Below are 72,089 nucleotides of genomic sequence, written 5' to 3'. Positions count from 1 at the left end.
CAGGGGATCTTCCCAACCCAGGATCAAACCCAGGTCTCCCGCATTAGAGGCATACGCTTTAACCTCTGAGCCAACATGGAAGCCCTAACAGCTAAAAAGCTACAGGCAGCTGAGGATTTAGTTGTTTAAAACTGGTAGCCAGCCATATAGAGCCTTCTAATAGCCCCTGGAATAGTAATATTTTCATTATTAAGAAGAAATCAGAAAAATGGAAGTGTTGCAAGATTTGAGAGCTATAAATGCGACTATGGAAGACATAGGGGCCCTCCAGCCGGGCCCCCCTTCCCCAGTGGCTATGCCTTTTCAGTATAATGTTATAGTTATAGGTCTGCAGGATTGTTTATTTACCATTCCCCTGGCTGATCAAGATTGTGAACGGTTTGCCTTCAGTCTCCCTTCAGCTAATTTTAAACAGCCCCATAGAGGCCTTAAATGGAAGGTTTTGCCTCAGGGAATGAAAAATAGCCCCACCTTGTGTCAGAAAATTATAGACCAAGCTGTGCAAAGTGTTAGAAGAAAGTATAAGGATTTATATTTGATACATTATATGGATGATATTTTGGCCGCTCATAAGGATACAGCCTCGTTGAAACAAATCTTATCTGAACTGGTTGAGGCTTCAGAAAACTGGGGAAAGATAGCTCTAGATAAGATACAAGTGAATCCTCCTTTTTCTTATTTAGAGAGTGTATTAAATACCCACACTGTGAGTCATGCCCCTTTGCAGCTACAGAGAGATCATTTACTAACTTTAAGTGATTTCCAAAAACTATTAGGAGATATTAATTGGATATATACACATTTAAAACTGACTACTGCAGATTTGAAGCCTTTGTTTGATTGCTTAAAAGGCAACCCTAATCCTGGTTCTAAGAGAGAATTGACTAGTGAAGCAGAGTCGGCTCTTGTTAAAGTGGATGAGGCTTTAAATGATCAGTTAATTAAGGTTAATATTACCAGGGGATGGGATTTAGTTATTCTCGCCAAGGAGCATACACCTATAGGATGCTTGTGGCAAGAATGCACATTGGAATGGATCCATCTACCAGTGACCCCAAGAGAAATAGTTTTGTTGTAACCCAGTTTGGTGGCACAATTAATTATAAAAGTTAGGAAAAGAAGTGTGGAACTTTTTGGAAAGGAAGTAGCAAATATAGTGATTCCATTCAATAAGGATCAACTGCAATTTCTTTTACAAAATAGTGATGATTGACAAGTTGCCCTGATAGACTTCTGGGGTCAAATTTTGTTTCATTTGCCCTCAAGCCCCTTTTGCAAGTTTTGAAAACTCATCCAGTGATTTTTCCGAAGAAATTTTCTATTCAACCTTTGGAAGGGGCAATTTTAGTTTTCACAGATGGTTCCTCTAATGGTAAAGCAGTTGCAATTATTGACATAATATCCCATGTTCAGGTAACTGAAGAGACATCTGCCCAGAGGGCTGAGTTGTAAGCAGTTATTTGGGCTTTTCAACATTTAAAAGAAAACACCTTCAATATTCTAACTGACTCCCGATATATTGTAGGGTTATTTCCTCACATAGAGACTGCTAATATTCCAAAAAATAAAACTACTATCTTCTCCTTGTTATCTGATTTATAGAAAGAGATTAAACACAGAAATAAGAAATACTTTGTTGGACATATTAGAGCTCATTCTGGCTTGCCTGGCCCTTTACATGAAGGAAATGCTTTGGCAGATGCACTAACTAAAGTAATTGCTTTTAACTTACATGAAAAAATTGACAAGGCCAAAAATTCTCACAAAATTCACCATTAAAATGCAGCTGGTTTAAGGTATGAATTTCATATCCCTAAGGAAACAGCTAGACAAATACTTATGTCCAAATTCCCCAATATTTAATCCATCTCTACCATTAGGAGTTAATCCCTGAGGCCTTAGGCCTAATGCTCTTGGCAAATGGCTGTAACTCATATCCTGGCCTTTGGAAAACTTTAGTTTGTGCATGTAACCGTGGATACTTTTTCTCATATTATTATAGCCTCTGCTAGATCAGGTGAAAAAGCAAGAGATGTAATTCATCACTTGTTTCAAAGTTTTTCCTAAATAAGACTCCCCGAACAAATGAAAACAGATAAAACCCCAGCTTATTCTTCTGTTGCTTTGAAAGAGATTTTGTCAACAATTTTCCATAGTACATTCAACAGAAATACCTTATAATCCCCAAGGTCAAGCCATAGTGGAAAAGGGCACCAAACTTTAAAATATCAGATAGCTAAATTAAAGCAGGGAGAATTTAAATATTCTTCTCCACATCATGTTTTACACTATGCTTTGTTTGTAATTAATCATTTAAATGTAGACACACAGGGGTAGACTACCATGATGAGAAACTGGATTCCTGAAGGGGCTATGACTCAGCCCCTGGTCCAGTAAAAAGACCTACTTATCAGAGAGTGAAAAGGGCTAGATGTGTTGCTAACTTGTGGGAGAGGGTATGCTTGTGTGTTTCTACAGGATTCCACTTCTCCTGTCCGGATTCCTGACAGACTGATTCAACATGTCCAGCCCCATGAGACCTCCAGGATCACAAAGACTCCAGAGGTCACCAAGATACCTGGGGCCCTGGAGTCCGGAACCAAAAAGAGATGGGGAGACCAGAAACTCATTTAGTCCAGGCCTGAAGGAGCCAGGGAAAAGCCAAACGGTGAGTGACTTCACCTGAGGTTTCTCTGCTAGTACATCGCTTCAGACACCTGGCACTGCAGAAGAGACATGCTGATCGACTTCAACCATATTCTGCTCCACCTCATCGCCGAAATACTCAAACCACTACCTCCAACATGATACCAACTTAAGCTCAGCTAAAACATCTCGCTCAGCGGGCTGAAGAATTAATAGAAAGGGGGAGATATGAGGCCACTCCTATAGTAATGTTTGTGGCTATCCTTGCTGTGTTGGCCCTCCAGCGCAGAAAAGGTTCATTGGGCCTATTTGCCTAATCCACCTTATTCTTCTTTTCAGCCTGCTGATTGGATAAATGAGCCCATTCGTGTTTTTGTTAATGATACTCTTCTTTTGGGCGGGGGTTCCCTATATCCTAAAAATGTTAATACAGTGGTCAGCACTTCCTTCAATTTTTCGGGTGTCTCCATTTATCCACCTATTTGCTTTGCCACATTATTCTCTTTACAAGGATCAGCTCCGGTTTTGAATGGATGTGTTAGCACTTCCTTGAAAGGCATGCTTACTGATTCTCCTAGAAGAGATGGCAAGAGAGACTTTTGGTCTATACAGCTGCTGATGCCAGGGGCGCAAGAAAGACTATTTTAAGGCTTAAAAAAGATGGCCCCTCATTTAAAGGACTATCCAAGCTGTGCACTCCCCACTCCAGACTCTGATGAACAAGGACTGCAGGTCTGGGAAAGCATAAGCAGAACTTCTGGCTTTCCTCACTGGAAAAAAATTCTTGAATGCTCTAAGGTCACCTATTCCTATTGTTGCCAAAATACAGTTTCTGATCGACTGTGGGTGCCCCTATCTTTTGAATCAATGATGGGGCCTGATTTATGTAGAACCTTATAGGTCCACATGGAACAAGTCGTTTCTCCCTATGCCTTTAGTAATCACTAGGTGACATGCTAATGGATGGGTTTCTCCTTTAGTGAGCTTCGATGGAACAGGTACCATGCAGCCTGAGTTATGGAAAGCATTAGCTGCTATGGCACCTGTGATTTTACATAGACCTTTAAAACAACAAAGATACATTGTACGGGCCTGTGTGCATTCTCCCTATGCCTTTTTGTTGGCCAGAAATCAGAATGATTTGGAAGTTTATGAAGGAGAAACTGTTTACAATGTTATATGTGTGAATTGTTTTATATCAAATTGTGTTGATGGGAATGATTATAATAATTATAAGGCTGTGATGATCATAAAGAAACCACCATATTTGATGGTTCCTGTAAAATTAGAGGAACAATGGGTTGATGATTATGCACTGAAAGTTTTAGATGAACTTAATGGCTTAATTTTTTGACCTAAGAGATTCACTGCCACTCTGGTTTTAGGAATAACTGCCTCGATTGCCATAATTGCATCAGTACCGGTTTCTCCTGTTGCCCTGTCAAAAGATGTGCATATGGCCTCATTTGTTGATCAGCTGTCCAAAAATGTCTCCATAGCTTTTACTACAGAGGAAATTATAGATAAGAAAATAGAAAATAGTGTAAATGCTTTAGAAGAAGCAGTTCTGCTTATGCAGCAAGAAATTACAATCTTAAAAATTAAATTATCTTTAAGGTGCCATGCTAAATTTAAAATGGATGTGCGTTACCTCTGTACAAGTGAATGAGTTCATGCATTCTTGGGAATGCATTAAGAAACATATTTTAGACATCTGAAATCATTCAGATTTAGTACTGATATCTCTAAATTACATCAGGATATTCAGGATATGAAGCAGGTGGAGTCTGACTTTTCCTCTCAATGGCTTTCTAATTTCCTCTTTGAAAATCCAGAGCGGTATCTTTCCCATGTATCCTTTTCTACAGTAATGATTAATGTGGCTATGTGCTTATGCCTGTTAGTTCTGATTTGTGTAATAGCCCCGTGCCTTTTCAGAATATGCAGCTGAAATGTTTCCACTCTATATACTGAGTTTCATACCTAAGCTCTAAAGATTAAAAAATGGGGGAGATGTCAGGAGCTGCATTAGGCATTACTGACAAAATGGAGGCACGGCCCTAAACCCCTTCTCTTTTTTCATAGGCACGGGCCGGAATGAAGGAGTCAGGCTTTGTGAATCTGACTTGTTTTTTTTCCTTTCTTTGGCTGAGTTGACTGAAGAAAATATTAAGGCACTTATTGTTTGGGAGAGGAGCAGGAGAAGGCATCAAGCCTTCTGCAGCTGTGCCCAAAGAATAAGTCATAAAGTTAATCATTGACAGTTGTTCAAGGACTTTTATAAAAGACTGTTCCAGGGTGAGCATGCAAGCCACAGCTTGAGGCCATGGGAGGGATTGCTATCTGATGCCTATTTGTGGGAAAAGTGTTTATGGCAAAGGAGTTTGATGAATTTAGAACTTAAGAATAATTGAAATAGTTAGAAACTAAAGATTTAAGAATTGCTGTAATGTTAGCATATTTTACTATAGCTTATAGAAATTAGGGACTTTAGAGATATTATTAGCTAGAAGCCCTTTCTCATAAATAGTGAGCTTAGAATACTAAAGGCAAACAGGATTAAAAACATAAAAAATAAACTGAGGAATGTGGTATGTAGCCCAGACATTAGCATGAGTTACAGTGTATGCACAAGGACACATGAGAAAAAGTAGATGAGAGAATTGCTGAGGAAGGAACTCCTTTTGAGGGGCAACACTGATTTTTGGAGAAAAATAAATCTGGGTCAATTGGAACTAAAAATATCAAACCTCTGGCCCAATGCTTTTTGTAAAAGTATAAAAGAGAATCATAAGCTTGAAATAAACAGGCAGTCCAAGAAAAATGAGAGGCTGCCTCAGTTTCTCGCTGACACCTCTCACCCCTTCAGGTAGACTCCCTGGCTGCTGGGGCTGGACTCCAACAACCTTCATAGACACTCCTGTTCCAGAAAGGGGAGGGGAGATGGGAGTCAGTAGTAGCAGTTCTGAAATCCCACGGGTTCTTGTTGGCAGTCCTTTGATTAGGATTCAAGGCCTGGAAACTTCCTAGGCTTCAGTCTCTGAATGTTTAATTCTCTCCCTATGACATGATTCCATTGCATGAAATGTGGGTAGTATATGGTTCCAGTGAAATACTCTGCCCACTCTGCTTCCTGCTTATAGAAAGTAAAAGTCCAGAGCTATTCCTTCTCCTTTCAGTCTAAGCTGAACTTAAATATGTTATCTTAAAAACTTGGTGTGTCTCCTGATAATCTTACTGGTGTTAATGACAAAGCACCCCACTCCAAAGCCACAGTCAGACATGTCTTCATAATACAGCCTATCTTGTCTAGGTTTTCTGCTGAGATAGCTGAGGGATAACACCCTGAAACTTGGTAGATGTCCTATTGTGTGACTGAAATGATCTCTGAGTGAACTCTTTGGAGGGCATTGGCCTGACTAAACAATGCCATGAAACATCCCCTTCCACGTTTCTGAGGCTCAATACATAATTTTACAGTTACACTCATCTTTAAACCACCTTTATTAAAAAAAAAAAAAAAAAAAAAAAAAACGAAAAACTGACATATAGATGATGTATAATGTTATATTTAGACCATCTTTCCTCAATGCCCTGAACATGATCTTTGCTTCAGAGCCATTACTTTTAGCATCTTCCTTCATCTTAAAACAGTGGAAAATTTCCAAATCAGCAAGTTCTGTCTCCTTTTTTAATAGACTTTCCTCTTAAAGTTGTTTTTTTTTTTTTTTTTTTAATTTCCCTTCATATTTCACTATAGGCAGCAAGAAGAAACCAGGCAGCGCCTTTCTCTGTTTGGCTGGAAATCTCGTTAGCTAGATAACTCAATTAATAGTTTCTCCTTCCAGCTCATTAGGTACATTTTCTGCTTTTTATAAACTGCAGGTGTAGTGGAGTTTTCTCTGTGCACTCCCAAGTCTCTTTCCTCCTGCCTCTCCTTACTGTCAGGCATCCTGGGTGCACCACTGTCATTCCACTTAGAACTTGTTCGCTCAGTGAGATAACAGGGATTGATCCCCTGGCTTCAATGCTTCAGCTGGCCAGCGTCTATTTACCTTTCCCTAAAACCTTCATGTTTTCAATATCCAACTTCCATCATCTGGCTAGGTCGGTTCCAACAGCTTATACTCACAAGTGTATTGGCAGGCACATCGGCAAGCACACGTGTACACACATGTACATGTACACACTAACATCCCTGAGAGGAGACTTGCAAATACACAGAAGTACAAGCTTTTTTCTCCAGGAACATGAATTTTGGTAAGCACCTGACTTCTTTTGTCCTGGTTGTTTTCTTTCACTTGCCCATCGATCATGTCACGTTGCACTTCTAACTCTGTGACTTATCCTCAAAGGTTACAAAATCTTGGCATTTGCTCATGACATGGACCAACCTGTAGAGCAGTAGGCAGGGTTGGAAGTGCTCGCCCTGGACAGCTGAAAACAAGGACCTCTGTGCTCAGCTGACTTGGAGAACCGCTTTCTCGGTGTGCACCTGTCTAGGTCATTCCCTGTCAATATTGTGCCCCTGTGGCTAGCCTACCACCCCTTAGGGCACACATTTTGGGTGAGGCCCCCTGTTCTTCCTATCTGTGTAGTTTTCTGTGTGCACCCATCTACATCTGCACCCAAGCACCCCTTGGACACCCAGGTACAAGGGCCTCTTCCCACTTCCCCCTCCCCTACCCCAACCCTACCCCACAACCCTACACCCATCCTACCCCAAACCTCCACACCAAACCAACCCCATAACCTTACCCCCACCACTAACTCAAACCCTGATCCCCAATCCACATCCCCCACACACCTACTCCACCCCACCCACACCCCAGCTGCCCAAACATACCCCACCCCACCCCTACCCACTCCTAGCCCCACCCTACCCCCAACACCCTGCAGCTTCTCCCCCCACCCCCACCGTGATTCCGGTGGGCATGGCCAGAGACACCACCCCTCCCCCTCTCTCTGTGCACTCCCCGTCACTTTTGGACTCATTGGGAGACCCCATTCGCAATTCCAAGATACCGTGAGATTTTCTCTGGAAGGAAACGAGTTGGGATGGTTGAGCCAGTGTGGTTTCCGGACACAGCTAAGTCACCGCTTCTCTCTCTTGATCATTCAGCAAGGACCACATGGCAAGGTACAGGTACACAAACCATAAGTTCCCCTGTTGGGTCCCCCACATTCCCACAAGGTGACCTTGAGCTAGTCCTTGGTCCCCCCTGGCATGGACCCCCAATTCTATTTGCTGCCTTAAAACGAGTTATAGGGACCAGAGGCTGGAGAGAAGGCCAAAGGCTGAGGAGTCAGTTGGGGCCACGTGCCCTGGAGAGGGGCCTTGGAGCCATGCTGTGGATGCAATTATCCAGTGAACCAGGGTCTGCTGCCACTTGGCACTGAACGTGGGGTCCACTCTGTTGGAGCCAGGGCATGGTGGGCTGAGAAAGGGACCGAAATGGGGCTGCGGGCTGCTGGTCAGTGTCTGTAGAGGAAGGGCCCTTTGATCTGAGCAGCAGCTCGGCGCTTCCATTGTCTGCTGGTCCAACCCTGCAGAAACAGATCAGATTTGGAGATAAGAGGAGACTTGCACTCACATGCCTGGGTTGGCTCTCCAGTTTTCAGTTTATCCTCAGGCTTCCTAAATAACCATGTTAACATACCATCTTCTTGTTTTTGGAGTATTTTCATTTTTCCTCTGAAGCTTGGGTGGACATGGGTGACTGAGAGGTTAGGACACAGGGAAACCAGGTGTTTGAAGACCTGAGACCATTGGGAGCTGAACCAGGGATGGTGGAAGTCATCTTCAGGTAAGCTGGTCCCCTTCGCCAACTCCGGTGCCCCTTCTGTTCTGGTCATCATGGAGCTGGGTAGTATCTGTGGGCTGAGGCCCTCAGGGCAGGAGGAGGATGAACATCCTTTAGTTTCCCAAATCATTTTCCTAAGAGAAATGTATAAATCATTTTCCTTTGGTCCAGCTGATGTCTTAGAAGAGGCAGCTGCAGCATGTTGGGGACCCATTTGCAAAGCCAAGGAGAGGTTCAGAACGTGTGGTAGGGAGACCCCAGAAACTTGACCCCTGTGTGGTATAGGACAAGCGGTGGGTGGCAAGCCCAGGGAAGTTTTGCTCTTTCTAAGTGTGGGACCACTGGCAGTGAGGTCTTCCTGGAAAGAAAGCACTCAGGCAACAGAGTGAGTCTTCTAGCTACAGCTGGAGGAGGCCAAGGAGGCTTTGTGTCCAGACGTGGAATGAGAAGGGGTCCCGAGCATAAGGACGATGTTATGCACAAGGGAAGGTGCTGCTGATCCCAGCACACCTGGCTGTAACCCCGAGTATCACTGCTGTCTCCAAAGTAGTATATGTGGACCCTCTTTGTCCTGTTCAGGGGCCACTTGCTGTGGTCCAGCCCCAGTGGATCCAGGGTGATTTGAAGGTGGGGACAGAGTCGGCGTCCTGGAAAAAACTTATTTAATTACAGATATAGAGAGAGATTAGAAACAGATAGTATAGTAGGAGAATTAGTGGAGAAAAGAGGCTGAATAACTGGTTTACATGGAATACCAATCACCAACTACGTAGGCCACAGGCGTCTTTCCATTTTCCCAAAGGAGAGGAGGCACTGAGGGCTCCCCGGTCTGATCTCAGAAGCCCAGGCAGAATTAGCAGGCTTGGTGAGTACCCACATTTCAGATGGAAATTCAGCCAGGAAAACGTGGAATAAGAAAGAAACAACACGGGAGAATCAGCCTTTCCAGAAACTGATCTGATTTCTTTATTTTTCAGGTTTGTTTATATACCTTTTTGTTATACATAGGGATGAATACAGAGTCACGCAGGGGTCAGCAGACCTGACCCTTGTCACAATCAGGTGCTTCATATAAAATTATACAAAATTCTTATGAGTTTCATTATCTTTTAGCCATGAGGTCTGCTGACATTTTATGGCCCTTTCTGATACTGGTCAGTTAACCAGAAAACTTATTTTTCCAGGGGTGATTTTTTCTTAAATCAGGTGCCACCCTCCAAATAAAGTTGCATTCCCATAGGGTGAGGGTATAGTGAGTTACAATCAAGAAAGGAATTTACTTAACCTAAGGTTTAACATGATTAATCTTACAGGTTAATACTTATTTTTCCTATATGCTAGTTATATTCATTATAAGGACAGGAATATGGAGATTTAGCAGCAAATATTGGCTCAACAAATGTAAACCCTTCACCAATGTTCCCCTTAAGATCTATTTTGTTTTAAGATAGTGATAAAGTTGCATTTACATTTTTGCATAGCAAGGACACAGTGATTTATAGTGATTTATAACACAGTACAGTGATCTATAACAAAAGAGAAGATTCATTAATTCAAAAAGTCTAGTATTGCTAACATCAAAAACTACTATATTTCCTTTTCTATATTTCAAATACATTGATTAGTATATTCCTAGGTGCCTAAGGATATGGAGGCCTGATGGCAATCATTGACTCATCAATGATAAAAGCCCTATGCTAATACTCCAAACTCTCTGTGCTGTTTATGGCTGAGAGGCTGTCACACAAGCTAGTCTGTCAGTAGAGAGGTTTGACCTGAGACATCCTTGTCACACCCAGCGCAAGGAATTAGCAGTAATTATTGATAGGACAAATGAAAAAACCCTTCACCAATATAATTCCTACTAATGCTATACTAATAATCTTCTAACTTCTCAAAAAAGTCTGCATTTAGAAAGTTTTAAAACATCCCATGCCTCTCACAGTTGAGAGGCTGTAAACAATCACATGTGGCCGGACGAGCCTGATCAGGCAAGCCAGAGAACCTCCAGAGTTTGTAAGTTGAAACACTCTTATCACACCCAGGAATTTTTATTAACTGGAGCTGCAAGTTAACTCCTTCTCTGAGAGAAATGGTTATGGGGGAGAGCTCCCTGTAAAGTACTCTGGTTTTGGGGGTAGATGCTCGGGAACAGGGGGTTTCCTGAGGCTTGATCACACCTTTGCGTATGCCAAGCTTCCTTCCTCATCACGTTTGCCATGGGCGGAGTTCCTTACGCTGGCTCCCAACACCTCTATCACAGAGCTGCAGACTCTTGAGTGTCTGTGTCAGGACCGACTGGGGCCAGGACCCTGAGAGGAGGAAGATGTACAAACAGGAGAGGGCAAATTCATGAATCCAGGAGATTTCGAGGCAGAGGGAGAAAAGGGTCAGCCTGGGGCTGCCAGCAAGTCCCCTTCCTGTGCATAGAGAGTGGGATAGAGCCCAGGCCATGGCAGAGAGTCTCAGAGCTCTGCTGCTGCAGTCACAGCACAGGACCAGTGTCCTCAACCCTTCATATTTCCTGCCTCACCTGTGGGCGGGGCCTCTGTGCACAGCTGCTCTCCAGAACCTGCCAGTGACACTCAATCAGTGAATCTGCCTACTTGCCCCTGTGGAGGGCAGGCAGGACTGGGAGGTTTCCTCCTGGGAGATGGCCTGAGCTTGAGCCCTTGGAGAACAGCTGTTGAGCTGAGGTGAGGTGTAAATCTAGGCCTTTGTGGATTTGTCCCCGAATGTTGCACCATTGCCCCATCCTCCGGATGCCCTGGCAGTACCCACAGACCTGCTGGGTCTCTAGGCACTGTGGGTGGTGTCCCCTGAAAGGAGGCCCCTGTTCTGTGCTCCAGTAGTCTCTAAGCTTTTCACTACCCACAAACTGAGTAGGGCATTCCAGTACTCAAGAGACTTTCCTGGGCTCATTGCCCTAACAGACTGGCCCCGGGATGACTTAGGGAAACCTGGACCTGGCCAGAGGCATCATTCCCATGTCACTCTCCATGACTACTCCTGCGACATTCTCTTGAGTCCCAGCCCTTGCCTGTGAAAAGGGAAAATCAGGGTAAGGCCCCTGCTGATGATGTTTCAGTTTTTGAGAAAGAAACAGAGGTGAGGAAATTGAAATACTTGATAATATAATTTCTGCCAAATATGAGGTATTGTCATTTTGATGTATAATCCAGCTTCAGGGTCTCATTCCCCATCCCCTGGAAAAACTGAAATAAAGAGCCTGTTTGTGACCCCAAAAATGAAGATGTCTCAGAGGCAATGGTGACAACAAATGTTATTTCACAAGGTAGTGATAAAGAAACTTGGCGATAGTAGCAGGCCTGAAAGCATAAAGAATGAGATTTTGGAAGAAGATCCGTGCTTAGGAAGTAGGGTGACAATTGTCCAGGTCTTGCATAGGAAAGATCCTGACCCCCAGTTGAAAGTTATGTTCTGAGAAGAAAGAAAACTTACTCTGATACTTGGGATACTCAGGAATCTTACTGTTTCTCTTTCTTCTGGGGAGACATCACTATCCGCACAAAGCTGTCTGAACATGAACATTTGGGTGATTTTGATGTGGCCCGAAGTGCCCCAACAAATGTATCTTCAGGTTGGTTTCCTTCTTTTATATTTTGCTTTTCTGAACAGACATAGGATCCCATCAGTTGCATGTAGTGAGAAAGTAAAAAGTCCACTCAGCCTTAGCTGGATGGGGATCTAGTAGTAAGATAGCACCTTAGCTGGAAATGGAAATTTCAGCTAGAATCTGAAAAGGGTGTCCAGGAAGGAGAAGAGGGACTGAGGCCTGAGCACACGGCTGGAGCCGTGTGCTCTCACAGCTTTACCTGCTGGGGTCTTCATGGGACAGGCCACACAGGCCAGGATCCTGTAGAGAATTTTCTTTGCCTTTTCATTCACATTGGCAATTGCATGTCTTCCTTTTGCTTCTACATGCAGTTTTACCTGTATCCCAGGCAGTTTGTTTTTTTTTATCTGATTTTTGCCAGTTGTACAGACCGTTAACAACATTGCTTAACCAAATAGTATTTGGCAGGGGAGAGGTGGGGGGGGGGGCGGTGTGGCGGGAATGGGGTAGATTTGGGTGAGAGTGAGGGGCTGGGGCCACATGCAACACCATCTGGTGTCGTGATTCCCTGATAGGGATAGAACTCAAGCCCCTGCAGTGAAAGCACAGAGTCCTACACATTGAACTGCCAGGGACGTTCCTGGAATTGATTTAATGAAAGACATCTAATTTGGAGAAATTTTTGAGTGACATTTTACATTTTAGTTGGTGAACAGTGATTATAGTTAATATCATTTTATAGTTTTGTGATTTTACTAGCTTAAAGGGTTTTGGGGTTTCAGAATTTTCCCATTTCTTTCTTGAGTGTCATTCATATTATTGTGGTCTGCCAAAACCCCATAAAGTTTCTTCTCTATCTACAGTTCCCTTATGGAGTATCTAGCTAACTGTTTGATCAGTTTTTTCTATTATTTCATCCCTACCACTTGGGGATGCTCCCAGCCCCCAAGTGCAGGCTGCAGTGCCCTCAGTGATCCTGACACCACTCCAGCAAATGAGAGACAGTTCTGAGAGCCAGGAGACCAGGCCTCTAGTTCTGCTGTGTTTCCTTCCTCCCCCTTGTTCTGGGCTGCACCATGCCAAGTCCTGCAGTCCTACCTGCCTGGAGCAGACCCTAAACCTCTCATCCCCCTCCCACTCCACCCTACTGCTGCTTTGCCTCTAGAAGCACCACCCTCAGGAGAATCTGGCTAGAGTTAGGGTGACCTGGACATTTGGCTAATCTTCACTGGGGAGGAAGAAGGAGGGAGCCTCTTTTGTTTAGGTCTAGATGTCATTGAATCTGTCTTGCCAAGCACAGGAAGAGGCAGAGAGGGCTCATAGAGAGAGTAGACTATTCCAGGGCAAGAAGAGATCTGATTCCACAGTGGAAGGAGGGCAGACCTACTGGAACTCCAGGTGGGGTATCGTCTGCTGGAGGCTGGGTCCCCAGGGCTTCTTGTCAGTCTGGTGCCTCTGAGGACCAGCTAGGATGTGGTCTTCCTCCAGAAGCCAGGGAGGGTCATCTTCCAGAAATTTGAGTTCCTCTTGGGGCACAGAAGACCCCCAGGAAGGCTCTGGGAAGCAGATGTTTTGCAGTCACAGAAGGAATTGTGCAACTAGAGAGGGAAGAGCTCTTCTCAACCCTAAAATGAGCTCAGAGGCTGCACCAGCCTGTGCTACACAAAAACAGGTAGAACTGTCCCCCAGGTTGACTCATGCCTCAGTGCTTGGGAGTCATCCTGGGCTGACCTGACACTGGGCAAAAGATGACGTCTTCATGCAGATGAGCCCCTGGTGCTTTTGTGTCCAGTGAGTCCCCTGCAGAAACAGAATCTGTGGAGCTGGAGTTGGACAGAGGCCTGTCCCCTGCCTCACACGGAAAGATGTTTTGTCAGATATTTCCCGTTTTTAGACAGTGAAGACAGTGGTCCCCCCTGCATCCTTAGATCTCCTGGAAGCTAAGTTCCAATGGAAACATCTCAAGCCTAGACCTCTGCTGTCTCCTGTTTGCCCAAGTCCCTGTGAAGTTGGCTAGCTCTTCCTAATGTACAGTGGGGCAGATGCGTCCATCCATCCATCTTCATGCAAGTAGGTCTTCTAGTACCTCCTTCGTGGAACATGACATCTTGGCTGTCTCGGGCTCACCAGGCTGGATAGGTAACCAGGGGTGAACTTTGGCTTCTCTCTGAAAGTTATTTCAGCAAGTGGTAGAAAGCCAGGGTTGTCATAGCTGCTCCTTGATCAGGGACTTGATGATTATCTTTGTTGCATACCTTGAGCTCCTGCAGCTGCTTGGTCAAGATGGTTGCCAGAAGTGAAAATGACCACAAGGCACATTCCAGCCTGATCCTAATTTAAGGGACATCCACGTCTCTGCCTGCTGATGGGGATGGTAGGAATTTGGTGAATGCCATCTCTAGGAAGTTACCAAACTGTAGATTATTCTTCAAGGAAGGCTACGTTCTCATCTTCCAAATAGAAGAACTTTTGGAGCATCACAATGCCAAGGGTGGAGAAGTTCCGTCCATCTGTATTGTGAGACCACATCAGAACCAGTGTGTCTGTGAGCCCAGCAGGGGCTGCACCCCAGACCCTTTGATGCAGGCTTTGCACCTCCCCAGAGAGAAAGAATGTGAGGCTCCCTGTGCTTAATGCAGAGAAAAGGCAAAACTGAATTGTATTTGTGGGCTTAAAGTTGAGCTCCCATCAGAATGTGTGTAGGTGAGAGCCTTAGGGGAGGGAGAGGGCTGAGCGGTGGGTGTTTTGAAGGCACTTTGCATTCCTTCTTCACTGACACTGAGGGAACTTCTGGTTACCCAGCTACACTTGGGAAGGAGCCTTTGAAGGTCATTGTGAGGGTACATACACTTCGCTGGACAGAGCCCAGGCTGGGATATGCAGGGGGACGCCTGAGCCTCCAAGTGCAGCTGTTTGCTCACACAGATTTGAGTCCTTGGCCCATGTTTATTTCCCTTCAGGAGAGCCCATGGCTCTAAGCCCTCAGTGGCTTTCTGGCAGAACAAGGTGTGTCCAGGTTTGGCCATCCAAAACAGTTCTTCCTCTCCTAACCCACATTCCTAAATGTAATCTCCTAGCTTCAGCAAGGAAATGCCCTTTGTCTCCAGAGAGGGGGAAAAAACTTGGATTGTGGGTTTGCCTTGGGTTTAGGGGATCCACCTGGTCCCCTTTTAGCCAGTCCCTCTGCTGGCTGTTTCTTAAGCCTAGCCTAGGAATAGTCTCTGAATTACTCCAAACAAAACAGAGGTGTCTTGGGTACTTTCCTTGGTTTCACTGCAAATGTCTGGTCCCTCTGTTCTCCTGGCCAGCTCCTAGGTGTCATTTTGACCTGACCAGTTCCAGGGAAGGCTGGACCCTTCAAATGTGGAGGACCCACAATTGCTCCATTACAGCTTGTTCCCCTGTGAATAAGCAGATGGTTCACAGTCTGGGGTAATATGTAAGTGACTGTGTGATACTTGGGAATCTTACTCTGTTTCTTTTTCTTCTGGGGTGACACCACCATCCACACAAAGCTGTCTGAACGTGAACATTTGGGTGATTTTGATGTGGCCCAAACTCCCCAAATGAATGTACATTCAGGTTGGGTTTTTTTCTTTTATGTTTTGCTCTTCTGAACATAGGATCTGATCAGTTGTATGTAGTGAGAAAGTAAAAAAACAAACAAACAACAACAACAACAACAACAACAAACCCAGTCAGCCTTAGCTGGATGGAGATCTAATAGTAAGATAGCACTTGAGCCGGAAATGGAAATTTCAGCCAGAATCTGAAAAGCATGTCCTGGAAGGAGAACAGGGACTCAGGCCTGAACACACTGCTCCATGCTGGAGCCTTGGGCTCTGACAGCTTTACCTGCTGCGATATTCATGGGTCAGGCCACATGGGCCAGGATCCTGTAGAGAATTTCCTTTGCCCTTCCATTCACATTGGCAATTGCACACTTGGCTTTTGCTTCTGAGTGCTGTTTTACCTGTATCCCAGACATTTTGGTTTCTTCTCTGATTCTCACCACTTGTACAGAGCACTAACATTTCTTAACCAAATAGAATTTAGCAAGGGGGGAGAGCGGGGGATGGGGTAGGGTGGGGTGAGAGTGAGGGGATGGGGCCACAGCAAACAGCATCTAGGGCTGTAGATCCCTGATAAAGATGGAACTCGTGGCCCTGCAGTGAAAGTACACAGTCCTCCTCACTTAATTGCCAGGGAAGTTTCTAGAATGAATTTAATGAAAGACATCAAATTGAGAGGAATTTTTGAGTGCCATTTTACATTTTCGGTTGTGACCAGTGATTATGGTGCATATCATTTTATCTTTTTGTGATTTTACTAGCTTAAAGGGTTTGGGGGGTTTTCTTTTTGTTTTACAAGGTAAAAACTTTTTTAAGTCCGTTGAATAAAAAAAAAAAAAGTGTGTAGAATATTTTAAAGAGTGGAGGCTTTGTTCTGAATGTGAGTGCTTTCCTCCACTGAACCGGATGATAATAGCATTTGTAGAAGAGACACACAGTGAAAGGTACATCTTTTTATTAAGTGACATGACAGCACCCATTGTGTGAGTTTTTGGTTGGAGTTTAGAGACAGGCCATCGTGGGCTAACTCCTTATTCCTGTTTTCAGCACTTGAGAAATAACCAGAAGCTTTCTCTGAAGAGAGTGTCCACTGGGGTCGTTGCCAGGGTGCACGGGTCACTGGGAAGTCCTCACGATGCAGCCACTCTGTCCCTGAGTTTCTTGTCAGGTCACCTCCTGGTCACAGTCAGAGGCGTGGCCTACGTTAGATGTTGTCAAAGGGGATTTCTTGCTGGGAGTCCACATAGTGAGGGTCAGGTGTAATGCCCATGGGAATTCTTTCTGAGAGAGTGATGTCTTAGCTGAAGAGATGACAGATAACTAAGCGAGAAGGCCATTGGTCCATCAGGCGTGAGGTTAGAAGTCCAAAGCTCTGTCCCTCCCTCCCACCTGCTGCTTCTGTCCTTAGTTATTTTAGGCTCTAGGTGAGCTGTGGGAAGTGGGTGATTCTGGAGATGACAAGGAAGGATCAGGAGGGGAACATTGTGGCTCCTAAGCAGTCCAGAGAAGAGAAAAAGTCAAATGAGCATCATTATTCAAGTGGCGCCATTCACTTTAAGTCCAAATTACAATTATTATTTTCCTCTCAGACTTCTGAATACATATGAAATCCTCAGTAACAGGTTATCACTCTGCCTTGAATACAGTGATAAAAGCTGAGAAGATAAAGCCTAGTGTGTCTGTAAAAAAGTTGCATTGATTCCCATTTTGGCAGCTGCAAATTCCAAGCATTAGGAATAAATATGTTCACTGAGAAACCATAAGAAAGAAAAAAAAAAGAATTGTAGGTGGTGATGAACAGTCTGTGATCCCGGAATATCTGGGTGATATTAACCCAGGGATCATGTGTAACTGCTGGTACCCACCAGCCCATATCCACTGCATCCAATCTGCTGTTGACTTCAACTATTCATGTCCTGTAGAAACACCTTAATTCCTGCTAACCAATTACTAGTAAGCTGAAATAGGCAAATAACCTTTGTTTATGGTTTCTTTCCCACATTGAAAATAGTTCATCATTTTGTGCAGGGGGAGGTCATACCCATGTGAGCAAGACCTAGCCCCTGAAAGACCCCCTGCCTTCTAGTCAAGAAGGCAAGAGGCTATCTCCAAGCCAGTGAGATGCCCTGTGTTTCCATGAAACAAGACTCTCCTCCCAGCATCCCTCTGCCCACCACCTGGGACGGACTGCCCTGTCTCTCCGTAGGTCCCTGAAGAACCCTCTGGAGACCCTGTTGAACAGAAACTGCCTGATTTCAGAGTCAGACCTGATGTACCTGTCACAGTGCCTGAGTATCAGCCTACTGAAGGACCTGGGCCTTGGTAGGGTCAACATGACCAGCCTCAGCTTGGAGCCCCTGCAGGTCCTGATCATGAGGACCTCGGCCACCCTTCAGGACCTGGACCTGGTCAATTGCATCATCATGGACTCCCAGTTCAGCGCCCTCCTGTCCTCCCTTTAGCCACTGCTCCCAGCTCACTGGCTTCAGCTTCTGCATCAACCCCATCTGCATGTCCATGCTGGAGAGCCTGCTGCACCTCACTGGGGGGCTGAGCAAGCTGAGCCTCGTGCTGTACCCCACACCCCTGGAGAGCTATGAGGATGTGCACAGCACCCTACCCCTGGGCCTCCTGGCTTGGCTGCATTCCCGGATCAAGCAGCTGCTGTGCGCCTCTGGGTGGGCAAGCATGGTCTGGTTCAGCGCCAATTCCTGTCTACACTGTGGTGACCAGATCTTCTATGACAACAAACCCATCCTGTGCCCATGCTACATACCCACCTAGCCCAGCTCACAAGTCACCAGCTTTGTCCCTGGCACTGGGACACAGCCACCTATTCCTCAGTGTATCTAGAAGGAACACAAACCACAGTTTCAGACAGTTGTTCAATGCATGCGGGAAAAAGAAAGATGATCTAGAGTGGGTGGGGAGAGCAATGAGTTTGTGGGATTTGGGGAGAGATGTGTTCCTACAAAGTTAGAAATGTGAATCTGAATTTTGGAGGGGGAGTTTTGGGCTTGGGAGGTTGATGGCAGCATTACCCCTGTGTTGGATTGTTAACAACGAAATAAAAGGAATTTCAGTGTCAACCATTTGGTGTCCTCAGTGATCTGTGAACATGATTCTCCCCTTTAAGCTCATTACTCTTATTAGTGGTTAAATAAAAGGGCCTGAGCGTGAGTGGGGCCTAGATGTTCTCTAATAGACATGGATCGGCTAGAGGAGTTCAGGGCACTATTTACTCCCTGTGGTTCTCAATTCCAAGGCAGACACCTCATTTATCTCTGAGGCTGTTCAATCTGTCATCATATACAAGGTGTGTTCTCAGGGCCTGAAATGAACTAAGTGTCCAGGAGCAAGCACCGCTGGAGGGAACCTTCTTCCCGGGTACCCTCACTGCTAACCCCACCCAGGCCCTGGAGTCGAGAATTTCCCCAGTGGATCCAGCAGATGCAAAGCCTCCATCTCAGACCCTGTGCAGTGCCAAGACGGGTTCACTGTGCAAAGTTAGGCCCGGAGTCCTGGGGTATATTCACCAGCAGATCATCTGGAGCCTCTCAGCCCACTGGCTTTTTCCCACATTCCCACTGCTCTGCGGTATCTGACACCTCGGCACTCTGTGAACTGTAGCCTGCCGGGCTTCTCTGCCTGTGGAATTCTACAGGTGAGAATACTGCACTGGGTAGCCGTCCTCTTTTCCAGGAGATCTACACAACCCAGGAATTGAACTTGGGTCTCCTGCATTGCAGGCAGATTCTTTACCATCTGAGCTGCCAGGGAAGCCTCCAATTTCTAAGAAACAACCCAACATCCCTGAATCCATTGTCTACATGTGCTTTTATGCCACTAATATCCCCATAGGTTTTATTTTCTTTGTACCTTAACAAAAACTTTCACACACAATTACTGATTCAAAGGCTGACAGAAATCCATTCCCCATTGTCAAAAACGTCACTTCAGAGTTCTGTATTTCAGTGTTCAGTGTAACTTGGCATTTTTCTCCGTGGTGTGATTGATCTGTAACTTTTGTTTTTTAAACCTTAATCCTTCAATTTTTACTTTGAACCACATGATAAAGATACAATTTCCTCCAAATCCTGGTTCACTGCCAACCTGCCAGCACTAAGGCTCTAAAGCACTAGGAATTCATCTAATGATCTTTCCCCATCAGAGCTTCTTTCTGAAACCAAGTTCTCTAAGATTCAGAGAAAATTTATCAACTAAACAAGACAACAGCACCCCTTCAGAGTGGGAGGCTCCAACTATACCCCTTTTTGTGAGTGAAGGACCAGGGACCGGCATTGACCACCAAAATTTTAATTTAAGCATGTCCTAGAAAAGTGCATCACCTTGATTTGAGCTGTCCTCCTGGTTTAGATGGAAAACAATCCACCTGCATTTCAGGAGGCTCATGCTTAGTACCTGAATGGAGAAGATTCCCTGGAGAAGGAAGTGGCTACCCACTCTAGTATTCTTTCCTGGAAAATTCCATAGACGAACCTGGTGAGCTAAGACATGGAGTCACAAAGAATCAAACAGGCCTGACTGACACTCTCACTTAACCTTTAATACTGTGGGTAAGCAGGTGGTGCAAGTTGTCATTGATTGAGTCTTTCAATGTGTCGCGGTCCCTTATGCTTCGATCCCTCTCTGTTGCACCCTTGCATTTAAGCTGGGAAACCATCCTTTTATGATTTCTTACTCAGAGGATTAGAACTGAGAGCAGAATCAGCAAGAAACCAGATGCTCTGCACTGATTAAATGAGGATGAAAGAGGAGAGTGAAACAGGTGGCTTAAAACTAAGTATTAAAAAAAAAAAAAAAACTAAGATCGTGTCATCTGGTCGCATTGCACATGTCCAATAGAAGGGGAAAAGGTGGAATAACTGACAGATTTCCTCTTCTTGGGCTGTACAATCATGACAATGGCAATGGAAACCATGAAATCAAAAGATGGTTGCTTCTTGGCAGGAAAGCTGTGACAAACCTAGACAGCAGGTTGAAAAGCAGAGACATTGTTCTGCCAACAAAGGTCTGTATAGTCAAGGCTGTGGTCTTCCTAGTGATCATGTACAATTGTGAGAGCTGCTGCCACAAAGAAGGCAGAGTGCCAAAGAATTCTTGCCATCAACTTGTGGTGCTGGTGAAGACCCCTGAAAGTGCCTTGGACAGCATAAAGATCAAAGCAGTCAATTTTAGTGGAGATCAACCCTGAATACTTGTTAGAAGGATTGATGATGAGGCTGAAGGTCCACTATATTGGTCATGTGGTGTGAACAGCTGACTGACCGGAAAAGTCCCTGATGCTGGGCAAGACTGAGGGCAGAAGGAGAAGAGGGCAACAGAGAATGAGATGGCTGGATGGCATCACCAATGCAATGAACATGAACTTGGGCAAATGTCAGGAGATGGTGAGGGACAGGGAAGTCTGGAGTGCTGCAGTCCATGGGGTTGCAGATACAACCTGGCAAAGGAAAAACAGTCTTTTGAGATAAAGCTATCCCAGGGAGAGCAGAAGATGAAAGGTTTGTGAGAACAATGGAAGCACAAAGCTCTACCCTAGAGATGGAGGATGTGGGTCGAAGCTGGCCACCTGGATGAGTGAGTGCCCTGTTGAAAGGTGTGCCTTCTGTTCACCTTGTTGAGTCCAGTTCTCACATAGCCCTGATCTGTAGGTCAGCAGGTACCAGTTTGTGTCCTGAGGGCCTGATCCCCTCCGGGGTACCAGGATCTCAGTTGGTTTCAGATGCCCAGCCCTGTTGGTAGACACGCAGGCTGACCACATGTCACTGCATGGCCACAAGCCCCAGGGATATTCCTCCTTGACCACAGCACTGGACCTGGACTGGAGTTGGCCTTAGGGTTGTCCATGGAAGGAAAGGTGGAAACAGGTCATTTCTTTCTGTTGTTGTTTCTTAGGTGGCCAGCCAACTCAGCTTGCAGGATCATACTTCCCCAACTAAGAATAGAATCCACTCCTCAACAATAAAAGTGCAGAATCCTAACCACTCCAGGAGTACCAGAGAGTAGTCAGTACATCATTTCTTAAGCCTGGAAGACAGCATCAGAAGTCTGACATTGGCTGCTGAGAGGCAGCCTTCCTTCTGTGGGTCAGGCTTTAATGAAGTCACCAATCATTCCTCTCTCATTGACTTCTGGGATCCCTGTGACCAAGGCCCATAGCATAGAAACTTCTGGATGTAGAGAGACTGAAGGACAACATACCCCTTTCCCATTCATATTTATTCCCTGGCTACAGAACCAAATGCCTTCCAATAAATTCATTTGCTCTCAACCCATCTACAGAAACCATGCTATCCTCCTGTCTAGAAACCTTCCCTGCAGAAGAGATTGAACTCATGTCCTCTGCTTCTTCCTAGCCTAACATAGGAAAGCTTTTCTCTACATCTATTGATAAGCTTAAGTGTGTTCTGCTAGACAACAGTGGTTTCTCTTCCTTTTTTTTTTTTTTGGAGGTGGGGATGGTTAAAACAAATACTCCCATGGGTTGGGAAGATGCCCTGAGAGGGGAAAGACTATCCATTCCAGTATTCTAACCAGGAGGATTCCATGCACTGTATAGTCCGTGGGGTCAAGAAGGGTCAGGTGGGGCTGAGCAACCTTCAGTTTCACCATTGTGGTTTAGTTGCTAAGTTGTGTCTGACTCTTTTGTGACCCCATAGACTGTAGCCTGCCAGGCTCCTCTGTCCATGGGATTTCCCAGGCAAGAATAATGGAGTGGGTTGCCATTTCTTCCTCCTGGGGATTTTTCCCACCCAGAGATTGAACCCAGGTCTCCTGCATTAACAGGTAGATTCTTACCTGCTGAGCCACCAGAGATCAGTCTTTCCCCAAGTATTGGAGGGTTTCACACCTGGGATTCAAGTGAGGCAAGCTTTGAACTTCCAGATTCCCAGGCCCCTCCTCTGGCAATGTGTTTTTTCGGTGTGAAATGCAGCCCTGGAAGCTCTATGTTTAACAATGTCCCAGGGGATTCTGAAATTTGAGCAATCTCAAATCCTCCTGCTTGGAGCATGACAGTGTCTGGCCTTGGCTGTCTCGGGCTCACCAGGCTGGAAAGGAAACTAGGGGTTTACTTTGGTTTTTCTCTGAAAGTTATTTGAGGGAGTGTTGGAAAGTGACAGTGTCAACATAGCTGCTTCTTAATCAGGGACTTGATGATTGTCTTTGTCGTGAATCTTGAGCTCCTGCAGCTGCCTGGTTAAGCTGATAGCCAGAGGTCAAAATGCCCAAAAGGCACATTCCAGCTTGACCTTATTTTAGGGTTTTAGGCAATGGCACCCCACTCCAGTACTCTTGTCTGGAAAATCCCATGGATGGAGAAGCCTGGTAGTCTTCAGTCCCTGGGGTCACTAAGAGTCGGGCACGACTGAGCGACTTCACTTTTGCTTTTCACTTTCATGCAATGGAGAAAGAAATGGCAGCTGACTCCAGTATTCTTTCCTGGAGAATCCCAGAGTCAGAGGAGCCTAGTGTGCTGCCAGCTATGTGTCACATAGAGTCGAATAAGACTGAAGCAACCTAGCAGCAGCAGCAGCTGTCCCCTATTTAAGGGACAGTTATGTCTCTGGCAGCTGATGGGTATGTAGGAATTTGATGAATACTGTCTCTAGGAAGTTACCATACTGTAGAGTATCCTTCAGGGAGGGCCACCTTCTCACTCCCCAAGTACAAAACCTGTTTGGGCAACAATGACGAAGGTGGAGAGATTCCATCCATCATTGTTCTGAAACTGCAGCAGAACCAGCATGTCCATGAGCACAGCAGGGCCTCACCCCAGACACTTCGATGCAGGCTTTGCTCCTCACCAAGGAGAAAGTCCATGATGCTCCTTGTGCTTAATACAGAGCAAAATAAAAACTGAATTTCACTTGCGGGCTTAAAGTTGAGCTCCCATCAGAATGTGTGTAGGTGAGAGCCTGAGGGGAGGGAGAGGGGTGAGGGGTGAAGGTTTCCAAGGTGCTTTGTATTCCTTATTCACTGGCACTGAGGAAACTTCTGGTTACCCAGCCACACTTGGGAAGGAGCCTTTGAAAGTCATAGTGAGGGTACAGGTCACTGGACAGAGCCCAGGCTGGGATGTGCAGGGGGACACCTGAGCCTCCAATTGCAGCCATTTGCTGACACAGATTTGTGTCCTTGGCCCACATTTATTTCCCTTCAGGAGAGCCCTAAGCCCTCGGTGGCTTTCCAGCAGAATAAGGCGTGTCCCAGGTTTGGCCAGCCAAAAGAGTTCCATTCTCTCCTAACCCACATTCCTAAGTGTAATCTCCTAGCTTCAGTGAGGAAATGCCCTTTGCCTCCAGGAAAAAAGGAAGCATGGATCTTGGGTTTGCCTGGGGTTTAAGGGATCCACCTGATCCCTTTTTAGCCACTACCTCTGCTGGCAATTTCTCAAGCCTAGCCTAGGAATAGTCTTTTAATTCCTCTAAACAAAACAGAGGTATCTTGGGTACTTTCCTTGGTTTCAGTCCAAATGTCTGGTCCCTCTGTTCTCCTGGCCAGCTCCTAGGTGTCATTTTAATCTGATCAGTTCCAGGAAAGCCTGAACCCTCCAAATCTGGAGGCCCCACCATCACTCCATCATACCTCTGTTCCCCTGTAAACGAGCACATGTTTTGCAGTCTGGCGTAATGTGTAAGTGACTGTGTGACACTTGGGAAACTTACTCTGTTTCTTCTTGCTCTTGAGTGATACCACCATCCACACAAAGCTGTCTGAACATCAACATTTGGGTGATTTTTATGTAGCCCAAACTCCTGCAATGAATGTACATTCAGGTTGGTTTTCTTCTTTCACATTTTTGCTTTTCTGAACAGGCATAGAATTCTATCAGTTGTATGTAGTGAGAAAGTAAAGAAACCCAGTCAGCCTTAGCTGGATGGAGATCTAGTAGTAAGATAGCACTTGAGCCAAAAATGGAAGTTTCAGCCAGAATCTGAAAAGCATGTCCTGGAAGGAGAAGAGGGACTCAGGCCTGCTCTGACAGCTTTACCTGCCGGGATATTCATGGGTCAGGCCATATGGGCCAAGATCCAGTAGAGAATTTTCTTTGCTTTTCCATTCACATTGGCAATTGCAAGCCTTGCTTTTGCTTTTGCATGCAGTTTTACATCACCCCAGACATTTTGATTTCTTCTTTGATTTTTGCCACTTGTACAGACTGTTAACAACATTTCTTAACCAAATAGAATTTGGCAGGGGGCAGGCGGGGTGGATGGGGTAGGGTGGGATGAGAGTAAGAGGATGGGGCCACAGCGAACAGCATCTGGGGTCGTAGTTCCCTGATAAGGATAGAGCTCATGCCCCTGCAGAGAAAGAAGAGAGTCCTCCTCACTGAATTCCCAGGGATGTTCCTGGCATTGATTTAATGAATGACTTCTAATTCAGAGGAATTTTTGAGTGGCATTTTACATTTTCATTTGGGACCAGTGATTATAGTTCCTGCATTTTATAGTTTTGTGGTTTAACTAGCTTAAAATATTTTGGGGCTTTCTTTTTGTTTTACAAAACTGTTTTTTACGTCCATGGAATACAAAAATAAAAAATGTGTAGAATATTTTAAAGAGTGGGCGCTTTGTTCTGAATGTGAGTGCTTTGCTCCAATGAACCAAATGGTAATGACATTTGTAGAAGAAACACACAGGGAAGGGTACGTCTTTTTATTAAGTGACATGTCAGCACCCATTAGGTGAGTTATTGATTGGAGTTTAGAGACAGGTCATGGTGGACTAAACTTTTTATTCCTGTTTTCAGCCCTTGAGAAATAATCAGAAGTTTTCTCTGAAGAGAGTGTGGTCAGCTGTCAGACTGGTAGGTGTCTACTGGCCAGCAGGGCTGGGATTACATGCAGCAGCAGTAGGCATGGGATGGGACAAGAGGTCTGTAGATTACTGGTGATTACGAGTGAAATGACATAAAACAATACACACACAAAGGACAGACGACACGTACACACTCTGGCCAGAGGAACAGAACTGGGCAAAAAAACTAATTGCCGTTTATTATAAAAGCCCCCTAGGCAGAATTCCAGACTGCATGAATAAGTCTTTTCAGTACAGCGCTGGTACATACATGTTATCGTATAGCAAAGGGGAGTGAAATCTCTGTCTACTGTAGAGTGTGCCCAAAGCCCCCATCTCCTTCTTATCTCAAGAAGGGAATGCTCCCTCGTTTGCAAGGGACCATTAAACTCAAGGCTGTGTCCAGACTCTTTGGCAGAACGCCTCGTATGCAAGGACGCACAGCCCAAGAAGAGAGACCCGATTGTAGGCACATCTCTGCTACCCTATTAACCCTTCATCTCCCCCTTTTTTTATTTGCTTTTATAAATTGTAGCGTTGTCTGGATCTTCTCTGTTTCATGCTTTAATTGTTTTCCTTTCAGCCATCACTGGAAGACTAGAAAAGCAACACAACATAAAAGTAATATAAACACAGTCTTCCCAAAAGTAGTCCCAATTAGTGAGGATACATGCCCTAATGGATTTAAGTTATTCATTCCCTCTTGAAGATTTTAAGCAAATCAGATCCAGGTAAATTTGTCGTTCCAGGTCCATAATCTCTGTAGTGAGATTTTGATGCCCAGTCAAGGACCGTTTTACTTTAGTCCATCCTTCACTCGTGTTAAATAGTACAGGTGTTATACAAAACTGAGAATAATTCCAACCATATTTCAACACACTTCGATTAGATAAAACAGCCCATTGATCTCCAAGCCAGGAAACAGTGTGTTGAAGACTGAGCAAGTTGGTAGCAAGTTGGGCATCCAAATCTCGCTGTTATTGCCATAATAAATGAGAGTCTTTATGCCAGTCCTGAATCAAATCAGCTGTTTGAATTCCTTGGTGTAATGCAAGACCTGCCACCACTGCTGTTGCAGTTACTGACGCAACTGCTGGAATCAAAGCAATGACCACACCAAGCATACGTTGAGATCGGTGTAGCAAAGTCTGTACAGCGGTTACTAGATGAGAAACAGAAAATGAATCTGACCATGGCCGAGTCAGATTTATAGGTAACCATACTTCTGTCTGAGCCTTAACAATTACTAATGAGAAATTGGAATTATAAGCTCATTTTTTAAATTATTCCCACCGAAGTTAAATTACAATAGTTAAATTACAATAGTCACAGGGCACAGACCCCACAGTATCATTCCAGGTCCAATTCCCATATAACAATGCAAAAGGATATTTTACACATGCCATTGCAGAATAAGATTTATTAACATGTAAATTAACATGGAATGGACCCGAAGAGTCACCAGTGTCCAAAGTATAGTTTCCTGACCAGATAGTGAGATTACTAGGAACCGCCCATAGTTTCCAAATACCTCCTTGAATGTACAGATATCCTTGCAATTGTAATTGAGGAGGGACAAGTGCAAGTTGCTGCAATTTAACTGTTTCATTACCATTGCCCATCAAAGTGCTATTTGCACGATGCCACTAAAAAGATTTATTTGACCATTTTTCTAAGAATTGACCATGATCCGGACTCCAGTCTACAATCATGGCCTCAGAATAATGCATGACCTTAAAGGGTCGATGACCTCGGCAATGTTCCTTCTCCAGAGATTCTAGAGAAGGAACAAAAAAGTTAACAGGACATAGAGACATGTGTTTTCCATTATGAATATCCATCAGTTCTGCCGAGGTGCTAAATCCCCTAGTGGAAACAAGCACAGTAAAAGTAGCAAAATGGTAATTATTATATTTTACCCCCTATGTATTATAAGAATGATGAGAATGTTCCTTGGTGAACAGATGAAAGGGATGTCCCCCTATACATAAAGGAATGCCTTCCACTGCAATGGTCAAATTGCTAATATTATATTGTTGTTTATGATGAGATAGTTGTTCTATTCCCCCGCAAGCTGGTGGGGGGAAGAAGGCAGTCTCATTAGTGCATACCTGCACTTCTGGTTCCCTCCAGGAAACTGCTCTTACTAATGGGGGATTAGGTATATATGCCCAATATGTATGATTACTTGCCGATACACCGATTACCTGATATGTCGCCACTGCCATCATGGCAAGCAAAAGATTGGTAGGATTCAGAGGCTGCCCTGCCTTCATTAATGTCTTCTCTGCTTCCTGGGTCAACCTTTTCATTTGACCGCATGCTGGAGGTGTTGCTTCCCGTGTACGGGAGGTAAGGCTTCTCTGCATAGTAAGCTCTTTGAATTTTTGAACAAAGGGATCAGCCATTGTTGATTTTGATCAATCTTGCTTGGGTCCAAAAGCTGTAATTATCAACAGAAATGAAAGCATACCCTCGTCCCAAATATATTAATGATGCTGGGATCCAACCTTTATCATTATCTTTATACCAAATAGGCATATTCAAGATATCCTTATCCTCTTCTTTCCCTTGAAAATGCAACGCTGCTGCTGATAAATTTCCCTTGCTCCAAACATTCAAAAAATTTAGGGTAAGTAAGGTTTTATTCAGAATGTCTTTAAGTTTTATAAATCTCTCTTGTTCCCCCTTTTTAATTTTTTTTAAGATAATCATGCAAGGTATGATTAGCTCTTTCAATGATAGCTTGCCCTTGACTATTATAAGGAATACCAAAAGTATGAGTTATATGGTATTGAGACAAAAAGTGAGCTAATTTTGTGGATTGGTAAGCAGGTGCATTATCAGTTTTCAATTCAATTGGTAATCCTATAACTGCAAAACAAGATAACAAATGAGTAATAACAGCGCAAGCCTTTTCAGAATGTAATGCAGTGGCCCATTGAAAATGTGTGCAAGTATCTATAGTACGATGCACATATTTTTGTTGTCCGAAGGAAGAAATGTAAATTACATCCATTTGCCATATCAAGATTTGCTTGTAGTCTTCTTACGTTGACACCTGGTGGGGTAAATGGCAAAGCAAAGGGTGCACATATGAAACAAGAACGAACAATATTTTAAGCTTTTTTTTGAGTAATAGCATGAGATTTTTGTAACCCTTTGGAGTTGGTATGTTGTAAGAGATGTTCTTGCTTTGCTGCTTTTATAGGATAAAGTAAGGCGTCAATTGCAGCATTTCCGAATGATAAGGGTCTAGGAAGGGCAGAATGTGCACGGATGTGAGTAAAGAAAACTAACTCTGAACGTTGCAAGAGCAATTGCTGTACTTGGTAAAACAATTTATCAATAGCTGATTAAGCGTCAATGGAAGGGAGACATGGGGAAGCTGTGGGCAAGAGAGAACAGCATATCGATAACCTGAAACAATGTTAATAGGAAGTTGGGGAAAATCTTGCAAAACTAAATAGATAGCCCACAATTTAGTGGGCTGTACAGAAGAAAATGAGTTAGGGAGAACCTTGGAATTTTCTGGGGTCTAATATCCAGCAGTATTTTTATTTGCATCTGTAAAAATAGTGGGTCCCTTAACTGGAACATCTGAAATTGGGGCATGAGATATCATAGTGTTAGTCTGGAGAAAGTCAATCAATTTAGATGATGGATAATGATTAGAAAATGAACCAGGATATGAGGCAAGATAAAATTGCCAGTTTTTATTAAGTTGTAAACATTGAGATATTTGAGCAGTTGTTAACTGAGTAACAATCTGGTGTGGTTCACATTCTGATAATTGTAAAATATGATGGCGACCTTTCTGTATAAGGAAGGCTAATTTATCCATATATAGTCAATTTTTTGGAAAAGCTGTTAGGTAAGAAAACCCATTTTATTAATCTTTTTTTTTATTTTTTTTGAGCAATTACACTAGATGGGGAATAAGGGGTATGAAATACGATAAAAGAAATAGGTTGAGATGCATGTAAGTAAGTCAGAAAGCCATCATTCAGTTGTTGCTCAACAAATTGAAGTTCCTGTAAAGCCAATGGGGTTAAGGTCCGGGGGCTATCCAGAGTTGTATCTCCTTTTAAAGTAGAAAACAAATGTTGTAATTGATAAGTAGGAATCCCAAGCACCAGGTGTAACCAATTAATATCTCCCAATAATTTTTGAAAATCATTTAAGGTTTTAAGATGGTCTCTTTTAATTTGCAACTTTTGGGGCCTAATTTTATGTTGTTTCAATATTGTCCCTAAATATGAAATAGGAAAGTCCTTTTAAATTTTTTCTGAGGCTATTTGCAAATTGTATAGCCTTAAAGTCTCTTGTATTTTTAAAAAGAATTAATCACGTTCAGCAATACTAGGAGCTGCAAATAGGAGATTATCCGTATAATGATATAGAATATAATTGGGGTATCTTTGACAGAGGGATTGTAAAGAGTGAGCTGCGAATATTTGACATAAGGTAGGACTGTTCATCATTTCTTGTGGTAGGACTGTCCGTTGATAACCCTTAACAGGCTAAGCATGATTAATAACAGGAACTATAAAAGCAAATTTATCTCTATCTTGCAATTGTAGGGGAATGGTAAAAAAAAAAAAAAAAAAGTCTTTAAGATCTAGCACCATTAAGGACCAATTCTGAGGAATAAGAGCTGGAGAGGGTAGTCCCAGTTGCAATGCTCCCATAGGTTTAATATATTTTTTAACTTTTCATGAATCGGTTAACATTCTCCTTTTCCCAGATTTCTTTTTTATAACAAAAACAGGAGAATTTCAGGGTGAGGTAGAGGGCTCTATATGACCAAGTTGGAGTTGTTTTTGTATTAATTGTTTTAATGCTTCGAGCATTATTTGTGGTAATGGCCACTGCTCAACCCATTTTGGAGTATTAGTTAACCATTTTAATGGGACTGCTTAAGGAATTTGAGCAGTGGCTACTAGTTTTCCGATGGAATGGTTACAGAAGCCCCCAAAGGAGAGAGAAGATCTTTCTCCCATATATTAATAGGTATATTTACAATATAAAAGGTGAAAAACACTGATCTTGCATTATGGAATTGACATTGCAAGGGATGGGTATTCTTTCAGACATCTGCAATGCAGCCTAACCCCGTCAGCATTAAAGGGCTTTTTTCTTTTTCCCAATCTTGGGGCCATTGTTGAGAAGAAACGATTGAAATATCCGCCCCTGTATCTACTAGTCCCTCAAAGTTGTTTTTGTTTGTTTGTTTGTTTTGTGTATAATCAAGGAGAGAACAGGGTGAGAATCTTTGATAAGCATTTTCCAAAATATATGTTGCCCAGTACTTCCAAATCCTCCTGTTCATTCATTAGGAAGAGCCAAAAAGGGGTGATTAGGTAGGAGAAGTATTTCAGCAATACATTTTCCAGCTAACAATGAAAGTGTGATAGAAGTAGAGACTATAATTAAAATTTCCCCAACACAGTCAGAGTATATTACCCCAGGAATTATGTTTAAACCTCTCAAAGCCGTGCTTCTACGGCCTAATATCAAGCCAAAAGTGCCTTTAGGCAGTGGTCCAAATACATTTGTTTTTAATTTATGAATGCCTCCCCCTGGTGACAAAAGAACATTATCAGCTAGTGGCAAATCATCAGCAGCACTTCCTGAAGTAGCAGACCATAAGTCCGAAATCATCATCTGAGGTCCTTTTAACGGGGTATCGACTCATAACGGTTGTTGGGAGGAAATAGGGTTGGAGCAGACGGGATGGGAGGAGGGCAAGGAGGAGAAGTCCCTGTTATTGTTCCTGAGCCCCAAGGACTAAGGCCTGCAGGATAGTTTCCCGGTATCGGGTTGCCCATTTTGTCTGTTTTAGATCTGCATTCATTAGTCCAATGAAACCCTTTTCAACACCGACAACAAAGTATAGGAGGAGTCTTATTTTTCCCAGCAAGAGATCTGTCATTTGGAATTGCACCTTGATCAGCTTTTAATTTCTGACACTCTATTTTCATATGACCAGGTTTTCCACAATGAAAGCAGTTACCTCCCTTTGGTGGTCTCATAACTTTGGCCAAGGCCATAGCAAAGACATTAGCCTGATGCTCAATTTCCCCTACCCCTGAGCAGGCTCTGATTTATTCAGCTATAGATGTGCTCTGTCCCTTTAAAGGTCTCAGTATACGCTTGCATTCAGGATTTGCATTTTCAAATGCAAAAGTTTGTAATAATATCTCTGAAATTTCATGCTTCCCTACAGCCCATTCTATAGCTACCCTCAGTCTTGCTAGAATATCAGTATATGGCTCATTAGGGCCTTGCATTGTTTTAACAAAGGAAGACTGGGCTTGGCCAGTAGGCACCACATGGTGCCATGCTCATAAAAAAGACTTGGAGGACTTGTTGTAAGTCCTGTTCAGAGTATTGAGCCTGTTTTCTTCAAGCCCAATATTGGCCCTCACCCATTAGTTTGTCCTCTAGAGGACCAGGGGGATTTTGTCCCTCATTAATCTGAGTCTGCTTTTTAGCTTCTTCTTCCCATCAGCTACGAAGTTGCAACCATTGAGAGCCCTCCAAGACAGCTTGGGCAATAGATTTCCAATCTAATGGAATGATTAATTTGCCTTTTTCCAGTGATTTCAGCATAGCCAAAACAAAGGGAGATTGAGGACCGTACTGTGCTATTGCAGCTTTAAGATCTTTAAAAAAATATATATTCCAAAGGAGCATATTGAACATTTATCACATTGCCATCCTGCTGTCTCTGGATGGGAAACAATTGTGGAGGATCAATAAACACACCAGGGGGAGCAGACAAGTCATCATCATGAGGCATAGACAAAGGAAAGGAGAACTGACAATGTTCCCTGCCCACATCGGGCCGATCAACCGCAGTGGGGAAAAGAGAAGCACAAGGAGGAGCAGAAGGTGTAGATTTTTTCTCCTCCTTATGGGATGACCATTGTTCCTGGAATAGATGGGTCATTTTTTTTAATCTCTTTGCCCTCCTCTGACAAAACTGAAGAAGCCTCTGAATCTGATTTTGAGCTATCAGATGTTTCACCATTTACAGGAGGAGGCTCATTTGTATCCTTGCCTTCAGGCGATGTAGAAGCCCCACCAATGTCTGACACATCCTAATAAATTATTTCTCCCCTCCTTGAAGCATTACATTTAATTTTATTATCAGTAGAGAGCAAGGTCAAAGCCTGTGTTTTAGCACTACACAAAGTCTATAACTTCAAAGGGATCACATTACCCTTCTGATGTTGCTTTCTCAGTTCCTTTTGAATTATTTTCCATTCCTTCAAGGTTAACTGCAACTTAGTTTGATATTGAAACCAATGACGATATTGCTCCACCAAGCGAAAGAGCTCACTCAACCGACGAGTTGAGGCCTTAACGCCTATGGAGTGGAGAACTCCTTGGACTAACTCCATGTACATGAATTCCCCTAGCAACTCTCTATGATTTTTTGAAAGTTCCCTTGCTAGGGTGAGGAATTCCCCATGATTTTCCCTAAAGTTCCTCTGCTATGGATTTAAAATCCCCCTGGGTTCACTCACCCTTTCGGTTTCACTCAAGCCCCACGTTGGGCGCCAGATATAGATTACTGATGATTACGAGTGAAATTACATAAAACAAGACACACACAAAGGACAGACAACACATACACACTCCGGCTGGAGGAACAGAACTGGGCAAAAAACTAACTGCTGCTTATTATAAAAGCCCCTTAGGCAGAATTCCAGACTGCATGAATAAGCCTTTTCAGCACAGCACAGGTGCATACATGTTATCATATAGCAAAGGGGAGTGAAATATCTGTCTACTGTAGAGTGTGCCCAAAGCCCTCATCTCCTTCTTATCTCAAGAAGGGAATGCTCCCTCGTTTGCAAGGGACCATTAAACTCAAGGGTGTGTCCAGATTCTTTGGCAGAACTCCTCATATGCATGGATGCTCAGCCTGAGCAGAGAGACCAGTTTGCAGGTACATCTCTGCTACCCTATTAACCCTGCAAGGTCAGATTGTCCCTTTGTTGCTGCCCAGAGAGGGGCTTGTCAAGGTGCCAGTGGGGTGAAAGCTGTGACTTTGTGGCCAGAAGATGTCTCTGACCCTGCCTTGGGTTCTCTGAGTGTGGAGGAAGAGCAGGGTCACCCGGGATCTTGGCCAGAGAAGGATCCCCACCTTGCATCTGACATCCCCCTCAGGACTTATTCCAGAGTAGGTTTTTCAGGTTGGGTGTCCTGGCCCCACCCCGACTCCTGGGGCTGGCCATACAGAGCCTCGTGCGGAATGAGACCTTGGACAACACGGCCCTAGAGGAGCTGCCTGTCGAGCTCTTCCTGCTGCTGTTTATGGAGGCCTTTGCTGTGAAGGACACCCATGCCATGAAGGCGATGGTGCAGGCCTGGCCCTTCCCCTGTCTCCCACTGGGGGCCATGATGAAGGACCACCAACCTCATCTGGAGACCTTCCAGACTGCAATCAACGGCCTGGAAGTCCTCCTTGCTCAGGAGGTCGGCCCCAGGTAAGGTCAACCTGGCAGACTGGTGGGGCATGGGGGTGTGAGCAAGATGAAGCCAGGGCAGGAGGATTACATGGAACAGGTGTTCCGGTGTACAGGACTGGTTGAGGGGAGGAGGTGAGAAAAGGCACGTGGCTCTCCCCCAGTGTCCTTTAAGGTGGGGACCAAGGCAGGCCTGGAAGCCAGAGGAGCTGCAGTGTATGAAGTGCAGAGCCCACATGAGGTCCCAATGCCTGCCAAACTCTGCATACCTATTGTGTGCCCCGTGGCCCCACAGGTGGTGGAAGTGGCAGGTGCTTGACTTGTGCTGGAATATGCATCAGGCCTTCTGGAACCTTTGGTGTGGCATCAAGGCCAGTGTTTGCTCGCAGCTGGAACCTGAGCCAGCCCAGCCCATGCAGAAGATGTGCATGGTGGAGACACAGGCAGGGCTGATGCTGGCGCAGGCCCCTGTTGAGGTGCTGCTTGACCTGTGCCTCAAGGAGGACACTGCGGATGAGAACCTCAGCTACCTGTTGAAGAAGGTCAAGCAGAGGAGGGGCCTGTGGCACCTTTGATGCCAAAATTTGAGGATCTTCAGCATCCCCGTGAAGAGCATCATGAGGATCCTGAAGCTGGTGCAGCTGGACTCCTTCCAGGACATGTAGGTGAACAGCACCTGGAAGCTGGCCATGCTGGGCAGGTTCCTGCCACATCTGGGCCAGATGGGTAACTTGTGTCACCTGATGCTGTCGCATATCCACGTTTTGCCACATACCACCCCCGACCATGAGGAGCACTAGGTCGGCGAGCTCACCACCCAGTTCCTGAACCTGCTCCACCTGCAGGAGCTCTACCTGGACTCCATCTTCTTCTTGGAGGGCCACCTGCACCAAGTGCTCAGGTGAGGGGTGGCACCAGCTCTGCAGCTCAAAAAAGGCCTCTCTTGTTTCGTTCCTGCTGAGGACATTGCCAGGGTGCATGGGTCACGGGGAAGTCCTCACAATGCCGCCGTTCTGTCCCTGGGCATCTTGTGAGGTCACCTCCTGGTCACAGTCAGAGATGTGGCCTATGTGAGATGTTGTCAAATAGGACTTCTTGCTGGGAGTCCACATATGGGGGTCAGGTGTGATGCCCTTGGGAATTCTTAGATGACTAAGCCAGAAGGCCATTGGTACATCAGGCATGATGTTAGAAGTCCAAAGCTCTGTTTCTTCCTCCCACCTGCTGCTTCCGTCCTTAGTTATTTTAGGCTCTAGGTGAGCTGTGGGAAGTGGGTGATTCTGGAGATGACAAGGAAGGATCAGGAGGGGAACACTGTGGCTCCTAAGCAGTCCAGAGAAGAGAAAAAGTCAAATAAGCATCGTTTAAGTGGCTCCATTCATTTTAAGTCCAAATTACAATTGTCATTTTCCTCTCAGTCTCCTGAATACATATGAAATCCACAGTAACAGGTTATCACTCTGCCTTGAACACAGTGATAAAAGCTGAGAGGATGCAACCTAGTGTGTCTGTAAAAAAGTTGCATTGATTCCCATTTTGGCAGCTGCAAATTCCAAGCATTAGGAATAAATATGTTCACTGAGAAACCATAAGAAAGAAAAAAAGAAAAAAAGAATTGTAGGTGGTGATGAACAGTCTGTGATCCCGGAATATCTGGGTGATATTAACCCAGGGATCATGTGTAACTGCTGGTACCCACCAGCCCATATCCACTGCATCCAATCTGCTGTTGACTTCAACTATTCATGTCCTGTAGAAACACCTCAATTCCTGCTACCCAATTACTAGTAAGCTGAAATAGGCAAATAACCTTTGTTTATGGTTTCTTTCCCACATTGAAAATAGTTCATCATTTTGTGCAGGGGGAGGTCATACCCATGTGAGCAAGACCTTCCCCCCGGGAGACCCCCTGGCTTCTAGTCAAGAAGGCAAGAGGCTAGCTCCAAGCCAGTGAGATGCCCTGTATTTCGATGAAACAGGCCTCTCCTCCCAGCATCCCTCTGCCCACCACCTCTGCCCCTGGGACTGACTGCCCTATCTCCCCCCAGGATCCTGAAGACCCCTATGGAGACCCTGTCGATCAGCAGCTGCCTGCTTTTGGAGTCAGAACTGACGTACCTGTCACAGTGCCCGAGTGCAGCCTGCTGAAGGACCTAGAAATCATTGGTGTCAACCTGACCAGCCTCAGCTTGGAGCCCCTGCAGATCGTGATCGAGAGGAACTCAGCCACCCTGAAGGACCTTGACCTGGACAAGTGTGGCACCATGTACTCCCAGTTTAGCGCCCTGTTGCCCTCCCTGAGCTGCTGCTTTCAGCTCACCACCTTCAGCTTCAGCGACAACCTCATCTCCATGTCCGTGTTGGAGAGCCAGCTGCACCACACTGAGGGGCTGAGCAAGCTGAGCCTCTTGCTGTACCCTGCATCCCTGGAGAGCTATGAGGATGTTCAATGCACCATGCACCTGGGCCTCCTGGCTCAGGTGCATGCCCGGATCAAGCAGCTGATGTGAGCCTCTGGGTGGCCCAGCATGGTCTGGTTCAGTGCCAACCCCTGTCCACACTGCGGTGACCAACCAGATCTTCTACAATACCAAGCCCATCCTGTGCCCCTGCTACATGCCCACCTAGCCCAGCTCAAGTCACAGGCTTTGTCCCTGGCACTGGGACACTGTCATCCGGACCTCAGTGGATCTTGAAGGAACACAAACCACAGTTTCAGACAAGTGTTCCATGCATGTAGGAAAAGGAAAGGTGATTTAGAGTGGGTGGGGAAGGAGGGGTTGGTGGGATTTTGGGAGAGATGTGTTCCTACAAAGTTAGAAATGTGAATCTGAATTTTGGAGGGGGAGTTTTGGGCTTGGGAGATTGATGGCAGTATTACCCCTGTGTTGGATTCTAAACAATGAAATAAAGGGAATTTCAGTGTCAATCATTTGGTATTCTCTGTGATCTGTGAACATGATTCTCCCCTTTAAGCTCATTACTCTATTCTTAGTGGTTAAATAAAAGGGCCTGAGCTTGAGTGGGACATAGATGCTCTCTGATAGGCAAGCAATAGCTACAGGAGTTCAGGGCACTATTTACCCACTCCCTGTGGTTCTCATTTCCAGGGCAGCCACCTGCTCACTTATTTCTGAGTCTGTTCAATCTGTCATCATATACATGGTGCGTCCTCAGGGCCTGGAATGAACTAAGTGTCCAGGAGCAAGCACTGCTGGAGGGAACCTTCTTCCCAGAGACCCTCGCTGTTAACCCCACCCAGGCCCTGGACTCGAGAATTTCCCCAGTGGATCCAGCAGATGCAAAGCCTCCATCTCATACCCCGTGCAGTGCCAAGACGGGTTCACTGTGCAAAGTTAGGCCCGGAGTCCTGGGGTATATTCACCATCAGACCATCTGTAGCCTCTGGGACCCACCAGCCTGATTCCACCTTCCCACTGCTCCACCGTATCTGACACTTTAGGATTCCACGGACTGTAGCCTGTCAGTCTTCTCTGCCCATGGAATTCTACAGGTGAGAATATTGCACTGGGTAGCCGTCCTCTTTTCCAGGAGATCTACCCAACCCATAAATTGAACTTGGGTCTCCTGCATTACAGGCAGACTCTTCACCATCTGAGCTGCCAGGGAAGCCTCCAGTTTCTAAGAGACAACCCAACATCACTGAATCCATTGTCTACATGTGCTTTTATGCTACTAATATCCCACAGATTTTAGTTTGTACGTTAATAAAAATTTTCACACAAAATTACTGATTCAAAGGCTGACAGAAATCCATTCCCCATTGTCAAAAACAGTCACTTCTGAGTTCAGTATTTCAATGTTTAGTGTAACGACATTTTTCTCCTTGTTATGATTCATCTGAAACTTAAAAAACAAACAAAGAAAACCTTAATCGTTCAGTTTTTACCTTAAGCCACATGGTTAAGATAAAATTTCCATCAATCCTTGTTTTCTGCTAATCTACCAGCACTAAGGCTCTAAAGCACTGAGAATTTAACTAATTCTCTTTGCCCTTCAGAGCTCTTTTCTGACACCAAGTCCTCTAAGATTCAGAGATTTACCCTGTAAACAAAACAGCAGCACCCCTTCAGAGAGGAGGGCTCCAACTATACCCCTATTTGTGACCAATAGACCTGGTACCAGGATGGAACAACAAAATTTTGATTTAAGAATGTCCTGGAAATCAGAAACACCTTGAGCTGAGCTCTGCTGGTGGCTCAGATGGGAAAAAAATCCAACTGAAATTCAGAAGACTCAGACTTAGTCCCTGATTGGAGTCATTTCCTGGAGAAGGGAGTGGCTACCCACTCTAGTATTCTTTCCTGGAGAATTCTATAGAAAAGCCTGTTGGGCTACAGGACATGGAGTCACACAGAATCAGACAGGACTGACTAACACTTTAACTTCCCCTTTAATACTGTGGGTAAGCAGGTGGCGTAAGTCGTCATCGATTGAGTTGTTCAGTGTGTCATGGTCCCTTATGTATCTGTCCCTCTCTGTCACACCCTTGCATTTAAGCTGGGAAACCATCCTTTTATGATTTCTTACTCAGGGAATTAGAACTGAGAGCAGAAGCAGCAAGAAGCCAGATGCTCTGCACTGATTCGGTGAGGATGAAGGAGGAAGGTGAAACAGCCAGCTTAAAACTAAGTATTAAAAAAACTAAGATCGTGGCATCAGGCACCATCACTCCATCGCCAATAGAAGGGGGAAAGGTGGAAGTACTGACAGATTTCCTCTTAGGGTGTACAATCACTGCCATGGTGATTGCGACCATGAAATCAAAAGACGGTTGCTTCTTGGCAGGAAAACTGTGACAAACATAGACAGCATGTTGAAAAGCAGGGAAATTCCTCTGCTGACAAAGGCCTGTATAGTCAAGGCTGTGGTCTTCCTAGTGGTCATATACAATTGTGAGAGCTGCTGCCACAAAAAAAGGCAGAGTGCCAAAGAATTGTTGCCATCAACTTGTGGTGCTGGTGAAGACCCCTGAAAGTGCCTTGAACAGCATGGAGATCAAAGCAGTCAATCTTAACGGAAATCAACCCTGAATACTTGTTAGAAGGACTGATGCTTAGGCTGAAGGTCCACTATATTGGTCATGTGGTCACTGGAACAGTCCCTGATGCTTGGCAAGCCTGAGGGCAGAAGGAGAAGAGGGCAACAGAGAATGAGACGGCTGGATGGCACCACCAATGCAATGGACATGAACTTGGGCAAACGTCAGGAGATGGTGAGGGACAGGGAAGTCTGGAGTGCTGCAGTCCATGGGGTTGCAGATACAACCTGGCAAAGGAACAACAGTCTATTGAGATAAAGCTATCCCAGGGAGAATAGAAGATGAAGAGGTTTGTGCGAACAATGGAAGCATCAAGCTCTCCCCTAGAGATGGAGGAAGTGGGTCAAGGCTGGCCACCTGGATGAGTGCCCTTTTGAAAGGTGTGACTTCTGGTCACCTTGTTGAGTCCACTTCTCACAGAGCCCTGATCTGTAGGTCAGCAGGTACCAGTTTGTGTTCTGAGGGCCTAATCTCCTCCTGGGTACCAGGTTCTTAGTTGGTGTGAGATGTCCAGCCCTGTTGGTGGATTCAGAGGCTGACCACATGTCACTCCATGGCCACAAACCCCAGGGAGCTTCCTCCTTGAGCACAGCACTGGACCTGGACTGGAGTTGGCCTTAGGGTTGTCCATGGAAGGAAAGGTGGGAACAGGTCATGTCTGTCTTTCTGTTTTTGTTTCTTAGGTGGCCAGCCAATGCAGCTTACAGGATCTTACTTCACCAACTAAAGGTAGAATCCACTCCTCAACAGTGAATGTGCAGAGTCCTAACCACTCCTGGACTAGCAGAGAGTTCCCAGTAGGTCATTTCTTGAGCCTGGAAGAAGGCCCAGAAGTCTGACGATGGCTGCTGAGAGACAGCCTTTTATGTGTCAGGCTTTGATGAAATCACTAATCATTCATCTCTCACTGACCTCTGGGAGCCCTGTGACCATGGCCCATACCATAGAAACTTCTGGGGGTAGAGAGAACTGAAGTTCGATGTACCCCTTCCCCACCCAAACGCCTTCCAAAAAATTCATCTGCTGTCAGTCCATCTACAGAAAGCATGCTGTCCTCCCTCCTGGAAACTTTCCCTTCAGAAGAGGTTGAACTCATGTCCTCTGCTTCTTCATAACCTAACATGGGAATGTTTTTCTCTACATCTATTGATAACTTGAGTATGCACTGCTAGACAACAGTGGTTTCTTTTCCCTTTTTTTTTTTTGGGGGGGGGGGGCGGGTGAGTACTTTCAAACAAATACTTCCCTTTACATCCAGAATGGTTTGAGCAAAGGCCTCCCTCTGTTCTCACGGTTCTGTCCCTTATAGTCTAGGAGAGAAGTAAAAATAAATTATGCAGCCAGAAAGAGAGTTGGGTGGGACCTTAAACACCAACGGTGTGCAAGAAGCACACGGGAGCAGACTGCATCCTGTAAAATCTGACTAGGTGGGCATTTGTTGATAGGTGGCAGTCACCTGGGAGCTGAGTCATCACTTGCATACCCCCTCCCTGTCCTTGAGGTGAGCCTTCTCTAAGGACCCCTTATCTAAAGAACATATTAAAATACTAAGGTGGCCACCAGAAATACCACAGACTTAAACAATGGGATTTTTCCCCCCCATTTCTGGTGACAAGAAATCCAGGATCAAGGTGTTGAGAGTGTGCTGTCTCCAGAGGTCTCTTTCTTTGATGTGCAGACAGCTACTTTCTTGTATCCTCCTGTTTCTTTATTCCAAGCATGCTTGATGTCTTGTGTGTCCTAATTTTTCTGTTTTTCTCCTTGGACGTGCTGCTTTGCTTCTGGGTCTTAGTTTCCAGGCCAGGGATGGAACTTTGCCCCTTGGCAGTGAAAGCTCTGAGCCCTAACCACTAGCCTGCCAGGAAATTCCCCTCTCTTTTTTTATATGGAGAACCATCAGATTGGACTAGGGCCCAACCTAGTGACCTCATTTTAATTTCGTCACCTCGTTAAAGGTATTATCTCCAAATATGGTTGAATTCCAAGGTTCTGGGGGTTAGGACGTCAACAGATACTGTTTAAAAATGTATGAATTTATTTGACTGCACCAGGTGTTAGTTGTGGCAGGTGGGATCTTTGGTCTTCCTGGAAGTATGTGGGATCTAGTTCCCTGACTGGGGACTGAAGCCCAGCCCCCTGCACTGGGAGTGCAAAGTCTTAGCCACTGGCCCCTTGTGAAAGTTCCCTCCACATATGGATTGTGCAGGACACAATGAAGCCCCAAACAGGGTTGATGGTATGGTGATTCGCCTGGCTACACATCTGCAACCTACCTGCTCCTTAGAAATATCTGAGACCTTTAATAATGTTGACTCCCTGGTCCCAGTTGTAGAGATATGAATTCTGTGGGTATGGAGTAAGATGGGCAGAATCAACCAAAACATCAGTACTTTTCTAAAGTTCTCTAGCACTCACTGTTTTATAGGGACACCTTAAGCAGCCTGGGCAACACCTGGAGCTTGTGAGAAACTCAGCCTCTCAGGCCCCACCCACAACTCTTGGATGAGAATGTGTTATTGCACAAGACACGTCGGCAATTCCTTAGATTCACTGAGGGTTAAGAAGCACAGCCCAGGATATTTGAAGTGTGGCCCAAATTGAGAAGTTTGGATCCAGACTTCTTGGCTTTGTTTATACCCTAACTTCCTTTGATAGGAAGAACATCCAGAAGCCCCAAGGGAGGGTGTGCCAGTCCTAGAATCTCTGAAGGGTGGTGGGGAGGATGAAGCTCCCAGTTCAAGCTACAGCATCTGACTGATTGATTGAATTACCAATAACCTGCTCCTCCCAAGGCAGGTGCTCAGTGTGTCACATCAAGAGAAAATGAATTCCTGACCCTCAACCCTCAGGGTGTCCTGAAGGTGTAGATTCTTGGGTATTTTAAACATGTTGTTATTGTTGTTGGGGCTGCAGTTGTGGCTCAGCTGGTAAAGAATCGACCTGCAACGTGGGAGACCTGGGTCTGATCCCTGAATTTGGAAGATCCCCTGGAGAGGGGAAAGGCTACCCGTTCCAGTATTCTAGCCTGGAGGATTCCATGCACTGTATAGTCCATGGGGTCGAGAAGGGTCTGACGGGGTTGAGTGACTTTCAGTTTCACCATTGTGGTTTAGTTGCTAAGTTGTGTCTGACTCTTTTGTGACCCCACAGACTGTAGCTTTCCAGGCTCCTCTGTCCATGGGATTTCCCAGGCAAGAATACTGGAGCAGATTGCCATTTCTTCCTCCAGAGGATCTTTCCCGCCCAGAGACTGAACCCAGGTCTCCTGCATTAACAAGTGGATTCTTTCCCACTGAGCAACCAGAGATCAATTTTTCACAAGTATTGGAGGGTTTCACACCCTGGGATTCACTTCAGTTGAGAATCAAATGAGGCAAACATTGAACTTCCAGATTCCCCAGGCCCCCTCCTCTGGCAATGTGAGTTTCTTCTGTGTGATATGCAGCCCTGGAAGCTCTATGTTTAACAATGTCCTAGGGAATTCTGAGATTTGAGCAATCGTTGGAGGCATAGGAAAGTGAAAGTGTTAGCTGTCCAGTTGTATTGGACTCTTTGCAAACCCATCTATGGTAGCTCCTGAGGCTCCTCTGTCCATGGAATTCTCCAAGCAAGAAGACTGGAGAGAATAGCCATTCCTTTCTGCAGGATATCTTCCTGACCCAGGGATCAAACCCCGGTCTTCTGTACTGTAGGCAAAGTTTTTACTGTCTGAGCCACCAGGAAAACCTAGAAGCATAAATAAGTAGTCACAATTTTCCTTCCTTGTCCCTAAGATTTTGCAAACATTTAAAAATTGACATCCAAACTGTTTTTGTCATAAGCGGAAACAAGGCGAAGATGTAGTTTTTGGCATACAATAAAAAGAAACCCTTTAAGAAAATGCAGCACTGTTTATAATAGCCAGGACATGGAAACAACCTAGATGTCCATCAGCAGATGAATGGATAAGAAAGCTGTGGTACATATACACAATGGAGTATTACTCAGCCGTAAAAAAGAATTCATTTGAATCAGTTCTGATGAGATGGATGAAACTGGAGCCGATTATACAGAGTGAAGTAAGCCAGAAAGAAAAACACCAATACAGTATACTAACACATATATATGGAATTTAGGAAGATGGCAATGACGACCCTGTATGCAAGACAGGAAAAGAGACACAGATGGGTATAACGGACTTTTGGACTCAGAGGGAGAGGAAGAGGGAGAGGGTGGGATGATTTGGGAGAATGACATTCTAACATGTATACTATCATGTGAATTGAATCGCCAGTCTATGTCTGACGCAGGATGCAGCATGCTTGGGGCTGGTGCATGGGGATGACCCAGAAAGATGTTATGGGGAGGGAGGTGGGAGGGGGGTTCATGTTTGGGAATGCATGTAAGAATTAAAGATTTTAAAATTAAAAAAAAAAAAAAAAACTAAAAAAAAACTAAAAAAAATAAAAAATAAAGATTGATAAAAAAAATAATAAAAAATAAATAAAAAATAAAAGATACCATGCAAAGTTTTAAAACCACAGGTTGCAAAAAAAAAAAAAAAAAAGAAAGAAAATGAAACTAGGAATTCCCTAGCAAACCAGTGGGTGGAGCTCAATGCTTTCTCTCTGGCGACCTGAGTTCATTCCCTGGTCAGGAAACTAAGATCCTGCAGGAAGTCGCATGTTGTGTCCATAAATAAATAGAACTGTTAATACCATGCTTTCAAATATATCCAGAAGTATGTAAATAACATAGTTTTTAAAAATATTTATATTTATTTATTTATTTCGCTGCCTTGGGTCTTAGTTGTGGCATGTAGGATCCTTTGTCGGGTCTACTGCCCTCTGGCATGTGAGATCTTAGTCCCCCAGCCACGGATCAAACCCACGTTCACTACATTGGAAGGCAGATTCTCAATCACTGGACCACCAGGGAAGTCCCTAGCCTTGGGTTTTGATACTTACCTACTTTGAAGAAAGATATGGCAGCCCACTCCAGCATTCTTGCCTGGAGAATTCCATGGATAGAGTAGCCTGGCTGGCTACAGTCCATGGGGTCGTAAAGAGTCAGACAGGACTGAGCAACTAGGCACAGCACTCACCATCAACCATCTTAAAAGAATGTAAAACCAGCTCTTTCTAATGGTCAGGGTTTGTTTGTTTGTTTTTTTCCTGCTGATTTGGGATGTATTGGACATGTATTGTGGAAATGTAAGGGGAACACATGTTGATTTGATAAGAAAGGTATTTTTGATGTTATATCTGGTTATGGCACTTGAAATCACATTCATTAGTGAACTTCATTTTGGTTCTAATGCAGTGGCTCTGTTTCCTTCTAAGGGATGGAAATACATATATTTCTTCTCTGAAACCCTCCCTCCCCCTAAGAATCTATGTGTAATGGACTGTTAATGCAGTGGGAGGGAAAGCTTGAGATATAATTTAGGTGGTACAAAGGGGAAGGAGAATGAAGAAGGGGAGTGAGGGAGGAAAGGAGGAGGGGGAACAGGGTGTGACCTGACACACATGATGTGGTTTAAGAAAGCACGAGCCCCTGCCTAAGAAAAGTTCTGGGGTTCAGCCTCAAGATCTACAATAAGGACCCCAGGAATCCAGGGGGTGCTGAGTCTTCCTGTGCAGATCACTTGGGAATAAGCTTGTTTTCTGTCCCCCTCAACCTGCCCACCCCCTGCCCATCAAGCCACCCCCTTGCCCCCGGAAGGGAACAGGGTTTTGCTATTTGCAGCTGGAGAATTTCCTGGCATTGGAAGAGATCACTGCCTTTTTGAGGTTCCTGACCTCAGCCTGAGCTCTGTTGGAATAACTGTGTGGACCACCTTCCCCTGCTCTTAATCTATTGAACCCCAAATAACTAAAGATGTAGATACATTGGAGATAAGGAGGTGGACTGCTGCATGCCAGAGAGGGAACTCGTGACACTCCCCATATTGAGACCTGGAAATAGCCCCTGAGCAGGGCCCTGAAACCCCACCCACATTCTTTCCTCTCTCTAGCAACCTGGTAGAATGGTTTCTAGTTGACAGATCCTATGGGGAAAACCTGGTTCAGAAACCTGATTTGAGCCAGGCTTGGATTCTATGCATTGGATTCGAATGGGCTTTTAAAGGCTTTGAATCTCCTGACCCAATCTCCTCACTGAGAAAAGGCTTTTAGAGAGCCAGGTAGGACTTCCACAGACAGAGGACACAGGATGTGGTGCTGGTATTTCCAGAGAAATCTCTGGGATGTGGAGACATAGACACTCTGGTTTCACCCTCCACTGGGGCTCAGAGTGGGAAGTGTTTAGCTCCACTGAGTCAAATGGACTGATGAGCCATGGGGTATGGAATGCTTAATTTTGTTATCTGCAGCCATGAGTCTGCAAAATTTTCTATGTAATTGGCTAGAGAGTAACCAGGCCTTAAGGGCTATGTGGTCTCTGCATTAGCAGTGTGAAAGAGACTTGGGCAGTGGAAAGTGTTCTCGGCTCTGTTCCAATAAAATTTTATTAGTGACAGAGAAATTTAGATATCATAATTTTCACATGTCACAAAATATTATTTTGTTTCCCCCAAATTAAAAAAAAAACACACAAAAATATGGAATGTATATTTTAAAGTTTAACACACACACACAAATCAAAAGGCAAGCCAATTTGTCAATTCCTGTCTAAACCATTTGCCAATATAATACAGCTAACATCCCATTAGTGACTTGTGACATGCATTTAGTAGGCTGGACACTGCTTATGAAAAACTGAAATTTTTCATAAATTTAAGATGACATCAGCTGTAAGATACAACATCATTCCTTTTTTTTTTTTTTTTTTTTTGCCGCACACTGTGGTCTGTGGGATCATAGGTTTGAACCCATGCCCTCTAGAATGGAACTGAGGAGTCTTAAATACTGGATCATCATGGAAGGCTCACAGCACTGTTTTTCTTTCTTTCTTTCTTTCTTTTTTTTTTTTCACAGCACTGTTTTTCATGCCACTGTATAATATATATTTATATTTAAGTTATATGCAGTGTACATCATGAGAAACGCTGGACTGGAAGAAACACAAGCTGGAATCAAGATTGCTGGGAGAAATCTCAATAACCTCAGATATGCAGATGACATCACGTTTATGGCAGAAAGTGAAGAGGAACTAAAAAGCCTCTGATGAAAGTGAAAGAGGAGAGTGAAAAAGTTGTCTTAAAGCTCAACATTCAGAAAACGAAGATCATGGCATCCAGTCCCATCACTCCATGGGAAATAGAGGGAGAAACAATGGCAACAGTGTCAGACTTTATTTTTTTGGGCTCCAAAATCACTGCAGATGGTGATTGCAGCCATGAAATTAAAAGATGCTTACTCCTTGGAAGAAAAGTTATGACCAACCTAGACAGCATATTCAAAAGCAGAGACATTACTTTGCCGCCTAATGTCCATCTAGTCAAGGCTACGGTTTTTCCAGTAGTCATGTATGGATGTGAGAGTTGAACTGTGAGGAAGGCTGAGTGCCGAAGAATTGATGCTTTTGAACTGTGGTGTTGGAGAAGACTCTTGAGAGTCCCTTGGACTACAAGGAGATCCAACCAGTCCATTCTAAAGGAGATCAGCCCTGGGATTTCTTTGCAAGGAATCATGCTAAAGCTGAAACTCCAGTACTTTGTCCACCTCATGTGAACAGTTGACTCCTTGGAAAAGACTCTGATGCTGGGAGGGATTAGGGGCAGGTTAAGAAGGGGACGTCCGAGGATGAGATGGCTGGATGGCATCACTGACTCATTGGACACAAGTCTGAGTGAACTCCGGAAGTTGGTGATGGACAGGGAGGCATAGTGCACTGCGATTCATGGGGTTACAAAGAGTTGGACACGACTGAGCGACTGAACTGAACTGAACAGATACATATGAATGAGTGTGAGCTCAATTCCTTCAGGCATACTGGACTCTTTGCAACCCTATGGACTGTAGCCCACCAGGCTCCTCTGTGCGTAGGATTCTTCAGGCAGGCATACTGGAGTGGCTTGCCATGCCCTCCTGCAGGGGGTCTTCCTGACCCAGAGATGGAACCTAAGTCTCTTATGTATTCTGCATTGGCAGGAGGGTCCTTTACTGCTAGGGCCACCATTTAAGCACAGCCAAACAAGCTATGATATGCTACTGATGAAAAGTGATCTGGTATCAGAAGTGGTCACATGTAAATTTTAGAATCTCCCTTAATGTCAAGGAAACGTGTTAATCGCATGGAAGTTATCAACAAATGTATTATCTGGAGACAGATTGTGTTATAAACCTTTTATTTCCATGAGCACCACCACCCCTGTCAGCATCCAGCTACATCCTGGCTGACTTTCTCCCTTGCATGCTGGTTTTAAATCATTAAGATTCGGATTTCATGAAATGCTTGGAGAAATCGCTTCTCAGCCTTCTGGCTAAGATCAAGTGTAAGTACCTGGGTAGCCAGGAATTAGTGGGTCGAGCCTGTGGTCCAGATAAATGATTGTGTTAAAAACACTTAATGTTTGTTTATGCAGCATGCATGTAGCACTGACAGATGTCACATGTTCTAGAAACAAAAATAGAGTTACCCAAGAGCTATGAGGTGAATATGGCATGTGATTTGGGGGAGGCTGTGATTTCTGACATCCTGATCAGGGAAGCCTGGCAGTGAAACTGTGGACCGAGGCAGGTCAGGAGCTGGGTGGCAGTACTTTAGACAGCATCCAAGGCAGGGGGAGCAGCAGAAGTCCTGAGAAGGTCCCATCCTCTCTACTCAGTACCCTTGAGAGTTTGGGTGCAGGGTTCCTGCACCCACAGATACCAAAATATAAGGGTGCTCCAGTCCCTTATATAAAATGGTGTAGTCTTTGCATATAACTTCAGGAGATGCTCCTGCATGCTTTCAATCATTTCCACATACATCATAATACCTAATACAATGCCGACACTGTGTGAATAATTTCAAGTACAGTGTAAATGCTATATATGTATAGTTGCCAGCATGAGGCTGGTTCCAGTTTTGCTATTAGACCTTTCTGGAATGTTTTTCAAATATGTTTCTGATCCATGTATAGAGTCTGGTGCCTTCTGGACTCAGAGTGTAGAGGGAGTGAGGGGCACCCCCAAGAGACAACTGGGGGCTTTTTTGGACATTTTATGTTGGTCAGCGTTTCTGAGGAAGATTGGAGATCTATAAGCAAAATGGTGCCTAGCAGCTCTCCTGTAGAGTTTAACAGGAGCGTTGGGACCATCATGGGGAGATAAGGCAAAAGTGGTAGTTGGAGAAGGAAGTTTAAAACTCTCCTGTCACTTAACTGAGTTTGAGATGTTTCCTTATGTATAAAATAAGGGTGTGAACACTTTTCTCAGTGTTTCAGCTGATGAGTAACTGCTGCTGCTAAGTTCTTTCAGTCCTGTTAGACCCTGTGAGACCCAATTGAGGGGAGCCCACCAGGCTCCCGCGTCCCTGGGATTCTCCAGGTATGAACACTGGAGTGGGTTACCAATTTGCTTCTCTAATGCATGAAAGTGAAAAGTGAAAGTGAAGTTGATCCGTCGAGTCCGATCCTCAGCGACCCAGTTGACTGCTTCCTACCAAGCAGGCTCCTCTGCCCATGGGATTTTCCAGGCAAGAGTACTGCTGTGGGGTGCCATCCCCTTCTCTAACCCAATGAGTAATTCAGGTACTAATTTTGTCTTTTAAAAGAAATGTAATCATCATGACTTATCTGCAGAGAATAAGTACCAAGACCCCCAGTGGACATCTGTAACCTCACATATTATCAACACAGTGTTTTCTCTATACAGACATACCTGTGATGCCATTTGGTTGATCAAAGTACATTAAGAGATTGGCAACTAACAAATAGTATCAGGAAAGTGAAAGTAAAATCACTTAGTCATGTCCGACTTTTTGCAACACCATGGACTGCAGCTTACTAGGCTCCTCTGTCCATGGGATTTGCCAGGCAAGAATTCTGGAATGGGTGGCCATTTCCTTCTCCAGAGGATCTTCCCGACCCAGGGATGGAACCCAGGTCTCCTGAATTGTAGGCAGACACTTTACCATCTGAGCCACCAGGGAAAGCATCACTTACAGGCAGTCACACAACCCTAACCACTCCCAACCTTCCCCCTATACCACACGGACTGTCTCTGCCTCGCCAAAGTAATTCTCCTCCCCGTGCCATTCCAGTGGGCGTCGCCACAGGCACTACCCCTCCCCATCTCTTTGTCTGCTACCCACCACTTCTGGACACCCTGGGGACCCAACTTGCAATAACAAGATCTTGTGAAATTTGTTCCGGGGAAAATAGGAGCTGGGATAGGTTGGGCCACATGGTTTCCAGACACTGCTGAAGCACCGCTTCTCTCCTCAGCGTTCAGCAGGGATCATGTGGAAAGGTATGGCTGCAAAAATTTTATGTTCCTGCCTCAGGTTCCTGGCTTTCCCACAAGGTGACTAGTCCCATGTTCACCTCCACGTACCCCCAATTCTATTTGCCGACCTAAAAGGAGTTATAGGACTGGGGGCTGAAGTGAAGGCCAAAGTGCAGGAGGAGCCAGTTGGGGCCAAGTGCTCTGGAAAGAGGCCGTGGAGCCACGCTGTGTATGCAATAATCCAGCTAACCAGAGTCCACGGCAGCTTGGCAGTGGACATGGGGTCTCCTTTGGAGGTGCCAGGGTGTGTTAGACCGAGCAAGGGACCGAAATGGGGCTGAGGGATGGAGGTCAGTGTCTTTAGAGGAAGGGCCCTTTGAGCCGAGCAGCAGCTTGGCACTTCCATTGTCTGCTGGTCCAGCCCCTCAGAAAATGGTCAGATGTGAAGAGGAGATTCACACTCACTTGGTGGGGTTGGCTCTTGAGTTTTCAGTGTATCCTCTGGCTTCCTAAATAGCTATGTTGACATATTGTCTTCTTGTTTTTGGAGAATTTTGGTTCTTGCTTTCAGGCTTGGGTGGACAAGGGTGACTGAGAGGCTAAGAGAACAAGGAAACCAGGTGTTTGAGGACCTGAGACCACTGGGAGCTGAACCAGTGTGGGTGGAAGTCATCTTCAGGTAAGCTGGTCTCGTTCGCCACCTCTGGTGACCCCTCTGTTCTGTTCATTGTAGAGCTGGTTAGTGTCTTTAGCCCTAGGCCCTCAGGGCAGGAGGAGGATGAGCACCCTTTAGTTTCCCAAGTCATTTTCCTAAAAGCTTTGGTCCTGCTGGTGTCTTAGAAGAGGCAGCTGCAGCCTGTTGGGGACCCATTGGCCAAGCCATGGTGAGGTTCAGAACCTGTGCTTGGGAGGTGGATTTCAGACCCCTGACACTCAGCCCTTGTGTGATATTGGGCAAGGCTGAGTGGCAATCCCAGTGAAGTTTTGCTCTCTCTGTGACAGCAGGTTGTGTTGGGCTAAACTCCTTATTCCTGTTTCAGCCCTTGAGAAATATTCAGAAGATTTATCTGAAGAGAGTGGGATCATCTGTAAGACTGCTAGGTGTCTACTAGCCAGCAGGGCTGGGATTAAATGCAGCAGCCAGTAGATACAGGATGGGGGAAGAGGTCAGATTGTCCCTTTGTTGCTGACCAGAGAGAGGCTTGTCCAGGTGGCAGTTGGGCGAAAGCTGTGACTTTGTGGCCAGAAGAAGTCTCTGACCATGCATTGGGTTCTGTGAGGGTGGAGGAACAGCAGGGTATCCCCAGTTCTTTGGCCAGAGAAGAACCACCCCCTTGCTCTCTGACATCCCCCCAGGACTCGTTCCAGAGTAGGTTCTTCAGGTTGGGTGTCTGGGCCCCACCCCAACTCCTGGAGCTGGCCAGCCAGAGCCTTGTGCGAAATAAGGCCTTGGACATCGCTGCACTGGAGGAGCTGCCTGTGGAGCTCTTTCCACCACTGTTTATGGAGGCCTTTGCCAGGAGGCACACCCATGCCGTGAGGGCAATGGTTCAGGCCTGGCCCTTCCCCTGCCTCCCGCTGGGGGCCATGATGAAGGACCACCAGCCTCATCTGGAGACCTTCCAGACTGCACTCAACAGCCTTGACATCCTCCTTGCTCAAGAGGTCTGCCCCAGGTAAGGTCGACCTGGTAGACTGGTAGGGCCTAGGAGTGTGAGCAAGATACAGCCAGGGCAGGAGGATCACCTGGAACAGACGTTCAGGTGTACAGGACTGGCTAAGGGGAGGAGCAGACAAAAGACATGTGGCCCTCCCCCAGTGTCCCTTAAAGTTGGGACTGAGGTGGACCCAGAAACCAGAGGAGCTGTGTTGTGTGAAGTGCAGAGCCCCTGCGGGATGCTGGTGCATATCAACCTCTGCACAGCTCAATGTGTGCCCCGTGGCCCTGCAGGCAGTGGAAGCTGCAGGTGCTAAACTTGGGCTGAAACATGCATCAGGACTTCTGGACCCTGTGGTGTGGCATCAAGGCCAGCGTTTGCTCACTGCTGGAGCCCAAGCTGGCACAGCCCATGCAGAAGATGTGCAGGGTGGAGGTGCAGGTGGGGCTGAAGCTGATGTGAGCCCCTGTTGAGGTGCTGCTTGACCTGTGCCTCAAGGAGGACACCCTGGATGAGACCCTCAGCTACCTGTTGAAGAAGGCCAAGCAGAGGAGGGGCCTTCTGCACCTGCTCTGCCAGAAACTGAGGATCTTCACCATCCCCATGTAGAGCATCAGGAGGATCCTGAAGCTGGTGAAGCTGGATTCTGTCCATGACCTGGAGGTGAACTGCACCTTGAAGCTGGACATGCTGGGCAGGTTCCTGCCACACCTGGGCCGGATGGGCAACCTGTGTCACCTGCTGCTGTCACACATTCATGTGTTGCTGCACACCACCCCCGACCAGGAGGAGCACTGGGTCAGCCAGCTCACCGCCCAGTTCCTGAACCTGCCCCACCAGCAGGAGCTCTACCTGGACTCCATCTCCTTCCTGGAAGGCTGACTGCACCAGGTGCTCAGGTGAGTCATGGTGCCAGCTCCACAGCCCAGAAGGGGCCTCTCTAGTTTTGTGCCTGCTGGGGACGTTACCAGGGTGCACCGGTCACTCAGAAGTTCTCACGATGCCACTGCTCTCCTGGGCATCTTGTCAGGTCTCCTTCCTGATCAGGATCAGAGGCATGGCCTAAGTTAGACGTTGTCAAATGGTGTCAGAGTCCAGCCCCCACAGGATCCAGGGGAACCTGAAGGAGAAATGGCATTGGCAAATGATTAGAGAGAAATAAGGAAAGAATGTTGCTTAGATAAGAAAACAGATGAAAGAGGCTGATATTGTTTGGTTTACACAGAAAGCTAATAAAGTGTTAGAAGCCTGCCGGGAGCCAGCGTGAGGAACCCCACCCATGGCAAAGGTCATGAGGAAGGAAGCCTGACAAAACGCAAGGCTGTAATCAGGCTTCAGTGGGAACCCCTGAAATTTCCTGAGCATCCACCCCCAAAACTAGTGTCTGCCTGCTGTACTACATTATGCTTTTCATCTACTCTTCTAACATTAACAGGGGACCTATCCCCCCCGGCCCACCTTTCTCTGGAAAAGTTTAATTTAGAGCTTTTAGATAATGTATCGTAGGCATAATAGAGGGTTCAAATCCAGACCCCTCTGATTGCTTTTTAGCCTGACACTTACAGCTGCACATGTGATTGTTTGCAACCTCCTGACTGAAAGGCACAGGAAGCTTAAAACATCCTAGGAATTCAGGGGCTTCTGAGGAGTCAAGATCATTAGAACAAAACTGATTAAGCATTTCATTGTTGAGCCAATACTTGCTGCCAAATTTTCATATCTTTTATTTGTTGATATAGTTGGTATATAGAAAAAACAAGTAGCAACATTAGATCTTTAAGTACCTTCTTTGTGCCTTTGTTCTATAGGGATGTAATTTAGTGCTTTAAGGAGATGCAGCTGAAAGAAAAACACTTCAGGGGGAACAAGATTAACATTCATTAAGGAAGAGAGCCAAAAAGTGTTAACAAGCCTCTTGGACAGAATATAATGTAAATCACTTGGGACCTTTTGTATAGAAAAAGATATACAGAAAGGGTCAGGACTGCTGCCCCTATATGACTCCGTATCTTCCATTATATAAAATTTAGGGTATATAAACACCTTTTAAATAATAAAGCTGAGAGGGCTTTTGGTAGAAGTCTGGCCTCCCCCGTGTCGATGCTTTTTCTTGCTTCCTCTCCCTCCCTCTCCTTTCAGGCTGATCCCTTGGAAAGCGGAGGCTCACCGAGTCTACTTACTTGCCCAGGCTTCTGAGACCCACGTGAGAGGGAGCCCAAGGCGGAGCACCCTCCACTATTCAAGCGGGCACCTGTGGCCCAACGTAGGCAGTACAAGTTCCTTGTCTGGAACTTTATTGGTTTTCCATATAAACCAAGTTAATCAGCCTCTTTTCTCCACTCCTTTTCCTACTACATTATTTTTTTCCTAATCTAATCTTATATTTCTAATTAAAGAAATCTGTCCTCGCCGACTCCTTCTACCCTTCGAATTACCCTGGATCCACCAGGGCTGGACCCTGGCAGAAGCCCAGGCAGGAAAGTCAACCCAGAGAGCCTCTGTGTTTCAAGGGATCAGCCTGAAAAAGAGAGGGAGGGAGAGGTAGAAAGAGAGAGAGGAAAAAAAAAAGAGAGAGAGAGAGATAAAAGAAAAACATGGGGTGGACAAGCTTCTTTGGTGAGCAAGGCCCATTACTTTATTTTTAAAAGGGACTTTTATACCTTTCCAACAAATGATGTTGTGTACATTTTATTCTGACTTTAGAGGCCAGTGAAACATTTTATGACCCTCTTTTGATAAAGGCTTCTCAACCAGAAATTTTATTTTCCCTCAAAGTGTTTTTTCTTCATATGTCTAATCTATGTCAGCCTCAGAAAGTATCAAACAGAGATACATATCTCACGGAGCAAAGGTGCAATAAGTTACAACAAAGAAAGGACCAATTAGCTCAAAGCTCTGATGTGGTTAATTTCAAGGCTACACTTGTTTTTCTTACATTTCAACTATGTTAACTAATGCATTCCCAGGTGCACAGTGGATTAGGGTCATGGGACTTGGCAGCAGGCATTAACTCAACAGTGAAATCTTACACCAGCACTATTCTATCAGTTTTTAACTCTTTGGAAGGCTCTACGTTTTAGACTCCCCATGCCTCTCACAGTTGGGGGACTGTAAACAATCACATGCATAGTTGTAAAAGTCCACAGAAACCTGTCAGTCAAGTTAGAGAGCCATCAGAGGGGTTTGAGCTGAGACACTTCTTTTATATGCAGGAGACTGTTAATTGGAGCTCTAAGTTAACTTTTTCCAGAGGCAGGTGGTCAGGGATAGCTCCCCTGTAATGTCAGAAGAATAGGTGGAAAGCATAATGCAGTAAGGCAGGCAGATGCTGTTTTGGGGGTAGATGCTTGAGAAAATCAAGGGGGACCCCTGAGGCCTGATCCCACTTTGTGTTTTGTCAGGCTCCTTTCCTCATGACCTTTGCCATGGGTGGGATTCCCCACACTTGATTCCAGCAAAATGGGACTTCTTGCTGGGAGTCTACATAGTGGGGGTCAGGCGTGATGCCCTTGGGAATTCTTTCCAAGAGAGTGATAGCTTAGACGATGACAGATAACTAAGTGAGAAGGAAATTGGTCCACCAGGCGTAAGGTTAGAAGTCCGAAGCTCTATCTCTCCCTCCCACCTGCCGCTTTGTCCTGAGCTGTTTTAGGCTCCAGGTGAGCTGTAGGAAGGGGGTGATTCTGGAGATGACAAGGAGAGATCAGGAGCAGAACTTTGTGGCCTCTAAACAGTCCAGAGAAGAGAAAAAGTCAAATGAGCATCATTGTTCGAGTGGCTCCATTTGCTTCAAGTGCAAATTACAATTATTATTTTCCTCTCAGATTTCTAGATACATAGGAAATCCTCAGTAACAGGTTATTGCTCTGCCTTGAGCACAGTGATAAAAGATGAGAGGATGCAGCCTAGTCTGTCTGTAAAATAAGTTGCATTGATTCCCATTTTGGCAGCTGCAAACTCCAAGCATTAGGAATAAATATGTTCAGTGAGAAACCAGAATAAAGAAAGAAAAAAGAATTGTAGGTGGCGATGGACAGTCTGTGACACCCAAATATCTGGGGGATATTTACCCAGGGATCGTGTGTAACTGCTGGGACCCACCAGCCCATGTCGACTGCATCCAGCCTGCTGTTGACTTCAACTAGTCGTGTCCTGTAAAAACACCTTAATTTCTGCTAACCAATTACTAGAAAGTTGAAATAGGCAAATAACCTTTTTCATATCCCACATTGAAAATACTTCATTATTTTGTGCTAGGAGATGTCATACCCATGTGAGCAAGACCTTCTCCCAGAAGACCCCCTGCCTTCTTGTCAAGAAGGTGAGAGGCTAGCTCCAAGCCAGTGAGATGCCGTGTGTTCCGATGAAACAGGCCCCTCCTCTGCACATGCCTCTGCCTACCACTTCTGCCCTTGGGACTGACTGCCCTGTCTCTCCCCAGGTGCCTGAAGACCCCTCTGGAGACCCTGTAGATCAGCAAATGCCTGCTTTCGGAGTCACACCTGACGTACATGTCGCAGTGCCCAAGCGTCAGCCTGCTGAAGGACCTGGGCCTCAGTGGGGTCAACCTGACCAGATTCAGCTTGGAGCCCCTGTGGGTCCTGATCGAGAGAACCTTGGCCACCCTGCAGGCCCTGGACCTGGATGAGTGTGGCGTCATGGACTCCCAGTTTAGTGTCCTCCTGGCCTCCCTGGACTCCGCTGCTCCCAGCTCACCACCTTCAGCTTCAGTGGCAACATCATGTCCATGTCCATTATGGAGAGCCTGCTGTACCACACCAAGGGGCTGAGCAAGGTGAGCCTCGTGCTCTACCCCGCACCCCTGGAGAACTTTGAGGATGTGTGCAGCACCCTGTTCCTGGGCCTCCTGGCACAGCTTCACCCGCGGCTCAAGCAGCCACTGTGCACCTCTGGGCAGGCCAGCATGTTTTGGTTCAGTGCCAAACCCTGTCCACACTGTGGTGACCAGATTTTCTATGACACCAAGCCCATGCTTTGCCCCTGCTACATGCCTGCCTAGCCCAGCTGCCGAGTCGCAGGCTTTGTCCCAGGCTCTGGGACACTCCGAGCCAGACCTCAGTGGGTCTAGATGGAACACAAACCACAGTTTCAGACAATTGTTCCATGTATGCAGGAAAAGGAAATGTGATTTAGAGTGAGCAGGGAAGGAGGTGTTGGTGGGATTTTGGGAGAGATGTGTTCCTACAAAGTTAGAAATGTGAATCTGAATTTTGGAGGGGGGGGTTGGGCTTCAGAGATTGATGTCAGCATTACCCCTGTGTTGGATTCTAAACAAAGAAATAAAGGAAACGTCAGTGTCAATCATTCTGTGCCCTCTGTGATCTGTGACCATGATTCTCCCCTTTATGCTCATGACTCTCCTGCTAGTGATTAAATAAAAGGGCCTGAGCTTGAGTAGTGCATAGATGCTCTCCGATAGGCAAGGAATAGCTACAGGAGTTCAGGGCACTATTTACCCGCTCCCTGTGGTTCTCATTTCCAGGGCAGCCACCTCCTCACTTATTTCTGAGGCTGTTCAATCTGTCATCATATACATGGTGCGTCCTCAGGGCCTGGAATGAACTAAGTGTCCCAGAGTGAGCTGGAGGGAACCTTCTTCCCAGGGACCCTCACTGCTAACCCCACCCAGGCCCTGGACTCGAGAATTTCCCCAGTGGATCAAGCAGATGAAAAGCCTCCATCTTAGACCCTGGGCAGTGCCAAGATGGGTTCACTGTGCAAAGTTAGGCCTGGAGTCCTAGGGAATATAGACCAGTAGACCATCAGGAGCCTTTTGGACCCACCAGCCTGACCCCACCTTCCCACTGCTCCACTGTATCTGACACCTTGGGATTCCATGGGCTGTAGTCTGCTAGGCTCCTCTGCCCATGGAATCCTACAGGTGATAATACTGCACTGGGTAGCTGTCCTCTTTTCCAGGAGATCTACCCAACCTAGGGATTGAACTTGTGTCTCCTGCATTGCAGGTGGATTCTTTACTATCTGAGCCGCCAGGGAAGCCTCCAGTTTCTAAGAGACAACACAACATCCATGAATCCATTGTCTACACGTACTTTTATGCCACTAATATCCCCACAGGTTTTATTTTGTTTGTACATTAAAAAAGAAAAAAAGAAAAGAAACCTTTCACACACAATTACTGATTCAAAGGCTGACGAAAATCCATTCCCCATTGTCAGAAATGCCGCTTCCAAGTTCCGTATATCAGTGTTGAGTGCAACTTGGGATTTTTCTCCTTGGTGTGATTCATCTGTAACTTTTTGTTTTAAACCTTAATCCTTCAGTTTTTACCTTTAGCCACATGGTAAAGATACAATTACCTACAAATAGTGGTTCTCTGCCAACCTGTCAGAACTAAGGCTCTAAAGCACTAAGAATTTAATGAATTCCCTTGGCCCATCAGAGCTCTTTTTTGAGAACAAGTCCTCTGAGGTTAAGAGAACATTTAGCCACTAAACAAAACAACAGCACCCCTTCAGAGTGGAGGGCACTATCTGTACCCCTTTTTGTGAGTGAAGGACCAGGGACAGTCATGGACCACCAATATGTTGATTTAGGAATGTCCTAGAAATCAGAATCACCTTGACTTGAGCTTTCCTAGTTGCTTAGCTGATAAAGAATCCACTTGAAATTCAGGAGACTCATGTATAGTTCCTGAATGGAGAAGATTCCCTGGAGAAGGGGGTGGCTACCACTCTAGTATTCCTTCCAGGATAAGTCCATAGAAAAGCCTGTTGGGCCATAGGACATGGAGTCACAAAGAATCACATAGGACTGACTAACACTTTCTCTTCCTTTTAAAAACTATGGGTAAGCAGGTGGTGGAAGTCATCATTGAATTTTAAAATGTGTCATGGTCCCTTATGTTTTAGTCCCTCTCTGTCCCACCATTGCATTTAATCTGCAAAAGCATCATTTTGTTGTTTCTTTCTCAGGAAATTAGAACTGAGAGCAGAAGTAGCAAGAAGCCAGACTGCACTGATTAGATGAGGATGAAGGAGGAGAGTGAAAGAGGTAGCTTAAAACTGAGCATTAAAAAAACTAAGCTTGTGGTATCTGGACCCATCACTCCATGGCCAATAAAAGGGGCAAAGGTGGAATAACTGACAGATTTTCTCTTCTTGGGCTGTACAATCACTTCAATGGTGATTGCAACCATGAAATCAAAAGATGGTGGCTTCTTGGCAGGAAAGCTGTGACAAAACTAAACAGTGTGTTGAAAAGCAGAGACACTGTTCTGCCGACAAAGGTCTGTATAGTCGAGACTGTGGTCTTCCTAGTGGTCAGGGACAGTTGTCAGAGCTGCTGCCGCAAAGAGGGCAGTGCACCAAAGAATTGTTGCCGTCGAGTTGTGGTGCTGGTGAAGACCTCGGAAAGTGCCCTGGACAGCATGGAGATCCAAGCAGTCAATTTTAATGGAGATCAACCCTAAATACTTGTTTGAAGGATTGATGGTGAGGCAGAAGGTCCACTATATTGGAAATATATTGTGAACAGCTGACTCACTGGAAAAGTCCCTGATGCTGGGCAAGACTGAGAGCAAAAGGAGAAGAGGGTGACAGAGAATGAGACGGCTGGATGGCACCACCGATGCAATGGGCATGAACTTGGGCAAATGTCAGGAGATGGTGAGGGACAGGGAACACTGGAGCGCTGCAGTCCATAGGGTTGCAGATACAACCTGGCAAAGGAACAACAGTCTCTTGAGATAAAGCTATCCCAGCGAGAATAGAAGATAAAGAGGTTTGTGCGAACAATGGAAGCACCAAGATTTCCACTAGAGACAGAGGAAGTGGGTCGAGGCTGGCTACCTGGATGAGTGCCCGTTTGAAAGGTGTGCCTTCTGGTCACTTTGTCAAGTCCACTTCTCACATGGCACTGATATGTAGGTCGGCAGGAACCAGTTTGTGTCCCGAGGGTGTGATCTCCTCCTGGGTACCAGGTTCTTAGTTGGTGTGAGATGCCCAGCCCTGTTGGTGGACACGCAGGCTGACCACATGTCACTGCATGGCCGCAAGCCCCAGGGATATTCCTTCTTGAGCACAGCACTGGACCTGAACTGGAGTTGGCCTTAGGGTGGTCCATGGAAGGAAATGTGGGAATAAGTCATGTCTGTCTTTCTGTTTTTGTTTCTTAGGTGGCCAGCCAATGCAGCTTACAGGATCTTACTTCCCCAACTAAAGGTAGAATCCACTCCTCAACAGTGAATGTGCAGAGTCCTAACCACTCCTGGACTAGCAGAGAGTTCCCAGTAGGTCATTTCTTGAGCCTGGCAGAAGGCCCAGAATTCTGACGTTGGCTGCTAAGAGGCAGCCTTCTATGGGTCCGGCTTTGATGAAGTCACCAAACATTCCTCTCTCACTGATTTCTGGGAGCCCTGTGACCATGACCCATAGCATAGAAACTTCTGGAGGTAGAGAAAACTGAAGGACGACATACCCACTTCCCCGTCATATTCCTTTCCTGGTTATAGACCCAAATGCCTTCAAAGAAAATTCTTCTGCTCTTAATCCATCTACAGAAAGGATGCTTTCCTTCCTGGAAATGTTCCCTTCAGAAGAAGTTGAACTCATGTTCTCTGTTTCTTCCTAACCTAACATGGGAAGGATTTTCTCTACATCTATTGATAAGCTTCAGTGTGTTCTGCTAGACACAGTGGTTCAGTTCAGTTTAGTTCAGTCACTCAGTAGTGTCCGACTCTTTGCGACCCCATGAATCGCAGCACTCCAGGTCTCCCTGTCCATCACTATTCTTCCTTTTTTTTTTTTTTTTTTTTTTTGTGGTGGAGGGGGAGTTAAAACACATATTCCCCTTACATCCAGGATGGTTTTCACAAAGGCCTCACTCTATTCTCATGGTTCTGTCCCTCATAGTCTAGGAGAGTGGTAAAAATAAAAAGTTGGGGCCTAAAAGAGAGCTGGGTGGGGACCTTTATCTGCAGTGGTGTGCAAGAAATTGTCTACAGGAGCAGGTTGCATCATGGAAAATCTGGGTGGGTGGGCATTTGTTGATGGGTAGGAGTCATTTGGGAGATGAGTCTTCACCTGTATAACCCCTCCCTGTCCGTGAGGTAAGCCCTCTCTGGGGACCCCTTATCTAAAGAATGTGTTAAAATACTAAGGTGGCCACCAGAAATACCACAGACTTACACAACTGGAATTTTTTTTTTTTCCCCAGTTGTGGAGGCGAGAAATCCAGGATCATGTTGTTAAGAGTGTGCTGTCCCCAGAGGTCTCTTTACTTGATGTGCAGACAGCTGCATTCTCGTGTCCTCCTGTCTGTTTATGTCCAAGCATGCTTGATGTCTTCTGTGTCCTAATTTCCTCTTTTTCTTTTTTCTCTCCCTGGCCGTGCTGCTTTGCTTCTGGGTCTTAGTTTCCAGACCAGGAATGGAACTTTGGCCCTTGGCAGTGAAAGCTATGATCCCTAACCACTGGTATGCCAGGGAATTCCCCTCTCTCTTTTTATATGGAGAACCATTAGATTGGACTAGGGCCCACCTTAGTGACCTCCTTTTAACTTCATCACCTGGTTAAAGGTATCTCCAAATACAGTTACATTCCAAAATGTTGGGGGTTAGGACACAGACAGATATATTTTTTTTAATGTATGAATTTATTTGATTTCACCAGGTGTTAGTTGTGACATGTGGGGCCTTCAGTCTTCCTGGTAGCAGGTGGTATCTAGTTCCTTAACGGGGGAAAAAAGCCCCTGGGAGTGCAGAGTCTTAGTCACTGGGCCATTGTGAAAGTCTGGTCCACATTTGTATTTTTCAGGACAAAATGAAGCCCCAAACGGAGTTGATGGCAGGGTGATTTGCCTGGCTACACATTTGCACTCTATATGCTCCTTATAAATACTGAGACCTTTAATAATATTGACTTCCTTGTCCCAATTGTGGAGACACTTATTCTGTGGGTATGGAGTAAGATGGGCAGAATCAACCAGAACATCAGTACTTTTCAAAAGCTCTCCAGTACTCACTGTTTACTATGGACACCTTAAGCAGCCTGGGCAACAGCTGGAGCTGATAGGAAACTCAGACTCTCAGGCCCCACCGACAACTGTTGGACAGGAATGTGTTTTTGAACAAGATACATGGGCAATTCCTTAGATTCATTGAGGGTTAAGAAACACAGCCCAGGAGATTTGAAAGTGTGGTCAGGTCTACTACCATCTTGCATGTGGGATCTTAGTTCCCCAACTTTGGATCAAACCCATGTTCCCTTCATTTGAAGGCAGATTCTCAATCACACAACTAGGGAAGTCCCTAGCCTTGGGTTTTGATACTCACCAAATTTGGAGAAGGACATGGACACCCAGTCCAGTATGTTTGCCTGGAGAGTTCCCTGGATAGAGGAGCCTGGCTGGCTACAGTCCATGGGGTCACAGAGTCAGACGACTGAGCAACTAGGCACAGCACTCACCATCAACCCACTTAACAGAGTGTAAAATGATCTCTTTATAATGGTCAATTTTTTTTCCTGCTCCTTTGAGATGTAATGGACATGTATTGTGTAAATTTAAGGGGAACACATGTTGATTTGATAAGAAAGGCATTTTTGGTGTTATATCTGGCTACAGCACTTGAGATCATGTTCATTAATGAACTTCATTTTTGTTGTAATTTAGTGGCTCTGTTACCTTCTAAGGAATGGAAATACACATATTTCTTCTCTGAATATCTCCCTGCCCATAAGAATCTGTGTGTAGTGGGCTTTTAATGCAGTGGGAGGGAAACCTTGAGATATAATCTAGGTGATGCAAAGGGGAAGGAAGGAGAAGAAGGGGAATGAGTGTGGAAAGGAGGAGGGGGGAACAGGGTGTGACCTAACACACCTGACGTGGTTTAAGAAAGCATGAGCCCCTGCCTAAGAAAAGCTTCTGGGCTTCAGCATGATGATCTACAGTAAGGACCCTGGGAATCCATCGGGTACTGAGTCTTCAAGTGCAGATCACTTAGGAGTAAGCTTGCTTCATGCATCCCTCACCCTGCCCATCCCCCGCCCAACAAGCCTCCCCTTTGACCTCAGAAGGGAACAGTGGTTTGCTATTTGTAGCTGGAGAATTTTCTTGCATTGGAAGTGGACCCCTGCCTTTTGAGGTTCCTGACATCAGCACTAGCTCTGTTGGAATAACTGTGCGGACCACTGTCCCCTGCCCCTAAGCTATTGAGCCCCAGATAACTAAAGATGCAGATACATTGGAGATAAGGAAGTGGGCCACTGGATGCCAGAGAGGGAAGTGGAGACTCTTACCACACTGAGGCCTGGAAACAGCCCCTGAGTGGGGCCCTGAAACCCCACCCACATTCTTTCCTCTTTCTAGCTACTTGGTAGAAAAGTTTCTAGTTGACAGATCCTATGGGGAAAAACTGGTTCAGAAAGCTGATTGGAGCCTGGTTTGGATATTATGGATTGGATTCAAATGGGTTTTAAAAGGCTTGGAGTCTCCTGGCCAGCCTCACTGAGAAAAGGCTTTTGGAGAGCCAGGTAGGACTTGCACAGTCGAAGAACATAGGACGTGGTGCTGGTTTTTCCAGAGAAGTCTCTCTGGGATGTGGCGACATAGACACTCCAGCTTCACCCTCCACTGGGGCTTACAGTGGAAGTGTTTAGCTGCACTGAGTCAACTGGACTGATGAGCCATGGGGTTTGGAATGCTTCATTTTGTTCTCTGCAGCCATGAGTCTGCAAAATTTCTCTGTAATAGGCTAGAGAATAACCAGGCCTTAAGGGCCATTTGGTCTCTGCCATTAGCAGTGTTAAACAACCTCTGACAGCGGCAAATGTTCATGGCTCTGTTCCAATAAAACTTTATTAGTGACATAGAAATTTAGATATGTAGTTTTCACATGTCACAAAATATTCCTTTGTTTCCCCCAAATTTAAAAAAAAATGTAAAAATATGAAACATATTTTAAAAAGTTCAAAAAATAGTAAAACATAAAAATCATTCTTAGCTTGCTGGTGGGAGGACCAAAAAAACCCAACCATAAATCAGGAGGCAAGCCACTTTGTCAATCCCTGTCTAAACCATTTGCCTATATAATACAGCTAGCATCCCATTAGTGACTTGTGACATGCATTTAGTAAGCTGGATTCTGCTTAGGAAAAACTAAAAATTTTCATAAATCTACGATGTCATCAGCTGTAAGATACATCAATCCTTTTTTTTTTTTTTCTTTTTCTTGGCCACTCACTGTGGCCTGTGGTATTATAGGTTTGAACTCATGCCCACTAGAATGGAAGTAAGGAGTCTTAAATATTGGGTCATCAGGGAAGCTTCACAACATTGTTTTTCATGCCACTATAAAATATATATTTACATACAACGTGAGCTCAGTTGCTTCAGTTATGCTGAACTGTTTGTAACCCTATGGACTGTAGCTCACCAGGTTCCTCTGTGCATAGGATTCTTCAGACAGGAATACTGCAGTGCCTTGCCATGCTCTCCTGCAGGAGGTTTTCCTGATCCACAGATGGAAACTGTGTCTCATGTCTTCTGCATTGGCAGGAGGGTCCTTTACTGCTAGGGTCACCATTTAGGCATAGCCAAACAAACTATGATATGCTACTGCTGAAAAGTGATCTGGTATCCGAAATGGTCACATGTAAACTTTAGAATGTCGCTTAATGTCTAGGAAACGTGTTAATGACATGGAAGTTATCAACAAATGTATTATATGGAAAGAAACTGTGTTACAAATGTTTTATTTCAGTGAGAACAACCGCCCCTGTCAGCATCCAGCTGCAAACTGTGTAACTTTCTCCCTTGCATGTTAGTTTTAAATCATTGAGATTTGTATTACATGAAATGCTTGGCGAACTCGTTTCTCAGCCTTCTGGCGAAGATCAAGTGTAAGTACCTGTGGAAACAAGAATTAGTGTGTTGAGCCTGTGGTCCAGATAAATGATTATGTTAAAAACACTTACTGATTATTTATGCAGCATACACATAGCACTGACAGATGCCACATGTTGTTCTAGAAACAAAAATAGAGTAACCCAAGAGCTCTGGAGGTGAATATGGCATGTGAGTTTGGGGAGGCTGTGATTTCTGACATCCTGGTCAGGGAAACCTGGCAGGTCAGGAGCTGGGTGGCAGTACCTGAGACGGCGTCCAAGGCAGGTGGAGCAGCAGAAGTCCTGAGAGGCTCTGTCCCCTCTGCTCAGTACCCTTGAGAGTTTGGGTGCAGGAACCCTGCAGCCACAGATACCAAAATCCATGGGTGATCCAGTGCCGTATATAAAACGTGTAGTCTTTGCATGTAACTTCAGGGGATGCTCCTGCATGTTTTCAATCATCTCCACATTCCTTATAATACCTAATACAATTTGATGCTGTGTAAATAGTTTCAAGTACAATGTAAATGTTATATGTAGTTGCTAGTGTGAGGCAGGTTCCAGTTTTGCAGTTAGACCTTTCTGGAATGTTCTTCAAAAATATTTTTGATCCATGTAAAGAGTCTTGTCCCTTCTGGACTCAGAGTGTAGAGGGAGTGTGGGGCACCCCCAAAGGTACAGCTGGGGGCTCTTTTGAGCATTTTATGTTGGTCAGTATTTCTGAGTGAGATTGGAGATAAGCAAAATGGTGCCTAGCAGGTCTCCTGTAGAGTTTAACAGGAGCACTGGGGCCACCATGGGGAGACAAGGCAAAAGTCGGGATTGGAGAAGGAAGTTTAAAACTCTCCTGTCACTTAACTGAGTTTGAGATGTTTCCTTGTGTATAAAATAAAGGTGTGGACATTTATTTCAATGTTTCAGCCAATGAGTAACTGCTGGTGCTAAGTTGTTTCAGTTGTGTCCGACTCTGTGTGACCACTTCAATGGCAGCTCACCAGGCTCCCCCGTCCCTGGGATTCTCCAGGGAAGAACAGTAAAGTGGGTTGCCACTTCCTTCTCTAATGCATGAAAGTGAAAAAAGTGAAGTCGGTCATTCCACTCCAATCCTCAGTGATCCAATGGACTACAGCCTACCAGGCAGGCTCCTCTGCCCATGGGATTTTCCAGGCAAGAGTACTGGAGTGGGGTGTCCTTACCTTCCCCTGCCAATGAATAACTCAGGTACTAATTTTGTCTTTTGAAAGAAATGTAATCATCATGACTTATCTGCAGAGAATAAGTACCAAGACCCCCAGCGGACATCTGTAACCTCATATAGTAACAAACCCCATCTAATTTTTTTTTTTTTCTATACAGACATACCTGTGATGCAGTTTATTTGATCAAAGCACAGTAAGAGATTGGCAAGTAATGAATAGTACAAGGAAAGTGAACATAAAGTTGCTCAGTCGTGTCTGACCCTTTGGAACCTCCATGGACTACAGCTTACTAGGCTTCTCTGTCCATGGGATTTGCTTTGGAAGAAATCTGGAATGGGTGGCCTTTTCCTTCTCCAGAGGATCTTCCCAACCCAGGGATCAAACAGGGGTCTCCCGAATTGTAGGCAGACACTTCACCATCTGAGCCACCCGGGAAGGTGTAATAATAAATAGAACAATTATAACAGTATACTTTTATAAAAGTTTTGTTAATGTAGCCTCTATGCAAAACATATCACTGTACTAATTTAGGGATTTTTTCCACCCTAATTAAGCACTTTCTATGCTTTGTGGCTATAACGTTTACAGTTTGAATTTTGAGAGCAAAACTAACCCAGATTTCTTTTCTCTTCTTCACATTCACCACAAAGCATAGCAACCTCAGCATAAAATTGTTTCCCTTTTTCTATCAAATTGAGACCTTTGATCTTTTCACTTAATGGTTGCACTGAATGGATTCTCTCTGGTGTATCTAATAGGCCAGCATAAGTCCAGTTATGCTTTGGGGCCATTATTGAGTAAAATAAGTGTGACTTGGTCACAAGCCCTGTGACATCTCAACCGTCACGGTGGTAAGTGAATGACAAATGGGTTGGATGTGCAGGACTAAAGAATGATTCACATTCTGGGCAGGAGGAAGCAGGATGGTGTGACATTCCAATCACATTACTCAGAATGACATGCAATTTAAAACTTATGAGGTATTTATTTCTGAAATTTTCCATTTAATATTTTTCGTGAACAACTGAGGGTTAACTGAAACCACAGAGAGTGACACCTGAGATCAGAGGCGATGATCTTGTCCTGTGGTTGCCTTTAGGTGGAAAAAAAGAAAAACAACCCCTAGAAGGGGCCACTTGAAGCCAAAAGTGATTGTAAAATGGCCCATCTCTTCCCGTGGGAGGAAGCACAAGCACCACCACAACCCCAGAACTGACTGGAGGGTCCAAATCCAGAGATGAGGATGGTGATGATCTTAAGGGCGTCTTTGTTGGAGTGGAACAAGTCAATGAGGATGCTGAAACACTCTTTGTCAGAGTGACTTCAAGTTCAAAGCCACTCATTTCTAAAATTTTGAACAGAGTGACCATGGACTAATCTTCAAGAAGAAAGAAGAGCCACGTGAGTGCAGCTCCTCCTGTAAGTTACAACCTGCAAATCTCAGGACCCCGGCATCACAGCCAGTGGCCATCTGTCCAGCTTCTCAGTCTGAATGGGGAGGAAGAGACACTCCTATTATTTTCGAGTCTTGGTCTAAACCTGATTATAAAACGAGTTCTCTGCAAGCCATGATTCAGAATTCAGAATTGCTGTCTCCGTTGCCTCACTGTCTACTGGAGCTGTTCTCTCATTAGGAGGCAAAGGTGAAAGTCCTCTTAGTTCAGAGAGATGTCCCACTTCAGATGTAAACTTTAACAGTGAGAATCCCAAAAGACTTAAACTCAGTGATGGAATCCCAGGGGGACTTGCCTCCATCATGGTCCTACCAGGAATCTCTCCTAAAAGAACATGATTATGACCTTGGAAGATCTCCCGAACTCATACAGCCATATTCATGATGGGGCATCATTTTCATGGACTCATGCAAATGACCAGGTGTGCTTCAGTCTTATGGATCCAGACAGAACAGTAGCTTGGAAGGGCTGCAGAAAACAGACTTTTGGCCTCTAGCAAATTAGAGCAAGATTGTTGATCCCATGAAAGGAAATCTGATCATGTTACTTGCTGACTTTTACTATGGACAGCATACAAGAGATGGACAGCCAGAACAGAAGATTCATGCAGTTTTCAAATGCCTCAGCTGCTTTAGAGTTGTAAAAATTGTCAAGTTTATGACCCACGGGAGGAACCATCTAGAGCTTGAGAGGCAGAAGGGTGACAGTTGAGAAACCCAAACTACCTGCCAGCACTGCCACAGCCAGTTTCCCACCTCGTTCCAGCTGCAGTGTCACATGGAAAGTGTCCATGCTTCCTGGAAGCCCTCCACGGTCTGTAATATCTGTGAATTGTCCTTCAAAACAGATCAGGTTCTCTTACAGCACATGAAGGACAGTCACAAACCTGGCAAAATGCCCTATGTGTGCTGTGTTTGCAATTACAGATTGTCAGCCTTTGCCAATGTAGAGGCATATTTTAGAACATGGCATTGAAACACGAACAATTTGTTTTGTCTATTTTGCCTCAAAATTTTCAAACTTGTGACATCCTTCTTAAATCATGCTTGGATACACTGGAACAAGAAGATCTTTCCATGTTCCAAGTGCTGGCTACAGTGTTTGAACCTGAAGAAAAAGACAGAGCACCAAACCAGGAATCACCAGTCATTCAAAAGGCCAGAACAATTGCGAGGGATGCTTCCTGAGACAGAGGTCATGATCTGAACTTCAGTTCAGTTGGGACTAAGAGAGACACTATCCATCATTGTGAGGAACACTGACTCCCAAGTGCTACCCAGAAAAATACTACAAAGAAGTTTGACTACGAACAAAAAAATATTCCAGATGTGTTGCAGCAAGGGATTTGGCTAAAAAATTATGTTCTACCCACTTCAGAAATTTGAAAAAGCCCTATGGAGGTTCAGCCAGCTGTACATAAAGACCCTGCCTGGCTTTTGTTGTTCAGTTGCTCAGTCATGTCTGACTCTCTGTGACCCTATGAACTTTAGTATGCCAGTCTTCCCTGTCCATCACCATCTCCTGAAACTTGCTCAAACTAATTTCATTTGGTTGCTGATGCCATCCAACCATCTTGTCATCTGTCATCTCTTCTGCTCCTGCCTTCAATCTTTCCCAGCATCAGATCCCCTCCCCCACACCCCACCCCACCCAATGCGTCGAATCTTCCCTTTAGGTGGCCAAAGTATTGGAGCTTCAGCATCCATTCTTCCACTGAATATTCAGGGTTGATTTCCCTTAGGATTGACTGGTTGGATCTCCTTGGCAGTTCAAGGGATTCTCAAGAGTCTTCTCCATTCTCCAGCACCACAGTTGGAAAAGATCATTTCTTCAGCACGCAGCCTTCTTTCTGGTCGAGCTCTTCCATCTGTATCTGACTGTTGAGAAAACCATAGCTTTGACTTTATGGACATTTGTTGGCAAAGTAATGTCTCTGTCTTTTAATACGCTGTCTAATTTTGTCACAGCTTTTCTTCCAAGGAGTGAGCATCTTTTAATTTCACGACCTCAGTAACTATCCACAGTTATTTTGGAGACCAAGGAAATAAAGTCTGGCTTTACTGTTCAGAAATAATATTTGCTTCATCTTGCTACCATTAAGTAGATTTGAAATCCCCATGTTCCTTCCTGGCTACACTCTGCTCCCCAAAGTAACCACTTCTCTGACCTCTAGCACCAAGGATTCACTTTTCTTTGTTTAAAACTTTAAATAAACAGAATCACACAATAGAGTTTCTGTTCCCCTGGCCTTGTTTTTCTTTTAAATAAGTTAGATGCATTCTTATTGTATGTAGCTGTGGAACATTGTTTTTCTTTGCTGGGTAAAATTCCCTTGGATGAATGGGGATAGTCTTATATATCCATTTTACTGTGCCTGCAATTTGACTCTCTTATTTTGCCTTTTTGAATAATCCACCAATGAAACTGTGTGTGTCTTTTATACTAATTTCTCTAGGATAGCGATATCTGTATGTCTAGATATGAGATATTCTGATAATGCATGTGGTAGTGGTTTAGTTGCTAAGTGGAATTTGACTCTTGCAACCCTATAGACTATAGCCGACCAGGCTCCATTGTCCTTGGGATTTCCCAGGCAAGAATGACACAATAGGTGAGCATTTTCTTCTCCAGAGTATTTTCCTGACCCAGGGTTCAAACCTGGGTCTCCTGCATTGCAGACAGATTTGTTACTGACTGAGCCATTCTAATATGCAGGTACAGTCAAATGCTTTTTCAAAGTGATTGAAGCAATGTGTATTTCCACTAACGGTACTGGCATTTCCATTTCTACCAAACACTTGGCACTGTCAGTCTGTTTCATTACACAACTGAGCAGGATCCTGCAGGGCTTTCCCAGGGACAGATCCCCCTCCCCCACGAATGTACCCTGTTTCTTATTTGCAGTAAAACTTTAGGTTCTAGATGGCCTGGGTCCAGCCCCCGCAGGTTCCAGGGAAACTCTCAGGAGAAATGACCTCAGAGAAGAAAATGATTTTTAGAGAGATAAAGAAAGAATGTTACAGATAAGATAATAGAGGAGAGAAAAAAAAAAGAAAGACACGTGGTGACCAAGCTTCAGTGACCAAGGCCCATTACTTTATTTTCAAAAGGGACTTTTATACCTTAACTTGTACACAGAGGGAAATGAAAGATGAAAAGGCATACGGAGTCAGTCCAAACATCGCATCTGTTTCGTCTTTATCAAAACCAGGATTTTTTTTTCTGTTTCTATAAATTCTATAAATATAAATATTGTATACATTATCTTCTGGCCTTGGAGGCCTGTGAACATCTTATGACCCTCTTTTGATAAAGGCTGCTCAACCAGAAAAATTATTTTCCCTTAAAATGTTTTTTTCTTTATATTTTAATCTATGTCAGCCTCGGAAAATACTAAATAGAGTTACATTTCTCATAGAGTAAAGGTGCAGTGAGTTACAACAAAGAAAGAACTAATTAGCTCAAAGGTCTAGTGTGGTTAATTTCAAGGCTACACTTGTTTTTCTTACATCACAACTATATTAACTAATGCACTCCCATGTGCACAGTGGATAAGAGATATGGGAACTTAGCAACAAGCACTGGCCCAATAATGAAATCCTACAACAGCACTACTCTAATAACCTTTAACTCTTTGAAAGGCTCTATGTTTTACGCTTCCTGTGCCTCTCACATTTGGGAGGCTGTGAACAATCATATGCGTAGCTGCAAGAGTCTGGATAAACCTACCAAGCAAGCTAGAATGCTAGCAGAGGGGGGTTGAATTGAAATATTCCTCTCATGTCCAGGAGACTTATTAGCTGGAGCCCTAAGTTGATTTTCTTCAGAGAAAGATGGTCAGGGATAGCACCCTATTAATGTCAGAGGAATTGGTGAAAGACATGAAATAATAAAACAGACAGGTTCTGGTTTTGGGTTAGATGCTCGAGAAGAGGGGTGAGGGGGGGCTCGAGGCCTGATCTCACGTTTTCCTGTCAGGCCTCTTCACATGACCTTTGCCATGGGTGAGATTCCCCACGCTGGCTCCTGGAACTAGACCTTCCATGAGTTTCAAAAAACAAATTTAACTAGAAGTGAAAAACTGCAGAAACAAGCAAAAAAAAAAAAAAAAAGCAAGACAAACAATAATTTGTTGTTGTTCATTCATGTTCACTCTTTGCCACCCCATGGACTGCAGCACAACAGGCTTCTCTGTCCTTCACCATCTCCTGGAGCTTGCTCAACCTCAAGTCCATTGAGTCTGTGATACCATCCAACTATATCATTATCTGTCATCCCCTTTTCCTCCTGCCTTCAATCTTTTCCAGCATTAGTGTGTATAATGATTTGGGTCTTCACATAAGGTGGCCAAAGTATTGGAGCTTCATTTTCAGCATCAGTCTTTCTAGTGAATATTGAGAGTTGATTTCCTGTAGAACTGACTGGCTTGATCTCCCTGCAGTCCAGGGGATTCTCAAGAGTCTTTTCTAGCACCACAGTTCAAAAGTATCAATACTTTGGTGCTCAGCCTTCTTTACAGTTCACCTCTCACATCCATACATGACCAGTGGAAGAACAATAACCTTGACTACACGCACCTTTGTTGGCAAAATAATGTCTCTGCTTTTTAATATGTCATTTACATGTGTCACAGCTTTTCTTCCAAAGAGCAAGAATCTTTTAATTTAGTGGCTGCACTCACCATCTGCAGTGATTTTGGAGCTCAAGAAAATAAAGTCTATCACTGTTTCCATTGTATCCTCATCTATTTGCGTTGAAGTGATGAGACCTTTGACTGTAGGGACAACAACAAACTCTGGAAAATTCTTAAAGAGATGGGAATATTAGACCACCTGCCCTACCCCCTGAGAAATCTGTATGCAGGTCAAGAAGCAACAGTTAGAACTGGACATGGAATAACAGACTGGTTCCAAATAGGAAAGGAATACTTCAAGATAGTATATAGTCACCCTGCTTATTTAACCTATATGCAGAGTACATTATGAAAAACACTGGGCTGGATGAAGCACAATCTGGAATCAAGATTTCTGGGAGAAATATCAACAGCTTTAGATATGCAGATGATATCACCCTAATGGCAGAAAATGAAGTGCCTCTTGATGAGGGCAAAAGAGAAGACTGAAAAGACTTGCTTAAAGCTCAACATTCAAAAAATGAAGATTGTGACATCTGGTCCCATCTCTTCATGGCAAACAAATACAAAAACAGTTAAAACAACGGGATATTTTATTTTCCTGGGCTCCAAAATCACTGTGGAGGGTCAATGTAGCCACAAAATTAAAATAAGCTTGCTTCTTGGAAGAAAAGCTATGACAAACCTAGACAGGATATAAAAACCTGCTGACCAAAGTTGTTATAGTCAAAGCTATGGTGGCTCAGACAGTAAGGAATTCACTTGCAATGTGGGGGATCAGGGTTTGATAATGGGAAGGACATCCCTGTAGTCCAGTGTAAGATTCTGTGCTCCCAAATTAAGGAGTCCAAGTTCAATCCCTGGTTGGGATATTAGATCCCACATACAGCAACTAAAAATACCACATGTGACAATTAAAAATCCTGCATTCCACATGCTACAATGAAGACTGAAGAGCTCTT

General features: G+C 44.9%; 3 pseudogenes; all 3 read left to right on the top strand.

The window, feature by feature from the left end:
- Nucleotides 1–24,364: 24,364 nt before the first annotated feature.
- Nucleotides 24,365–36,531, top strand: LOC132658910 (melanoma antigen preferentially expressed in tumors-like; annotated as a pseudogene).
- A 13,917-nt stretch (nt 36,532–50,448) lies between these two features.
- Nucleotides 50,449–55,995, top strand: LOC132658909 (melanoma antigen preferentially expressed in tumors-like; annotated as a pseudogene).
- Nucleotides 55,996–66,199: 10,204 nt separating this feature from the next.
- Nucleotides 66,200–67,847, top strand: LOC132658908 (zinc finger protein 280A-like; annotated as a pseudogene).
- Nucleotides 67,848–72,089: the final 4,242 nt, after the last annotated feature.

Source organism: Ovis aries, chromosome Y (assembly GCF_016772045.2).
Source record: "Ovis aries strain OAR_USU_Benz2616 breed Rambouillet chromosome Y, ARS-UI_Ramb_v3.0, whole genome shotgun sequence".
Classification (NCBI taxonomy): domain Eukaryota; kingdom Metazoa; phylum Chordata; class Mammalia; order Artiodactyla; family Bovidae; genus Ovis; species Ovis aries.
The sequence above is the reverse complement of the archived record's forward strand: the minus strand, read 5'-3'. Positions and strand labels throughout refer to the sequence as shown.